Source organism: Gossypium arboreum, chromosome 12, assembly GCF_025698485.1.
Source record: "Gossypium arboreum isolate Shixiya-1 chromosome 12, ASM2569848v2, whole genome shotgun sequence".
Lineage (NCBI taxonomy): Eukaryota > Viridiplantae > Streptophyta > Magnoliopsida > Malvales > Malvaceae > Gossypium > Gossypium arboreum.
Genome location: NC_069081.1, coordinates 9,184,752 through 9,256,840, shown reverse-complemented (window position 1 = coordinate 9,256,840; position 72,089 = coordinate 9,184,752). Strand labels below are relative to the sequence as shown.

At 32.4% G+C, this 72,089-nt stretch overlaps 3 protein-coding genes and 1 long non-coding RNA gene across 7 annotated transcripts; 2 read left to right on the top strand and 2 right to left on the bottom strand.

Annotated features, from left to right (window-relative positions):
- Positions 1-19,430: 19,430 nt before the first annotated feature.
- Positions 19,431-20,656, bottom strand: LOC108478997 (glucan endo-1,3-beta-glucosidase 13). The gene is made up of 4 exons (XM_017781443.2): positions 20,399-20,656; positions 19,910-20,248; positions 19,789-19,819; positions 19,431-19,701 (listed from the first exon to the last, which is right to left on the bottom strand). Exons 1-4 carry the CDS (start codon positions 20,457-20,459, stop codon positions 19,602-19,604), a joined length of 531 nt encoding a protein of 176 aa, XP_017636932.1. The 5' UTR covers positions 20,460-20,656; the 3' UTR covers positions 19,431-19,601.
- An 11,749-nt stretch (positions 20,657-32,405) lies between these two features.
- On the top strand, positions 32,406-35,161 carry LOC108477442 (protein kinase PINOID). The gene is made up of 2 exons (XM_053023466.1): positions 32,406-33,500; positions 34,185-35,161. Exons 1-2 carry the CDS (start codon positions 32,968-32,970, stop codon positions 34,963-34,965), a joined length of 1,314 nt encoding a protein of 437 aa, XP_052879426.1. The 5' UTR covers positions 32,406-32,967; the 3' UTR covers positions 34,966-35,161.
- A 6,453-nt stretch (positions 35,162-41,614) lies between these two features.
- Positions 41,615-45,518, bottom strand: LOC108479568 (eukaryotic translation initiation factor 3 subunit B-like). Its single transcript, XM_017782248.2, has 11 exons — positions 45,169-45,518; positions 44,853-45,090; positions 44,615-44,761; positions 44,000-44,128; positions 43,761-43,889; positions 43,589-43,672; positions 43,380-43,504; positions 43,081-43,279; positions 42,461-42,993; positions 42,215-42,323; positions 41,615-42,104 (listed from the first exon to the last, which is right to left on the bottom strand). Exons 1-11 carry the CDS (start codon positions 45,288-45,290, stop codon positions 41,772-41,774), a joined length of 2,148 nt encoding a protein of 715 aa, XP_017637737.1. The 5' UTR covers positions 45,291-45,518; the 3' UTR covers positions 41,615-41,771.
- Positions 45,519-54,791: 9,273 nt separating this feature from the next.
- LOC108477278 (uncharacterized) lies at positions 54,792-56,623 on the top strand. Of its 4 annotated transcripts, XR_008275704.1 has the most exons (4): positions 54,798-55,188; positions 55,709-55,815; positions 55,896-56,248; positions 56,334-56,623. It is a non-coding gene; the product is annotated as an uncharacterized LOC108477278 (long non-coding RNA). The 4 variants fall into 4 exon arrangements; XR_008275703.1 differs by having other exon boundaries at positions 54,796-55,188; positions 55,709-56,248; XR_001870228.2 differs by having other exon boundaries at positions 54,803-55,815.
- The last annotated feature ends 15,466 nt before the right edge of the window (positions 56,624-72,089 follow it).

Sequence of the window (72,089 nt, the reverse complement as noted above, 5' to 3'; positions counted from 1 at the left end):
GAAGAGATTTTATTTTGGAAGACTCTATTTTATTTTATTCTATTAGGATAATTAATATTAAGATAATTATTAGGATTATTCAAATTTAGAATTTTATTTTAATTATCTTTGTTTATCTTTAATTAAATGTATTTATCTTTTTAGAATTTAAGTTCAATTAGACTATCTCCCTAGCACTACAAATAGGGGGTGAAGTTACTCTATTTAGGGGCATCTTTTTCTATAAACACTCTCCCCCAAAAGTCTTTTGTTCTTTCATATTTCTTTTCAATAAAATTTCTTTTTCCATATTTTTATTTATTTGCTTTCCCTCCATTATCATGAGCCACTAAAAAACCCTTCTAGCCAAAAGTTGTCAATATTTCCCCAAAAAGGGTTCTTGAGGCCTAGAATCCGTACTTAGCCTTCTCGCCAAGTATTCATCGTTTCTCAGACTACTGGCCGACGCTTAGTCCATGGCCCTTAAGAAGTAAGCTTTTCAGCATATGCAAAGGCAGCCGCTTTTTATGTTTTAGAAGGATTGCATAGTTGGTTCGTTAACTTACTGGGTCAGAGGTTGGCAAGCCAAAGAGACAAATGGCGTGGGATTCGCTATTGAGAAGCGTTGATCTATCATAGATTACTAGCTAGAGTCAGGTTCCCTAAAAATCGTAAGTCTAATCTTTGGAGCTGGTGGTCGTAGGCGTCCTCTTCCACTATAACTGGCTTACTCGAGTCGAGAAGGATCATCCAAAAGCCAAGGATTGAGCCCAAGGCGGAATGAGACAACCGGAGGCTGGAACTTTCCCATAAGAATTTCTTTTCTCTTAAAACTCTCTTTATTATTTTTATTATTTTCGTAATCATAATTTCAGTAAACTTTAAATTCTATTTTTATTTTATTTTCGCTTCCAAAATCAATTCTTAAATTCTGTTTTTTATTTTTTTTCCAGGAACATAGGTTTTCTTAGGCACGATTCTGCCCAGGATTTCAAGAGACAAGCATTCATATAATCCGGTCCCTGAGGATTTGACCCTACTTCCCCTTTACTATTTCTTTTTCATTATTTTATAGGGAATAGGATATTTCTGGTGTTCTCAACGACCGCATCAATTTTAACTGCTGTCGGGACCCAAGAACATACTAATCTTGTTTTTCTTTCTTTTCTATGACCAGATCTACTCCAGGCACTCTTGCGTTCGACTCAGAAATCGAAAAGACTGCGAAAGCTAATAGAAAGGAAAAAAAACTAAAGAAAAAGCAGTCAGCGGTGGTTGGAACTCAAAGCAATCCACCGCCAGAAATCAGAATCGACGACGAAGCAGAGTCTAGGGTTAACGAAAACCCTACTCGAACGTTAGAAAGTAAAGAAGAAGAAGTCGATTCACCCGAAGAAGCACTTAACACTAGGGTTGACGAAAACCCTAATTTAGCACTTCAACCTATGGCTCAGACAATTCGACAACTGGCCGAAGCGCCGATAGAACAACCGCCACTATGCATTGCGTATCCTACTATGGATACTGATTTTGAATTAAAGTCAGGCTTGATTCAGCTACTGCTAACTTTTCGTGGGTTACAAAATGAAAACCCCCATAAGCATTTAAAAGAATTCCATATGGTTTGTTTGAGTATGAAACCTCAGGGGGTAACTGAGGATCAAATCAAATTGCGCGCTTTCCCTTTTTCCCTAGCGATTCACTAGGAATGGTTATTTTATTTACCTCCGGATCCATTACAACTTGGGCTGATCTATCTCGTTTATTTCTTAACAGGTTTTTCCCTGCATCACGAGCGACTGAGTTAAGAAGAGAAATCGTGGGCATAAAGCAAAAAGACGCAAAAACTCTATACGACTATTGGAAGCGATTTAAGAAGTTGTGTGCAAGTTGCCCACAACATGGTATAACGGAACAGTATTTGCTCCAGTACTTTTATGAAGGCTTGAAACCTATGGAGATAAATATGGTAGATGCCGCAAGTGGAGGAGCGTTAGTCAACATGACTCCACAACAAGCAAGAGACTTAATCTCCATAATAGCTGCGAATTCCCAGCAATTTTGAGCCAATCCTGAACCCCCTAGAAGGGTTCACCAGCTAAGTAATTCTACCATTGAAGATAGACTTGATAGACTTACTAATATTATGAATTCCCTTGTTACAAAAAAATCGAAACCAGCCCGAGTATGTGGAATATATGCTACACCTGAACATACGACTGATGCGTGCCCTAGTCTGTGTGAAGATTCTATGGCCCATTTAGATGCTGTGGGAAATTTTCCTAGGCCACCACAAAGACGATATGACCCTTACGCCAATACCTACAACCCAGGATGGAGGGACCACCCTAATTTTAGTTATGGGGCTATTCCACAATATAACCAGCCATACCAAAATCGAGTCCCACAACAGCTACAAGATTCAGATAATTCTCTAGAAACTTTGGTCAATAAAATAGTAACTAATGTCCTTGATTTTCAACAGCAAACTCTCAATTTCCAAAGAGAAATGAAGGGTTTTCAGCAGAAAACCGAAGCATCTATAAGGTGTAACATCCCAAAATAGGGCCTAAACGGAATAGTGGTTGCGAAACCAAAAATCTGAGGTAGAAAAATTTATTTTATTATTATTTTAAGGTTCATGGTATGATTGCATGATTGTGTGAAAATTTCGTGATGAAATTCCATGCATAAAGTGCTTAAGTTGAGGTTAGGGACTAAATTGAATAATTTGCAAAACTTGCATTCTAGAAGTTTTTAGTATGAAATTACTTTGGAATATTAATTAGGAGGGTTTAAATAACAATTTGACCAATTTTAAGTTCATGGACAAAAATTAGGACATGGAAGGAATTTTTGAAAGTTTAGTAAGAAGGGGTAATTTGGTCATTTGGATATTAAATGAATTAAATAGGGAAAAATAACACAAAAATGGTCATCTTCTCAATTAGTTTATGCCGATTTTTTCTCTCCTCCATAGCTGGGGTTTCTTCAACTTTCAAGCTTCATAGTAAGTGATTCCAAGCCCCGTTTTTAATGATCTTTATGTTTTTGGAGTCCTGGTAACTTGATTAAGCTTATTCTAGCAATAATTCAGCCTAGGGTTCATATTTGGAAAAATATCCATGGCTGAAATTTGTGTATTTTGGTGTTTTATGATAGAATATGAGGTTTTAAATTATGTTAAATAACTTATGCTACTCGGTTTTAAGTGAAAAGCGAGTAAAAGGGCTTAAATTGGAAAAAATACCAATAGTCATAAGTATATGTTAGAGTGTGATTTTGATATTGCCATAGAAGGAAAAATGATCAGCATGTCATAAAACATAAGAAAATAGGATGAAGTTTAATTTACGAGCCTTGGGGAAAAAGTGCAAATATGTGAAAGTTTAGGGGTAAAATATAATTTTGCAAAAGTTTGGGTCAAGGACTGTTTTAATAAATGTGAATATTAAATAAGTTAAATTTGCTATTATAGATCAAGAAGAATGAAATTGGAGTAGATCGGGAAAAGAAAAAGTAAAGGACTAAATTATAAAGTTTAGTCACATTTTGTATCAAGGTAAGTTACTGAGAAATAAATGCAATATCCTTTTATTTTACATTATTATTGTCAATTTCAGCATTTATATACTTATGTTATGAAAATATGTAAAGTCGAATTTAAGGTGGAGGACAGAGGAAAAGTGTTAGAAAGCCGGTTAAACCCGGGAATGTTAGGATATTAGGGTTGACAGAGATGAGCGAAATGAACCATGTAAGTCGATATTAGAAATATGGCTTTGGAGACAGGATTGAGCCATGTAAGTCCATATTATATATGGCATTGGAGACAGGAATAATTTATGTAAGTCCATGTCAAAGACATGGCATTAGCGAGGATATTGATAGACAGAGCGACCTAGTATCCTTAGTATTCCGAGTGGTTCAACGGGTCGAGGATCTGAGTTAAATTACAGTGAATTAACAGCAAAGGAAAAGTAGATTATACTTATGAAAAAGGAAAGGTCAGGTAAGAAAGAAGGTAAGGGAATAAAGAAGAAGATAGAAATTGAGAAGTAAAGAAATTTATGATGTTAGATGATATTATGCATAATTATCCATTATGTTGAATGTTGTGATTTATTTGCTTGTAAGCTTACTAAGCCTAGTGCTTAATCTCTTTATTTTCTTCTTCTTATAGTACTTATCTAGTCACTCGGGGATCGAAGGAAACGTCGGAGGTCGATCACACTATCAAAGAAATAACTCGGCATAACTAGACGTTTTGTTTTGGGTATGGCATGTAAAGAAACTTAGCTACTTTTGGTATAATATGAACAATGAATGATGTGTAAATACTTGCTAGTGATTAGCTAATAAAATAGCCGATGATATACATATTTATTAATATGTATGATTGATTGATGATTATCACATGGAAATTATGAAAATGTGAAACTAACCTAAAAGCAGATTCAAGTAATGAAATGACGTAACTTTGAAAAATCACTAAAATTGTAGAAACATAGTTTGAAGATGAATAATATATAAAATTAAATCTTATTATGTATATTTTCTTATGGAATAAGCAAAACAGGTAAAGGTATTATATTTTATGAGATATCTGAGTTTTAGTGAAACAGGGTCAGAGCGATTTCTAGATCCCCTGTTTCAACTTTGGAAATTCACCATAAATTTTACAAAACTAATTAGAAGGTTTAATTTATATGGTTAGAATCCTTGTTGAATCTAGTTTTGAGAGAAACAAACGGCTTAGTCATATGAATTTTTTACAGGAAGAAACATGGCTTGTAGTAAGAAGAGGTCAGTGTAGTTGAGTTTTGAAATAGGGGAAACATTAACTAATAAACTGTACTAATTGGCCAAGTCAAAAATTCTAGAAAAAAAATTAGTAGATAGATATATGAGTCTAGTTTTAGGAAAAATTTACGGATTTTAATTTTGAGTTTTTAAACTCGAGAAATGAATTTTTAAGCAACCATGACGCATAAAAATAGTTTATTCCAAAAATTAAAATAAGTGGTTTAGAGTTGTTTAAAAGGTAAGATAAGTTTAGTAACACCTCAAGCTTGACTCCAGTGACGGTTTCGGGCGTGGGGGTGTTACATTATTGGTATCAGAGTAGGTTTAGTCGGTTCTCGGAACAGTTAGTGTGAGAAAAAGTCTAGCTATACATGCCATACTTGTATTTTGATAGTGTGACGACTCCTGACGATTTTTAAATATTTTGTTTTATAGTAATGGATCCCGGACAAGCTGGTGATGATGATGTAGAAAGTAATGCGCCTGCTCCCACAGAAGGGGCAGCGCCATCTGAGAATAGGCCAGTAATAGTTGATCAGGGAGGAGTGACTCGAGAAGCTCTCTTCCGAGCTTTGAATGATTTGTTTGCCGAGTTCGTTCGTACGAATCCGACAGTTAGACCTCCACCCCCTCATGATTCTCAGGCTACCCATGTAGCTCAAGCTTCTCCAGTCACAGGTACAGTGGTAAGAGAAAAGCCACCAGTTGATAGAATCAGGAAACAAGGGGCAAAAGAGTTCCGAGCAACAAAAGATGATGATGCAGAAAGAGCAGAATTTTGGTTAGAAAATACTATCAGAGTCTTTGACGAATTATCTTGTACACCCGAGGAATGTATGAAATGTGTAGTATCACTTCTTAGAGACTCAGCCTACTACTGGTGGAAGACACTTGTATCAGTTGTACCAAAGGAGAGGGTCACTTGGGATTTCTTTCAGGAGGAATTTCGTAAAAAGTACATCAGTCAGAGGTTTATTGACCAGAAGAGAAAGGAATTCCTGGAATTGAAACAAGGTACTATGACAGTAATCGATTATGAGCGCGAATTTGTCAGGCTTAGTAAATATGCTCGAGAATGTGTGTCCACAGAGGCTATCATGTGTAAAAGGTTTGAGGATGGGTTAAATGATGATATCCGATTGTCAGTGGGTGTCCTAGAAATAAAAGAGTTCGTTATTTTAGTTGAGAGAGCACTGTAAAGCGGAGGAGTCATTAAAAAGAAAAGGCAAAGTTGAGATAGAGACACAAGATACAAATAAGAGCAGATGAGCAGATCATTTCAAAGCTACATCCAAGAGGCCCAAAGAGTTTTCTACCGGATCTAGCTTTTCGCAGGCAATCTAGTCGAGAATAGAGGTAGCAGATTTAAGGATCCGAAGGCTCGGACCACCTCGACTACGAGTGTAGGTAATGTCGATGGGGTAGATCGGGGTGTCCACGGTGTGGTAGACTTCATTATGGTCCTTGTCGGGCGGCGAAAATGTTTGCTATAAATGTGGTGCTCCAGATCATTTTGTACGAGAATGTCCAGAAGTGGCTAGCCGAGAAGTAACACAGAGTGCTAGATCCGGAAATGCTCCTTCTAGAGGCAGATCACCGAGGCAACCGGGAGTAGGAGCAAGTAATGAGGTACCTTTAGAGATTCGGTGTGAGACCGGATGTTAGAGCCCTGTAAGGACTTATGCTATTCGTGCACGCCAAGAGGCATCCTCCCCGATGTGATTACGGGTACATTTTCTCTACATGATATTAATGTCATTGCTCTGATTGATCCGGGTTCGACTCATTCTTATGTTTGTATGAAATTGATTCCTAGTATAAGCATGCCTATAGAATCTACAGAATTTGTGATTAAAGTATCGAATCCATTAGGCAAGCATGTATTAGTAGATAAAGTATGTAGAAATTGTTCTTTAATGATTAGAGGCTACTGTTTTCTGGCTGATCTCATGCTATTGCCATTTGATGAGTATGATGTGATTCTTGGTATGGATTGGTTGACTACACATGATGTGATAGTGAATTGTGGAAAGAAATTCATTGAGTTGAAGTGTGAAAATGGTGAAATTCTTGGGTTAATTCGGAAGAGTCGATAGTTTATTTCCATAATTTCGTATATGTCCGCTCGTAAATGTTTGAGAAAAGGGTATGAAGCTTATCTTGCTTTTGTGTTAAACACTAAAGATCCGAATTGAAAATTGAATCAATGCCTGTGGTATGTGAGTTTCCGATGTGTTTAGGAAGAACTACGGGTTTGCCTTCATTAGAGAAGTTGAGTTTGGTATTGAGTTGATTCCAGGTACCACGCCCATTTCTATTGCTCCTTATAGAATGGCTCCGTTGGAATTGAAAGAATTGAAAGCTCAGTTGCAGGAATTAACAGATAAAGGCTTGGTAAGACCCAGTAGTTCACCATGGGGTGCACCAGTGCTATTTGTGAAAAAGAAAGACGGATCGATGAGATTATGCATAGATTATCGGCAACTTAACAAGGTAACAGTAAAGAACAAGTATCAATTGTCTAGAATTGATGATTTGTTTGATCAATTGAAGAGAGCTACTGTGTTTTCCAAGATAGATTTGAGATCCGGATACTATCATTTGCGAGTTAAAGAGTCAGATGTCCTGAAGACTGCTTTTCAGACTAGGTATGGTCATTATGAGTTCCTTATGATGCCATTTGGCTTGACTAATGCTCCTGCTATTTTCATAGACTTAATGAATCGAATTTTCAGATCATATTTAGATAAGTTTGTAGTTGTGTTCATTGATGATATTTTGATTTATTCTCATGATGAGACTGAGCATACAGAGCATTTGAGAACAGTTTTACAAATTCTGAGAGATAATCAGTTGTATGCCAAGTTCAGCAAAAGTGAGTTCTGGTTACGAGAAGTTGGTTTTCTTGGACATATTGTCTCAAGTGAAGGTATTAAGGTTGATACGAGCAAGATTTTAGCCATTGTTGATTGGAAGCCTCCTAGAAATGTATCAGAAGTTAGAAGTTTTCTTGGTCTTGCCGGATATTATAGGCGATTTGTGGAGGATTTTCCATGATAGCTACCCGTTGTGAGACTGCTACGGAAGGATGTTAAGTTTGAATGGATGAGAAGTGCCAACAAAGTTTTGACAAGTTAAAGGCATTGTTGACGGAAGCTCTATCTTAGTACTGGTAGGAACCGAGTAAAGAATTTGTGATTCTGATGATGCATCCTTGAATGGGCTCGGTTGTGTACTCATGCAGGAAGGAAAGGTAATTGCTTATGCCTCTAGACAATTGAAGCCACATGAGAAAAATTATCCGACACATGATTTAGAGCTAGCTGCTATTGTATTTGCATTGAAGATTTGGAGACATTATTTGTATGGTGAAAGGTGCCGGATATTTACCGATCATAAAAGCTTGAAATACTTGATGACTCAAAAAGATTTGAATTTGAGGCAAAGAAGATGGTTGGAATTGCTTAAAGATTATGAGTTAGTGATTGATTATCACCCAGGTAAGGCAAATGTAGTTGCTGACGCTTTAAGTAGGAAACTTTTATTTACATTGCGAGCTTTGAATACCAATTTAGCCATGTCAGATGATGGTTCTATTTTAGCTGAATTGAGAGCTAAACCGGTATTTCTTGAAGATATTTGTGAAGCTCAGAAAAATGATAATGAGTTACAAGCTAAAAGAGCTCAATGTGAGTTAGGCATAGAATCAGATTTCTGGATTGGTTCTGATGGTTGTTTGATGTTTAGAGACGAATATGTGTACCAAAGAATGATGAGCTTATTGGAAGATTTTACAGAAGCACATAGCGATCCTTTATCTATTCATCCAGCGGTACAAAATGTATAATGATTTGAAAAATTGTATTGGTGGGTAGGAATGAAAAGAGATATTTGAGTTTGTTTCTAGATGCTTGATTTGTCAACGTGTAAAGGCCGAACATCGGTACCCTCGGGATTATTGCACTGTGCTAGTTCAAATGGAAATGGGATCGAGTTACTATGGATTTTGTGACAGGATTACCGTTTACACCGAGAAAGAAAGATGCTGGGTTGTGATTGATAAGTTAACGAAGTCGGCTCATTTTATCCCAGTTCGTATGGATTATTCACTTGACAAGTTGGCGGAGTTGTATATTTCAGAGATAGTCAGGCTACATGGGGTACCATTATCCATCATTTCAGACAGAGATCCAAGATTTACTTCATGGTTTTGGAAGAAATTACAAGAGGCTTTGGGCAAAAAGTTGAGTTCTAGTACAGCTTTCCATCCTCAAACCGACGGTCAGTCAGAGAGAGTTATTCAGGTACTTGAAGATATGCTTAGATGTTGTGTATTAGAATTTCAAGGTAGTTGGGAAAAATACTTACCATTGGTAGAGTTTGCCTATAATAATAGTTACCAGTCAAGTTTGAAGATGAAACCTTATGAAGCTTTGTATGGACGTAAATGCCGTACACCTTTATATTGGACAGAGCTTAAAGAAAGCCAGATTTACGGGGTTGATCTAGTTAAAGAAACAGAAGAAAAAGTGAAAGTTATCAGAAATTGTTTAAAAGCAACTTCAGACAGGCAGAAGTCGTACGCAGATTTAAAAAGAAAAGAGATCGAATATCAAGTTGGTGACAAAGTTTTTTTGAAAGTATCCCCGTGGAAGAAAGTTCTCAGATTTGGCAAGAAAGGCAAACTAAGTCCACGTTTTGTTAGACCGTTTGAAGTAATTGAGAGAGTCGGACCATTAGCATATCGGTTAGCTTTACCAATTGAGTTAGAGAAGATTCATAATGTATTTCATGTGTCTATGCTACGTCGTTATCGTTCAGGTCCGTCACATGTGATTTCTTAGACAGAGGTTGAGATTCAGCCAGACATGACTTACGGTGAAGAACCAGTAAAGATTCTAGCTCGAGAGGTAAAGCAATTAAGGAATAAAAGTATTGCACTTGTGAAAGTACTATGGAATAGACACGGGGTAGATGAGGCTACATGGGAACCCGAAGAGGCTATCAAAACAAGACCCAAATCTCTTCAGGTAAGATTTTGGACGAAAATCCCTAAAAGGGGAGAAATGTAACATCCCAAAATAGGGCCTAAACGGAATAGTGGTTGCGAAACCACAAATCCGAGGTAGAAAAATTTATTTTATTATTATTTTAAGGTTCATGGTATGATTGCATGATTGTGTGAAAATTTCGTGATGAAATTCCATGCATAAAGTGCTTAAGTTGAGGTTAGGGACTAAATTGAATAATTTGCAAAACTTGCATTCTAGAAGTTTTTAGTATGAAATTACTTTGGAATATTAATTAGGAGGGTTTAAGAACAATTTGACCAATTTTAAGTTCATGGACAAAAATTAGGACATGGAAGGAATTTTTGAAAGTTTAGCAAGGAGGGGTAATTTGGTCATTTGGATATTAAATGAATTAAATAGGGAAAAATAACACAAAAATGGTCATCTTCTCTATTAGTTTCTGCCAATTTTTGCTCTCCTCCATAGCTGGGGTTTCTTCAACTCTCAAGCTTCATAGTAAGTGATTCCAAGCCCCGTTTTTAATGATCTTTACGTTTTTGGAGTCCCGGTAACTTGATTAAGCTTATTCTAGCAATAATTCAGCCTAAGGTTCATATTTGGAAAAATACCCATGGCTGAAATTTGTGTATTTTGGTGTTTTATGATAGAATATGAGGTTTTAAATTATGTTAAATAACTTATGCTACTCGGTTTTAAGTGAAAACGAGTAAAAGGGCTTAAATTGGAAAAAAATACCAATAGTCATAAGTATATGTTAGAGTGTGATTTTGATATTTCCATAGAAGGGAAAAATGATCAGCATGTCATAAAACATAAGAAACTAGGATGAAGTTTAATTTACGAGCCTTGGGGCAAAAGTGCAAATATGTGAAAGTTTAGGGGTAAAAATATAATTTTGCAAAAGTTTGGGTCAAGGACTGTTTTAATAAATGTGAATATTAAATAAGTTAAATTTTCTATTATAGATCAAGAAGAACGAAATTCGGGAGTAGATCGAGGAAAAGAAAAAGTAAAGGACTAAATTGTAAAGTTTAGTCACATTTTGTATCAAGGTAAGTTCTGATAAATAAATGCAATATTCTTTTATTTTACATTATTATTGTCAATTTCAGCATTTATATACTTATGTTATGAAAATATGTAAAGTCGAATTTAAGGTGGAGTGATGAGAGGAAAAGTGTTAGAAAGCCGGTTGAACCCTAGGAATGTTAGGATATTAGGGTTGACAGATGTAATGAAATGAGCCATGTAAGTCGATATTAGAAATATGGCTTTGGAGACAGGATTGAGCCATGTAAGTCCATATTATATATGGCATTGGAGACAGGAATAATTCATGTAAGTCCATGTCAAAGACATGGCATTGGCAGGATATTGATAGACAGGAACGACCCTAGTATCCTTAGTATTTCGAGTGGTTCAACGGGTCAGGATACGAGTTAAATTACAGTGAATTAACAGCAAAGGAAAAGTAGATTATACTTATGAAAAAGGAAAAGTCAGGTAAGAAAGAAGGTAAGGGAATAAAGAAGAAGATAGAAATTGAGAAGTAAAGAAATTTATGATGTTAGAAGATATTATGCATAATTATCCATTATGTTGAATGTTGTGATTTATTTGCTTGTAAGCTTACTAAGCCTAGTGCTTAATCTCTTTATTTTCTTCTTCTTATAGTACTTATCTAGTCACTCGGGGATCGAAGGAAACGTCGGAGGCTGATCACACTATCAAAGAAATAACTCGGTATAACTAGACGTTTTGTTTTGGGTATGGCATGTATAGAAACTTAGCTACTTTTGGTATAATATGAACAATGAATGATGTGTAAATACTTGGCCGATCACACTATCAAAGAAATAACTCGGTATAACTAGACGTTTTGTTTTGGGTATGGCATGTATAGAAACTTAGCTACTTTTGGTATAATATGAACAATGAATGATGTGTAAATACTTGGCCGATCACACTATCAAAGAAATAACTCGGTAAAACTAGACGTTTTGTTTTGGGTATGGCATGTATAGAAACTTAGCTACTTTTGGTATAATATGAACAATGAATGATGTGTAAATACTTGCTAGTGATTAGCTAATAAAATAGCCGATGATATACATATTTATTAATATGTATGATTGATTGATGATTATCACATGAAAATTATGAAAATGTGAAAGTAACCTAAAACAGATTCAAGTAATGAAATGACGTAACTTTGAAAAATCACTAAAATTGTAGAAACATAGTTTGAAGATGAATAATATATGAAATTAAATCTTATTATGTATATTTTCTTATGGAATAAGCAAAACAGGTAAAGGTATTATATTTTATGAGATATCTGAGTTTTAGTGAAATAGGGTCAGAGCGATTTTTAGATCCCCTGTTTCAACTTTGGAAATTCACCATAAATTTTACAAAACTAATTAGAAGGTGTAATTTATATGGTTAGAATCCTTGCTGAATCTAGTTTTGAGAGAAACAAATGGCTTAGTCATATGAATTTTTTTACAGGAAGAAACATGGCTCGTAGTAAGAAGAGGTCAGTGTAGTTGAGTTTTGAAACAGGGGAAACTTTAACTAATAAACTGTACTAATTGGCCAAGTCAAAAATTCTAGAAAAAAATTAGTATATAGATATATGAGTCTAGTTTCAGGAAAAATTTACAGATCTTAATTTTGAGTTTTGAAACTCGAGAAATGAATTTTTAAGCAACCATGATGCAGAAAAATAGTTTATTCCAAAAATTAAAATAAGTGGTTTAGAGTTGTTTAAAAGGTAAGATAAGTTTAGTAACAACTCAAGCTTGACTCCGGTGACGGTTTCGGGCGTGGGGGTGTTACAGGAGTTGACCACATCAATTGAGAAATTAAACTCTTAAGGGAAACTGCCATCACAAACAGAACCAAACTCGAGGCAGAATGGGAATGCTGTAACGTTACGAAGCGAAAAGGTCCTAGAACCAGTTCCTGGCAAGAATCTTGGTCAAGAAGTCATCTAGGAGACTCCAGGAAACGATGAACAGATCCGAGCGAAACCCCCACTGCCGAAAACACAACATCCATTCCCAGGACGATTAAATCAGTGTCGAAAAAGTAAGGAAGACAAGGAGATCCTCGAAACATTCAGGAATGTTGAGATCAACTTACCACTGTTAGATGCCATTAGACAGATTCCGCAGTATGCCAAGTTCCTCAAAGAACTTTGCACCAACAAACTAAAACTAACAGGTAATGAAAAGATAAGTGTTGGTAAGAATGTTTCCGCAATTCTACAGCGGAAAATGCCGGTTAAATGCAAAGATAGGGGTATGTTCGCTATTCTATGCAAAATTGGCCATTTGGGAATTAAGAAGGCTATGTGTGATTTAGGGGCCTCCATAAATGTAATGCCTTATTCTATTTATGAATCACTTAACGCGGGTTTTTTGACAAAGAAATGTGTTACCATTCAGTTGGCAGACAGGTCCATTGTGCATCCCAAAGGGGTCCTCGAGGACGTATTAGTCAAATTCAATGGGCTTATCTTCCCTACAGATTTTTATGTGATAAAAATGGAGGAGGATAACGCTCCTGGGTCTTCAGACATCTTGTTGAGGCGACCTTTCCTTAGTACTGCTAATACTAAGCTTGATGTACGAAGCAGAACCCTCACGATGGAGTTTGACGGGGAGATTGTGAAGTTTAACGTTTATGGCACTATTAGTCACCCAAGTGAAGTCTTGGACGTAAATCGTGTCGACATAATTGACTCATCAGTAGAAAAAACTTTTGAGTCATCTTATGGAGATAAACCTAAAATGATGTTTGATGATTTTGAATCTATTAATAAATTATTGGCTCCCATGAATACTAAACTTCTACCTCCTGTTGTACAGGCACCAGATCTGAAATTAAATCCACTTCCTGAACATCTCAAATGCATATTTTTGGAGAATGATGAGACCATTGCCGGCTTAAAAGGGATCAGCCCCTTGGAGGAAAATACGGAACCAAAAAAAGAGGCGCAAGGACGATTAAACCCAAATATGGTGGATGTGTTAAAAAATGAGAATTTCCAAGCTCATAAGAACAAAAAAATTCAGCTGGAACAGCCCCAATACTAGTTGAGGCGTCAAGCTAGCGACGTTAAACAAGCGCTTGTTGGGAGGCAACCCAATCTTTCTTTTTATTTTTTTCTTTTATTATTTATTATTTTCTTTTATTTTTCTTTTATTTTAGTTAAATATTAATAAATTTCTCTTCTTCCATCTAGGTGAAATGGAGCGAAAATACGAAGAAAAAAAAAGAGAGAAAGTGTGCACCAAAACAACCTTATCCATGCTGCCAAACAGTTCTATTCCAGCCCAGAATGCCATATCTCTGCAGCCAAACACCCCTTTCCAGCAAATAAAACCCCCAAACCTTACATTTTTTTCCCCCAAATTTTTCCATAACCGCCGACTCCTTTCTCCTCCACCACCCACCGCCGATTTCTCAGCCACCATGGTGAGAACCCGAAGCCGAACCAACATTGCACACGTCACCCACCCCGTCTCCATCTCTTGCCGCTTCGCCATCTTCTTCTCCATCGTGTGCGCCAACCGACGGTAACTACATGGAGAGTTTTTCTAAACTTTTTTTTTTCTCCACCTATTTGTTTTCCTTTTACTTTCACATCAAGGACTATGTGTTTTAAGTGGGGGGGAGGCATTCTTCGTTATTCTTGTTATTATCGCTATTTTTCTTGTCATATTGTTGTTCTTTGTTGTTTTGTGCTCGTTTTTGCCTATTTATTTTAAGAATATCCTGCTGCTTTTCATGCCCAAGATTTTACCAGAATTGCCTCTTGTTTGACTTTCATGCATGATTCTTACCTTCTAAGGAAGTTATGATTTTTCCCATAATTGATTCCATCTCCTTTGTTTTATTTTATTAGGCTAAAATAATTGTGATTAATAGGTTAATTCTATCTTGCTTTTCGTAAAATTGATCAAGTTTAATATAAAATGAACACTTAAAATGATTGCATGCTTAATTAATGTTCATGTAGTCAATATAGGACTTGTTCCCACATTGTAAATTTTGTTATAAGAATAATTATAAAGAAACTCTATTAAGTTTGATGTTTCTCATATTTTGCGCACACTTAATTTGATTGTTTCGAGAAATGCCACTAAAGTTTAGACTTGGAATAAACATTGGGCTTATTCATTAAGAAATTTGGGTTAAAGCATTAAGACATGATATATTATGATACATGGAAGATACTACTCAGATTCTAAGTGAAAATATTGCTATGATTCGTGAATTATGTTTTGACTTTAAGTATTCATGGGCAATACGAACCAAGTGGGAGAATGTTGGGATTGCTCCATGTTTTGGTTCGTGGGGTTATTCCTACTTTTGTTGCCCTCAACTTCATCTTTGTATGTGAGATAGTGGATGTGTAGTTGTTGGTTTTTTTTATGAGGAACCACCACTATAAATACCAATTAGCATAAGGTAGGGGTGTTCAATCGGTTAACCAACCAGAACTACCATTAACCGAATTAATCGACCCTTTTAAACTCTTAACCGTTAACTGAATCGAATTTTTTTCAAAAAAATTCGTTTACAATTCGTTTTACGATTATTGAACTACTTCACTATTTTTATTGTAAATTTTAGAAGTTTAGCCCTTGGTAATCTTAATGAAGTTTAGGACACTAGCATTCCAACCAAACACCAATACATTGAATTACACTTAAAATGCATCCAACCGAATGCCCTTAGATATAGAGTCCTCACTTGCTCAAAAGTCTCAAAACCTACAAGAAAACTTTATGCAACCTTATTCAAATAAAAAATACTAAAAATATGCATAAAAAACTAAAAATGCAAACCAAGAAATGTATAAAAGCGCATAAAAACAAAGCAAAAATAAGCAAAATAAGGTTAAAAAAAATATTAAGTTTTTATTGAATAGCCATCAATCATCCAACAAAAACAAACACTAATTTGCTTGAATGATAAAACATACATATGACATATTCAAGAATTTCTTTTATAACACTAATAAAATAACAATAGGAAGAAAAACACTTAAATAATAAAATAAAATATAGTAAATTTTGTGAGTGATTGAAAGGTTTAAGGTTTAAATGTGTAAAAAAATAAGGTAATAGGGGAAGTAGGTGGTTAAAGGGTTGGGAGGAAGTGAAATGAGTAAGATCAAACTATCAAGTTAGCTAAAATTATTGATAGAAGTATTGGAACTTTTATGACTGATATTTTTGGGTATTGATGTTACGCTAAAATCATTTCAAGGGATTTTTACTATAATAATACCAAAAAAAAAAAACTAAAATAGGATGTCTTGAAAATTATATACGAAAATAGGCTATTCCTATGCACCACCCTCAAATTTCTGCCATTTTCTGACATTTTACAGGTAAAAAAAAACTATAGGTCAAAAAAAAAAATATAGGTTGAGGGTACCCCATAGGCGGCACCGGTTGAGGGTACCCCATAGGCGGCACCAGTGCTGCTGCCATGGAAGAAGAAGAAGAAGAAAAAGGCGGCGGGAAAGGAAAGAAAGAAAGAAAAAAATGAAAGAAGAGAGAGGGAAGGAAAAAGAAAAATAAGGAAAAAAAAATTAAATGAAAGGAAAGTTTAGGGTTTAGGAAAGAGTAATTTAAACGCTTTAATTGTTGTAATTATTTTTCTTTTCCTTTTCTGGTTTTTACAAGAATAATTAAAGTGTTAAAAATATAATTTTTTTGTTATAAAATTTAATTTAATTTTATTATTATTGTTGATTTAATTGAATTTAATTGAAATTTAATTCTTAAATTTATTTTTATAGTGTATTATTTAATTAAAAGAGTTATTAAAGTATATTTGCATTTATTTTATTTTTATTGATTTATAATTTATTTTTAAAATAACAATACATACAATTATACATATAATATTTCTATTGAATAAACTAAGAGAAAATAAAATAAATATTACAAATTTATAAACTTAAATATTTATAGATAATAATATTTCTATATTATTTGTATATGTAAATATTTAAGTTTATAAATTATAATATTTCTATAATAATATTTCTTTATTGTTTGTATATACAAATTAAATTTTATAAAAAAAAGTTACCTTTCAAAAACTTTAATTATTTTTCCTTATTCCTAAACTTTCCTTTCATTTAATTTTTTTCCTTATTTTTCTCTTTCCTTCTGTCTCTCTTCTTTCTTTTTTTTCTTTCTTTCTTTCCTTTCCTGCTGCCCTCTTCTTCTTCTTCTCTTCTTCTTCTTCCTCTTCCATGACAGCAGCACCGGTGCCGCCTATGGGGTACCCTCAACCGATGCCGCCTATGGGGTACCCTCCACCGGTGCCGCCTATGGGGTACCCTCAACCTATATTTTTTTTTTCCGACCTATAGTTTTTTTTTTTACCTGAAAAATGTCAGAAATGGCAGAAATTTGAGGGTGGTGCCGGCTATGCACCACCTTCCACCACTTGGAATAGCCTATTTTCGTATATAATTTTCAAAGCATCCTATTTTAGTTTTTTTTTTAGTATTATTATAGTAAAAATCCTCATCTCAATCATATCCCAAATCATTTGAATCAAATTATCTAAAATCTTTAAGAAAAAAGTTTATACGGAAAATAGGTACTTAAATTTTTTTTCATTTAGATACTTAAAGTTTTTTTTTTATCAATGTAAGTAGTTAAGGTTTTATTCATTATTATTTTAGTCCAACTATTAAGTCCTGTTAAAAAATAATTAAAATTAATTAAACTATAACACATGTCATTTTAATTAAATAAAAATATTTAAATTTAATATTAAGTAAAAATTAAAAATAAAAATATCAACTCTCGTTCTTTCCGTCTCTATCTCCCTTTCCTACTTCATCAACTTTGTTTTCATCTTAAATTTTGAATCCCCTGCAAACCCAACATTTTTAGCAAATAACCTCCATAGCCCAATATTATTTGAACCAGACAAGCCAGACGACTAATTTGATCAAAAATCAATTGAGATACCTATTCGAAAAGTGATTTTGAATCCATTAAATTGAGAACTGATTCAAATTAATTGAAACGATTAAATTGATTTTTTTAAGTTTTAAAATTTTTAATCAAATTAATCGAACTGATTCGATCACCGATCTAATTTTTAAAAAAAAATATTACCAAGTTGATAATTTAGGTCCTGTAGATACTCGCACAACATCCCCTATTCATAAATCCGCGCCCGCTTTCTCAAAAACTCAAATACAAAAACCATGTAAAACCACATGCCATGGCCTCAAAATGGTGAAAGCCCCCACAATATTATTTTTTTGAGCATTAACAACTATGCGAGACGACACACAAAAAAAAGGGTGTTTGTTTTAGTGGGAGAAATTTGAAGTAAGAGTTTGTTTTAACAATTTACATTTTTTTCCTGAAATGATGAAGATAAAGAATATGAATTAGGAATGGGAGAGAGATTATATTTTAATTTAGTTTAGTTTTATTTTTTTTATTTTTATTTTTTATATATTTAAAATTACAACGTGCCGTTATTTGATTATTCGAATTCTTTTTAAATGGGAGTTAATGATTAGATTAAAAGTAGTAATAAAATAAAATTTTGAGTAAATTATAAAATAGTTATTTAATTATAAAAAATTTAATTTAGTCACACAAAATAAAAGAAATTGTAATTTAAGTACTTAAGTTATTTAGTCATTTTGATCACTCATGTTAAAATCACAAACAGTAAATTGATGTGATAGTTAAAATTAATATAATAATAAATTTTACTCTCAATTTTTACATATTAAATCAATTTAATCATAATTTTAAAAAATTAACCTTCTAAATTTACAAATAGTTTTAATGTGATCCTGATTTTAAAAATTTAAAGAAATATATAAAATACATGAATATTTGCAAAAATATACTAATAAATTTAAATTTAATATTGATGTTAATATTAAATAAATATAATTATATTAATATTAAATAAAAGAAAAATCATCTCACTCCGTCTCCGTCCCCGTCTCCCCTCCCCCATCCGAGATAGTGATTTGGGACTCCCCTACCTACAACATACATTGGCATTCTAAATCGTCGATTTGAACTTCTCAAAATGAGTCCGATAGATTTTTGATTTGGTTTGAACAAAATATATAACCTCAAGATGTATAAAAATGGTTGGATCAAAGTTTTCTGGAATTTCACAACTGTTGGTATCTGCGATATTGAAATCATTTTGGAGTCAAAAGGGCTTCCTCAAGCCTGAAGAAAAGCCAAGCAATGGTTTTACTTTTAGCAGTTGATGGTGAATGGACATAATTGAGATTCCTCATCATTTCATTTCACGCCATTGTCAGCTAAACTGCTAAGAACACTGCCCCATGCAATTGCTGTTTCAGGCAAAAGACAAAACGTATCAGCCTCTGCCCCACCCCCACCTCCTCTTTCACTTCTCTTTAGTATTTTATCTAATCCTAGTATCATTTTATTCGCACCATCTTTAAGCTTAATCACAATTTCTCAACCAATACCCTGGCTGGAATATATGTATAGGCTCCAGTAGCTTAAGGGCTTTTCTCTTTGTATTAGACAAAAAAAAAAAAAAGTGACAGTGTAGTTAATATAAATAAAATAAAGTGATATAAAATATTAGATTCCTAAACCAATTACAAAGATAGGAATCAGATAATATTTATAATAGTAATACGTTGCCATACGCTTTAATTCCATCTGACATTACATTCCCAAGCATAAAAATCACAAATTCAGGGTAAAACTAAACCTTGCATTAGCTTCCCTTGTACAAAAGCAGTAAAATCCCTACAATTTCCCACCATAAAAAGCTTGATTTATGCTTGGACAAAGGAGGTGTTGCTGACCTATCAGACCTACAAGAGATTATTAAACAAAAGCAAACATATCAACATTAATCAACCCTGCCAAGTGTCAAACATAAGAGAATACAATGACCATACCCTGGTGCTGCATACAGACACTTTCCATAGCCTGCATATGTAAGATGAGCAAAGTTATTGTAGGTTGATGATGAAATGAATCATTTCTTTATACAAACTACACAATGAAAAAGATTTTTACTGGGGTTATTTTTTGTTAAAGTGGCCGTTCCTCCGAAATTGCAAGCGATATCGGAGTTCCCATTCTGTTGGTAGTAATTATTGAAGGCATAAGAAGCATGAGAAAGGAGTGTGTCAGGCTCATAACATTTTCCTCCCTCCTGGATTGCACCACAATCAGACATTCCCAGTCCACATGCCCAGTCTAATGCATTCTGCAAGTCAATCTGGGAGACACCTGCCAGTGCCACACACCATGTGGTGCCATCAAGGAAAGTTGTGTTTCCTTCTGGGGGTGAAAGGGTTGTCACTGAAATCCCTGCATCTGCCTTGTCTTGCACTGATGTTTCCATTGTTGACACTACCATTGTTAAGTTTTAGAAAGGTATAGAAACAAGAATGAGATCGGAGAGGCCAATGATGAGGAGAAAGAGAAATGAACTCTGTGACCCAATACCAAGCCAAGAAATAAAGAGGAGAGAAGCAAAACAAACCATTGAAAGAAGCATACCTAGAAAACAGCAGGTCATTAATAAGAGGGAGCACTTGAAAACCAAAGCTACCTTTGTCATGGTGTAGGTGCTTTCTTCTTTAGCTAACCTCCTCTTCTAAAACCTCTTTCACTCCACCACACTACACCACTAATGACTGAGTGTGACAAAAAAGGCTCACGTTCTTAACACTCGTAATATGTCTTAAGAGACATCAACTCTTCTTACACCACTTAATTACATTAACAAGAGTGAAGACATGTGTTATAAATGCAGCAGATGGGAAGAAAGAAGGGAAGTTGAGAGGAATCAAGAGTTTCTTGAAAGGAAATTATCCTCTTTTTCTCTTTATTCAAAGAGAAAAAAGAATGATGTATGTATCAAGAAATGCATCGGTGTTAAGCCATCCAAGTACACTAGTTGGGGAACACCATTATACCACTAATTTTATATAATTTCTCTCTTTCTTTTCCTTATTGTATATCTCGGTTTTTTTTTTTTATTCCATTTTCAAATTAATGTGTTTTGGCTACTATTTCAACTTGAATTTTTTATTTAATTTAATATTTAAACTTAACATTTTTCTTAATTTGATATCTAATCTAATTTTATCCAATTTGACACCTAAATTTGTCAAATGTTTTATAATTTATTCTAATATATTAAGAATGTTATTTTTTATAATATAGTAAAAATAATTAAAGTATTATTAACATGTGGCAAATGGCATGGTATTTCTCTTTTGTATTTTAAATGTTTAATTACTTTTAGTTTAATTTATTTATTTCATTTTGTTAATTTAAAATAATGAAATTATTTTAATTTGGGTTTTAGAACTCTTGTTTTTTTATTTAATATTAATTTGTTAAGTATAGTTCAATGCATAATTTTTCTAAACACAAATTTTCTCTAATATTAATGATATTTTTGTAGCATAACATGAATTTTTAACAAAGATTAGTGTTTTAGGGTAATTTGTATAACATTTCACTAGTTTAGGGACAAAATTAAACTTAAAAAAGTTTAAATATCAAAAAAAATTATTAAATTTAAATACCGAATTAAATAAAAATTTAGATATTAAATTAAGAAAAATTGGGAAGGAATATCATTAATATGTTATTGGGTGGAGGAAGTGAAATTCTAAAATTGAAATAGTGAAAAGAGAGTGTCCAGAAAGCACAAAGTTCAAAGCCTATTTTATATCGATGCCCCAACTCCAAATTGAAATCATATTCAAAGTCAAAGCCCAAAATTGATTCCCATTTCAGTGTACAAAGTCAAGCCTCAAAACCCATGAGATTTTAGTTTAGGGTTTTAACGAAGTGGAGAGTGCATTTATAAAGAATCTTAATAATAATTAAAAATATTTATAAAAAATTTTTAAACTTGTGTAATTTATTTAAATCTTCATAAGATATTTTTTATTTAGTTTTTATCAGAAAAATTTATAAACAATATTTCAGCCTTTAAAATCTTGTATAATTGTTGTAAAATGATCTTTCAAAATTTGTATGATAATAGTCATTATGCAAAAATTTATAGTCAAGACCTAGTTGTAAAAATATTTGGTTTTCTTGAGAGCTTTTACCTTTAAAAAAATCTGAGTTTTTTAAGGTTAAATTACTTTGAATTATTTTTATTTAAAAATTTAATGATATATCTATAATATGATTTTATTAAAAATAAATAAATTTAATGGAGAATTAAAACAAAAATAAATATAAAAAGGAGAGGTTGTCACTTGCTGCAAATTTGATGATATATCTATAACAGTATTTGTCCTTTATACGAGGTGGTTAAGTCAATCCTGGCTTTCAACTAAACGCCCTACTTTACTATCTTCAAATCATAAATTGTTTTGAGTATGGACTCCAGCAACACAAACTAAAATCACAAAATGGAACTTGTAATTAACTTTCAATAGGAATGTTAATTTCTATCGATAATAGATAACTATACATTTTTTCAAAAATAGAATTTAGTATATGAAATAAATTGCCACTACTTTATAATGAATAATTATGTCTATTAAATTTTTAAATTGTTTAACCAGTAGTTTCTATTTATAAAAACAACACAAGAGATCTATTTAAATAATGTCTAATTAAACAATATTTTAATAGAAAATAGAATACTATAGTAGACCTATAGTATAAAGAGTGGTGACACCATTAGTAAAACGCTAGGATTTATCACCCTTACATGGTATAAGGCCTAATTGGGTTTTTTTATATTCAGTTTAATTATATGTATTTTCTAAACTTTAATCTAACCTAATATTTATTTCTTATTACCTAAAATATTATTTATTTAATTTTATTTAAATTAAATTTTTAATTAAATTATTTTCTCAACCCAATTCTAATTCCATTAAAGTCATTACAACTTTATCATATTAGAATATAAGAGGATATATATTTAATTGTTTTGTTCAACAAATCCATAATGTCTAATTAATTTAATTCTTATTTCTAACTTCAATTAATTAATCACTTATTTAATTATAATTAATTAAATAATAATTATAAAACATTAAATTAATTCTTAAGTTATTTTTGCACTTAGTGAGAAAATGCATTCACTTTATAACTGCATAACTAAAAATTGGTATTTTAATGAATCTAGATTTGACAAAAGAATTTTAATTGTGTTAACAATTGAATTTGAATTTTAAATTTAAAAATAGATAGACTAAATTCATTGAAATAAAAGTAGGAGAACTAAGTTCCAAATATATAGGACGGATCCATAATTTTACTCCAACTAAGGCGAAACTTCTATATTCGAACAACCTTTTTTGTAACATAAAAAGTGTTAATTCTTCAAAAAAATTCTTATCAAATAAATCAATTTAAATTTTTTTTAAAATGAATGATTTAACTATAAGAAAAATTAAAAGAAAAATCACACTATATAAAATTAAATATTTCTTTCTAATATGCAAAAAGAATAACTAATACCATACTAAAAATTTCATAAATATCATTATAATTTCAAAATTAAATTTAAAAACTTGGCATTCCTATTTTTCAATACTATGCATCCTAAATTGCACTCTTTGCTTTTTACAAGATCAAACTCATCAATGATAGAATTTATTAAAAATCCTCGACCTATCTCTTTTTCGATATATGCCACCAAGTTGAAAGGAAATCATCTTCTACTATGTTGCGAAGCCTTACCATAGGAAGATAATTCCTTCACAAGACATACAAATTAAAATACAAGGAAGTCACTATCCTAATATATACGGTATAAGTCAAATCAATTAATTTTGAAATTTGACTTTAAAGTCCATATTGATCCTCTAAGTTTAGTCTTTCAAAGCCCATCATATATTAATATTTGATTATTGTTATTATTAAAGTTATATAATTAAAAACTTAAAAGTACTTTGTTAATATAAAGTATAACCTTATGACTTAAGGGGCGAAATTGTATGAAATATAATTTAGTCAGTGGTCGAATATTATACAATGTGAATACAAAATCTAAAATACATGATAATTTATATATAAAATTTAAAAATTTAAAAATTTGAAGAAAGACGATCACTCTTCGCATCCCCTTAAATCCATCCCTACAAATATATGAAAAATATAAAAATTTAAAGTATATTTTAATCAAAAAAATATTACCAAATTTATCCCATCAAATTACAAATTTTATAAAAAGGAAAAGAAAACCTTTGGAAATCGAGCATAACTTACCATATTTTTGGATAAATACCCAGATAAAGGTGTGGATGAGTTGTGCCTAACTAAGCTGCGGTCCATTTTTTTTTTTTTAAATACTAAGATGAACTCAACTTGGCCTAGGATATCCGAATAACGCATTTCATTCTCTAAAAAGTGTCATGATATTTAATATTATTGACGCAAATTTTAAATGGATCTAGGTTGAATTTTATACAGTTTATATATTGAGCTCATATAATATTAAGTATTAATAAGAAGAGTATTTATATATATTAAATTTAAAATAAGATACGTGTTAACATACATGAACTCTACTTATAATGTTTCATCCATAAAAATAATCATATCATACAAATATATAACTCCACCCACTTAAAAGATACACAAAAACAATTAATAAAAAATAATAAAATATTAAAATATATAACGTTATATTATTATTTATTTTCTTCTATAATTAAATTTAAATAAATATATTTTTAATTTAAATTTGAGAGGGTCAATTCCACCCATAAACAAAAAGGTAAAAGTGAATTTAGTAAAATTTAAAAGAAAATTAAGGAGGGGAGTGGGAGCCATTGGCAGTCCCTCCACCGTTGTTCCTGCATTACAGAAGTAAATGATGTTTATTTATTGAAGGGTATTTAGAAAATTGGAAAGCCCAATCAAAGATGCGAGAGGTTCCTATCAAGGCGTGGGTGGCGCCCGACCAACAACTTTCCTTTTGCCGGCTCTCTGTTTCTGGTTGGCTTAACCTAATAAGGCTTTATCTTTTAAAGCCCATGTGCTTATTCCATTTTCTGTCTTTCATTTATTCCAATTCCCATTGCTTTTTCTCCTTCATTTATATTCCTTTTTTTTTTTCAATCGTTTATATCATTCTTTTTAAAATATATTTTATATACTTATAATTAAAATATTATATATATAATTAATTCAATTTAAAATAATAATAACTTGTTCAAATTTAATTTAATATGGATCGAACCAATAACTCAAAATTTAAGGAGATCTTATTACCATTCATGAAATAAATAACATCTATTTTTGAATATTGTTATTGAAAATATGAAAAATTTTTAATTTTTAAAATATTTTTGTAATTATTTATGTACTTTTAAAGAGTAAGAACTAAATTGACAGGAAAAAAACTATAAATGTTGAGGGTTAAAAGAATTATTTTATTTTTTATAACAACTACAACATCAATTTTAACAACAACATTGACGGAGTGACAAAGATTTTCAAATAAAAAATATAAGAACTTAATGTCTCAAAATTAAAATATAAAAATAAATTTAAATTCTAAAAAGTATAGGGACATTTGACAAACTTAAACTTATATTATGAGTAGATGTAGGATTTTTTTTGTTTAAAAAATGTAGTCAATCCTTTAAATATCTCATTTGAGGGTTTAATTTTGTTCATGAAAATTGAGTATTAGCCGTTTATTTCTTTAAAGAATACTCGTGACAAAAAAATTAATCACTATTATCGAAAATAACACCCTAATTTAAAAAAAAAAAATGAAACATAAAAGTAGAATTATGTTGTTGTATGACATGCATATAAAGTGACACGTCATTATCTGAGGTTCTTATTGGTTAACCAATCCCCGAGATCAGCCACATAAAAACTTTAACCTTTTTATTATTCCTTTTCATGTTGTTGAATAGAAACTTTTAAGTATTTGCATTTATTTATCAAATAATATATATTGCTGAATGTAAATTAGTATTTGGTAAAGAAGAAAAAAAAGGTAAAAGTAATATTCCACCACAATTCAACTACTCTTACCTTTTAACCAAAATTCAGACTTTAAAAAATAATCGGGTTTCATTATTAAAATCATAAGTAGTTTTTAATTAAAATTTATCAATTTCATATATTACTTAAATCATGACATGTTACATGATTAACGGAAATAAACATATTAAGATGACAAATTTTAACAAAAATTACCAATGAAAATAATGATTTAAATAAAAAATAAGATTGAACTTTTAGGTTTAAAAGCGCATGGATTAAACCTCAAATTCTAGAGAATTAGAGGGAGTAGTATCATATTTTAACCTTGTTTTTAAGCCTCAGAAAGCATGAGGGCATCATCCACTTCATAATATAGAACAGGGGGTCTTTTGATATAGACTACTCATGAGAGTATCCACATATTGAGACATAGAAGGAATGAATGATTTAAACATGGCAATTCATAAAAATGTAGATTGTTCTTGTCTTTGTTGATTGCATTATTTGGTTAACTTTATTAACCTACCATTCATCTCTGCATGTTCGCTATTTTAATAATTAATTAATTTTTAAAATTTAAAAATATTTCTCTATTTTTTAAAAATAAATTTTTATAAATATATGTATGTCACACCAACAAAATTAATAAATATTAATTTTTATACAAGAATCATTAACGGGTTGGGATTATCTAAATTCCAAAACCATTTTAGTTCATATTTCATCTCTATCCACAATTATTTTGATTTAGATTATATTAAAATTTTGTTTTCTAATAATTAATTTTTCTAATAATAATATAAGAACGTGATATATAGTACAAATGGTAAATAAAATATTACAAATTAATACACAAGTGTCATATTCAGTATTATAATCCCAAAACAACAGTAAACATAATATTAGAAGAATTCTAAAATAAATCACTAAAATTGCATCCTCGTTCACTATTATTAGTCTAACCTAACCAACTCGATAATCAAGAAATTATAGTCAATAGTCACAAGAGGCCCATTGCATTAATGATGCATAAAAGATCAAATTTTAGAATTTTAATTTTATCATGTAGAATTCTAATTTTACAAAGATAATCATTGTGCTTTATTATGATAAGACTGTTTGAGAATAATTTCTAATATATTAAATAATCTTTACTTTAATAAATCTCATATTTAGATCAGTAAAAAAATTAAAAACAAAACAAAAATGAAGGAATTAAATTAAAAGAATTATTAAATAATATAATGGTATTTATATATATCCTAAACAATCTCACTGCAAAATCACATGATGATTTGTAATATGTAAATCCAAATAATTGTCCATAAATAAATAAAATAAGGAAGCCCGCAGCTGACCTCTGTATAATATTTTATTATTACCTCCCTGTGTTATATCCTTACAATATATAACCTTAGATTTGTAGTACTAATTTATGATTATCATAATCTAATCCCAATTATAATTATAATAAAATTAGTTCATCTAAATATACACTACCTGTATCTTGTTGTATAATATACTAAAAAGCCCGACCTTGTATATCCCGGACCGTCAAGAGTAAATAAATTTTTGATAACTCTCTATAATGGTAATGATATCAATTAAATTAAGATTCGATCCTCTATTATTATTGTATTTAATATTATTACCTATAAATTAATGTGTTTAAGCATATGGCCATCAACGTGTTAGACAGATCCTTTGCTTGCTGCTTAAAGAACACGTACTGATTAATGCTGAACGATGTAGACGAGGTATGGTTGATGACCCTTCTTGTATATTTTGGGGCAATGGTTCATCATTCATGTGTTGAGAGATTGTGGCAAGGCTCGTGTAGTGTGGAAGTAGATTTTCTCGGAGAGGGTGTTATTGCAGTTTTTTTTTCCGTCCTGTTAATGGCTCATGATGAATCATTTTGCTTTAGATTTTAGAGAAGTTGAGTGGCGATCTTTATTCAGCATTATTTGTTGGAATTTGTGGATATTCTAAGAAGAAGATTTCGATGTATGTCACATATTTTTCAATCTTCGTGGTTTTGGGCAAAATCTATTAAACATAGTTCTATGCCCTTTATTGGTAATTCGAGAATGAAAACCACCACCTTTGGGGTACATTAAGCTAAACACAGACAGGGTGACATCCCCGAATTTAGGGCTGGCTTTGGCTATCGTAGTTGCAAGAGACAATGTTGGTAGATGGCTTGGGGGAGTTCAGAGAAATATTGGCAAATGCAATGGCAAGCAGGCTCAACTTTGGGCAATTTATGATGCCCTCTCTTAGGCATGGAATGTTAAATGAGATAATGTTATCGTTGAAACCAATTGTGCTCAAGCTATTGCAGCAATTTTGGATAAGACTCGTGGACAATCGAATAGGGACTTGGTTATAAGAATTCAAGAGCTTTGTAAGAGAGATTGGCGGGTAGACATACAGAAGGTTTCAAGAGAAAGCCAATGTTGCAACACATACTTTGGCTGGATTAATGAGAAATCTCTCTTATGGTCTTAAAATATTTAAGGAGATTATGACAGAAATCATTGAATATATTTGGATAGATAATCAGCTCGTTTGTAATGGGATCGATTTATCTTATCTATATTTCTTTACAAAAAAAAATTATAAATATAGTAAAGTTTGCCTATGAATCATACCAACCGGATCATGTTTAGATATAGGAATTGTATTTGTCCAAAGTTTGACCTACCTATCAATCTCGAAAGCCTTGAACCAGTGTTTGAAACATATTAAAATTAAAAATTATGTATTCTATGTTATTGTTTTTAAAAAAATATTTACAAGTAAATTTAACTTAAAAGTTATATACTAAATAATTATTTTGTTGGAGTAAAAAAAGGCAAATTAAAATATATCCAAATCAAGCATGATAATGATAGTGTCATGAAAATACAAGACCAGCAAATCAGGCAACACCAAGTATGATAAGTTTAATTAAGGAAGAAAGAGGGCATCAATTAAAATATATAATAGGGTAAACTACTTGATTGGTCACTCAATTTTTAGTAAACTTTTATTTTAGTCACCCAAAATGAAATTCTTACAATTTCGTCACTCAACTTTTAGGGGGCTTTCATTTTAGTCATCCCACCGGTAAATCTCTAACGATGATTAAACGCAACATCATATTCACAATTTCATTTTGGTCACCTAACTTTTGGGTTGCTTTTATTTTGCTCACCCAAAAAATCCCTTTTTAAAATATTAATTAGGGTAACAAGAAAATGAATAAAATAAAAAGTAGTAGAAACTAAAATAATGCATTAAAAATTGTCAAAATTGTTTATCACATTGTTGAAAATTCTATTTTTTTTCAATTTTGAAAATTTAAATTTCAAAACAAAAAATCAATTAAATAAATTGTTGAATTTGTCTTATCCATTGATAATATTAATTGTTTTGTTATTGTAATATTAAAATTAATTAAATTAATCTCCTTCTAAATTTTAAAATTTTAGTTTATGTTTCCATGTTATTCTTAATGAAATTAACTCGGTAACTCATATTTAATAATTGTTTTCGAAATTTAAATTTATTTTGATTATATAATCTCAATCTTTCATAATAAACTAAAAAAAAGAAAAATAATTGTAATTAATTAAATTAATTGATTGTTCTTCGTTTGGGTAAAGAAGTGATGAAAAATCTTTGAGTTTTATTTGGCATGGAAGATAAAATTAATTAATTTAATTAATGTAAAGATTTTTCTTTGCTTTTAGCTTAGTATGAAAGACTTGAGATCATATAAAAAATGGGTTTCATGTACAATTATTAAAGATGATTTATTTGATTTTATTTTAATTTGGAAACATAAAATAAAAATTTAATATTTTAAAGGAGACTAAATTAATTAATTTCAATATTATTGTAAAAATCAGTTGACACTATCAATGGATAAAAAAATTCAATAACCTATTTAATTTGATTATGATGTTTTGAAATTTAAAATTTCAATATTAAAAAAAAGAATTTAGAATTTTCGTAAGGGTGAAAATAAGTACAATTTGACAATTTTTCAATCATTATTTTAGTTTCTATCACTTTTCATTTTAATTGTTAATGTTTTTTTACTCCAATCAATCTTTAAAAGAGGATGTTTTTGAGCGACTAAAGTGAAATGTGAATATAATTTGGCGTATATAGTTATCTGTCATTAGAGATTTAATAATTGAGTGACTAAAATGAAAGTGTTCTAAAAATTGTAAAATAAAAACGCCTTAAAAATTAAATGATAAATTAAAGAATTTAGCATATATAATATTAAAATGAGAGGTTGTGGGTTGTCTTATTCCCTAGAAAAAGGATTCCCTTTTTAAGATTTTATAGCATATTGGTGGAGTAAGAAGGGAAAAAAGATAGGGGACAAACATAGTTGTAATTTGAATATAGATCCCCCACCCCATAAAACTAATACCAATAATAGAATCTCTAATGCAGTCAAGTGGACACAACATAATTTCATGCCAAATCTCAGTTATAACTTTGAGATTTAAGATTATCATTATTAGGTAGTGTTGTTCAATTATTGTGGACAAGTTATGTATTTTATTAATTTGTAGGTTGACAACCTCATTATTAATTTTAGGAAAAACTAAGTAGAGATTTTTTACCCTATAGATAGATTTAGATTTGGATGGGATCTCAGGTGGGTTGATTTCTCGATTTTCAAGAGCCTTTGGGGGACCTTCACTATCAAATCAAACCTTAATTATAGATCATCCTCTATACCCCACACTTCCTCAATACTATATAAATTATTGCATTCTTTCTGTTTATTATTGTCAACATGATGTGATTGCCGCTTTACCAATTTCATCCTACTTTTGCCTCTATAATCTATTCTTTTTATTAATTACAATAATAAAAAGTAAATTTTAAACAATAAACGCGATTCGAACTTAGATTATATTTAGAGTAATGAACGTCTTTAATCACTAAGTTATTATATGAAGTTGTGTCTCTTAATCTATTTTAGTAGCAAATTTTGTAGGTTTTTCAATCTCAAATCCCTCCCCCTATTAAATATAATATTACATTAAGTTAAATTCAAGTTGGTGATCAAATGTAAGGCATTTATTAGGAAAGTGTTTGGACCTCGTCTCTCTTTTAAGTGTTAGGGCCCTAACTGTTGCCAACCTCAGGGCCCAGGAGATTGCTCCCAAACTGGTGGACATGTCATGCATGCTCTCTTTTATTTGGCCATGTGGATTTTAATAACACTAGTGTATAAATATTTGCAGTCTCATGCTTCTTTTACTGTTATATATTGCTTTCCTCTTTTAATTTAAAACCAAAATTAAGTTTTTTTTATTTCCTTAGAGATATTAGCAGAAGCCAGTTGTGGACAGCAAGCTTTGCCTTTACTTTCAGATTAATTATATATTTTTCTTTTTCAAGATAGTATTTTATATACCATGATCCAGAGTAAAAACATTGCATAATGAGGAACATGCATATAAATATATAAAAGATTAAAAAAATAATTAAAAAAAGATTGTAGTTAAAGTTAAAAAAAAAAAAAAAACACATAAGTTGTTGTCAGCAATGCAGTTCTATGATTGGGGTTTTTGTCTGCTAAATTCTTCTGGTTCTAAATAAGTTAGCAAAACAACTTGGGACCAACTATCATAATTCATATGCATATAGATTATTAGATTAGGTTAGGTTAGATTTACAACTGCATTTCCAAGTTTCATCTTCTCATATACTAATACTTTTTAAGTGTTATGATTTACGGGTAATAGTATTACGAAGGTCTTTGTATTAAGAGTTAGATTGTATTTTATTCTTTCTATTCAAAAAATGGACAAATTAATCTCTATACATTAGATCAAAGAGCAAACTGATCTTTCTATTCAAATATTCATCCATTTCTGTTGTTAAAGTTTGGCTTATATATGTCAATATGAAGTACACACAACATATCACATGTCACTATCGGATTATTCTGTCAACTACGACAGTTTTTAACAATATATATGGATGAAACTTTTAACAGAAAGACCAATTTGTTTTTTAATTTGATGTACATAGATTGATTTATCTATTTTTTAGTAAAAAAGTAAAATGTAATTTTATTTTTAATATAAAACATTCATAATATTTTTACCTGTTAATAAACTACCAAGCGCTCATTTTTTTAATTTTTTTGATAATTAAGAGAGGAAATGAAATCTCATACTCTTATACATTGTTAATCCTAAGTAATTTGTAATCGTTTAATTAGTTTACCACGCAAAGAGGGAAATAATCAACGCAGTAGTGTTTTTGAAGTAGAGCTTAAGGCTTATTTTACCTTGAAAAATGGAAATTAGAAAGAAATAATTAATTAATAACACAATATTATAGTGTTAAGTGATATGAAGCAGGCGCACGTGGCGGATAACCCAACGTCATCGCAAGCCAAAAGTCATAATAATAGTATAGGCAAACACCAACACCCATGGGTAAAAGTTAAAAGGTCAAGCCATTAACCGCGATTTACTGCATGCCACCCTAATCACCTCACCAGCAGCAGCGTAATAAACATTAAATATCCCCCACCGCCCCCTCGGGCCTCACTCATCAAACAATAAACCAAACAAAAGGCTGTTTTCATTTTGCTTTTATTTATTATGCGTCTCAGAAATTTGGCTCTGCTTACGTACTTGGTGGTTTTTTGGGGTTTGCTTAGAAACCCTAAATATGAGGTCCCCGTCCTTCATCATAAAAGCCCCTCTGATGTGCTTCAAAATATGCATTCAAAGCATTTCACTGAATCCCATTCAATGCCCCCTCTCTGCTAATCATTCATTTCTTCTCTTTTTTGCTTGCCCATAGTTTTTGACTCCCTTTTTTCCCTTCAAACTTACTGCTCTCTTTCTACTTCACTATTTGACTCTCCTTCATCTCCTTTACGGGTATCTGATTCCAGATTTCCAGTCATCATCAAATCATCTTCTTAAAACCCAAAATGTTCAAAGTTGATTGCTTTTATCCACCGTCTTTAATTTCGGTCATCTGAAGTGATTCCCACTTTTTTCTTTTTTGACTTCTTCATCATCATCATCATCTTCTTCTTCTTAGATCATCAAAGAGTTTTATGTTGATTTTCCCTGTCTTACAAGTAGAGAGAACATAAAATGTTGGAGTGCGAACGGAAGTCAGAAAGTGAGTTAAGTTCATCGAGTGAGTGTTCAATGACAAGTGAAAGCCGTAGCAGCTTCAGCCGTCTCTCCTTTGACCTCCGGTCTTCCCCGGAAAACCTTTCTCTCAAACCCCACCGATCTTCCGACTTGGCTTACTCCGCTATCCGTTCCGCCACCTTCGCCCGTAAAACCGGCCTCACGTCCCGTGATTTCCAGCTCATCCGGCGCATCGGTTCCGGCGACATCGGAACCGTCTACCTCTGCCAGCTTGCCGACGCAGATGAAAAATGCTGTTATGCGATGAAGGTGGTGGATAAAGAAGCGTTGGCCATGAAGAATAAAGTGCAACGTGCTGAAATGGAGAAGAAGATCTTGAAGATGCTGGATCATCCATTTTTGCCTACTTTGTACGCCGAGTTCGAAGCTTCTCATTTCTCTTGCATAGTTATGGAGTACTGTTCCGGCGGTGACTTGCATTCTCTTAGACATAAACAACCTCAAAAACGCTTCTCTTTGAGCTCCGCAAGGTACTTCATTTTTTGTTTTCTTAGCTCACTACCTTCACATTCATTACAATGATTTTACGCTTATCCTTCTTGCATGCTTTAATCTGTCTTTTGTTTTCTTCTGCTGTTTTTCAAACACTTAGCCTGTCTTGTTCGTATCCTTGTCTGCCTCAACTCTGCAAAGTCTCTTTCAATAAGCAAACTTGTCTCTCTTTTTTTCCAATATTTCTTGGTTGCTATAAATATTACAAATAAATAAATATTCTTTTATAAAGCACTAAGATTTACATTTTTTTCCCCAAAATATCATTAGAAAATAAAGTTTCATTATTTGAGTTTTGTTCTATTTTACTCGGTTTTCATTTGATTTTTCATCAGTGTACGAGAATTCGGGGGTGTTAGGAAGCATTTTATTTATTTTTCCTTGTTCTTGCTCGACAGCTGAGATTGTTCACGCAATTACATACATCTGACTTTAGCCTGAATTTCCCTTATTCGATAGTGTCTTTCCATTTATTGTCTCGATAAAATTCCTTGCCATGCAAGCAAACTCTTGAGATGAATGCTTTCCATTAATTCTGTTATTCTGGTTGCTGAGAATTTGCAGACTATAAGACATTTCACTAAACTACACTGTTTCCAGGTTCCATCAATTCTGACATTAAAAATGAACTAAATAAACTGATGATTAGTTGCTTATTCCAGGTTTTATGCAGCTGAGGTTCTGGTAGCTCTAGAGTACCTACACATGCTGGGTATTATTTACAGAGACCTAAAACCGGAAAATGTTTTAGTAAGATCAGACGGTCACATCATGCTATCGGATTTCGACCTTTCACTTTGCTCAGATGCCATCGCAGCCGTTGAATCACCGTCATCGTCTCCGGATCCCACGCCTCCCCAAAACCACCGCTCTTCTCGTCCACCTACAACCCCTCTCTCCTGCCTATTCCACCGCTTCTTCCGGTCAAAGAAGATACAGACGCTCGCACCCAACAATCTGTTCTTCGTGGCGGAGCCCGTCACCGCCCGGTCACGCTCCTTCGTAGGGACCCACGAGTACATATCTCCCGAGGTGGCAGCCGGTGGGTCCCACGGTAACGCCGTGGACTGGTGGTCTCTAGGTATCTTCATTTACGAGATGATATACGGAGGTACACCTTTTGCGGCTCCATCGAACGAGGTTACGCTGCGCAACATCGTGAAAAGGCCACTCACTTTCCCAACCCACTCGCCTGCTTCTCTTCTCGAGCACCACGCTCGAGACCTCATCTCCGGGTTGTTAAACAAGGAGCCCAACACTCGGTTGGGATCCAAACGCGGCGCTGCCGACGTCAAAATCCACCCTTTCTTTAAGGGACTCAATTTCGCCCTCATAAGGTCGCTTACGCCGCCGGAGATTCCGGGTTTGAGGCGGTCACCCACCACGACGTCCTTTCACCATCCTAAGATCGAGGAACAATCCAACGCGTTTGATTACTTCTGAGACGCCACGTGTTCTGTCGGTTATGCCAGATTTTATGACTGGCCAGTGGAGAGACAGATATGTATATTCGAGCAGTCTTTTTTTTTTTTTTTTTAATGGTGTTATTTGAAGTAAGAAATTTTTAGGTTGGGAATTAGCTAGATTGTATATTTGTATAATAGTAAAAACATAATTTTATTATTTTATATTGTTTTTATCATTTTTAAAAATTAAATTTAATTATTTTTAAAAGTTAAAATATAATTTTATTATTAATTTAAAATTTTATAAATTATTAAAGGTATAAAAATTTTCCATTTAAAGGTTGATCCTGCCAGTTCCCTAGCTCAGCTGGTTTAGGTTGACTTTGTATGGAAGATATATGCATAGCTAATTAATGGAAGATATTCAAAACCAAGTGGAAAAGAAATCAATAAATTACTAGTATGATTTATGGATTGATTTTTTTTATCTAAATAGTATAGAAATATTAGAAATTTGCTTATCTATATGTGATAAGTTTTTGTATTTTTTCATAAATTTATGATATATTTTATACAAATGTGTAATTATTTTGGGGCATAGAGCGAAATGTTGGCCAAACGCAAACAAAAAAAGGGTTATGAGTAGTATTTAATAGATAATGTGGAAATGCAATAAATAATTTAAACTTGATGAAAATGATTGATGTCTTCTCACTAAAACAAAATATTACCTTTATTGAGTTTCAAGTAATAACAGGGATGGGTTCAGAATTTCCCATACTTTACCTCATCAATGTCTCTTTATGCTAAAACATATAATTGTGGAAAATCAACTAAACTCAATCATTAGTCTATTAAGTTTATAATTCTTGGTTGAGTAGAAAATTGAAAGTTCAAAAGAAGAGAGTATAAAAATAGAAAGAAAATTATTTTTGAGTATACTTAATAGGAAGAATAGATGAGATAAAAAATTGAAATGATAAGAGGAGAGAAAATTAGAGAAACGCATCATGTGGCCTAATGGTTAAAGTGTTTATTAAGTTTGAGTCACACTAATTACGTTGTTGGTAAATTTTTTACCCTCTTCTTATAATTTATCGAAGAAAACAAAAATTTCATTTCATTTCCTCCATTTTTTGGTTGTGTTAAAAAATGAGAAAAAAAAACTTTTAAAAAATATATAGTTTTGAACTATCAACACCCCTACCTCATTTTCTCTCCTCTTAACTTGTAATTTAAAAAAATTAATTTTTATGTATTAAGTAGAAAATTGATCATTTATTTTTTTCTTTCTACCAGGTCTACCCAAAATTAATTTTCTTTCTACTTTACCACTCTTCAATTTCATCCTTTTTACTTCTCCACTTAACCAATAGTCAAATTATTTTGATATATAAATGAGTTGATAAACACATAAGTTACCATTATTTATGAAAATTCAGTAGAGTTTGTGTATAATAATTGGGGAAAGGAGTGAGCGGTTTGACAACACATGACATGGGGGCTGTCCATGTGATCTTCCACGGTTGCCTTTCTTTAATTTAAAAGTGTTGTCTCCTCCTTTGTCCCCCAACAAAATGCCACCAAACCCAATAACCTTCTCCCACGTGTCGATTTCCTCGTGCCTGCGACGTGGCTTTAATCACTTTGTCCCATTCCTGATCCTCAGGGCCACCTAGCCTTACTTTGCCGACCCTTTGTTTGTTTGCTTGATTTTTAAGGGAGTTGGTGAGGTATAGTAGCTTACTAAGTTTGTGGTTATTGTGGGGTGTTGTTATCCTCATTGGTGATGCAAACATCCATCCAAACTAGGTATAAATAACTAAGTAGCAACTAAGATGATATACGTTTGTTTGACTGTGTTTTAGTTTAAACAATGAAGCTCTTTTTCAACACTGTCGTTGTATAGTAGTTGTTTAAATATAGACATGGGAAATTTGGTTGGAACTTCACTTGTGATGTGATGTTGGTATTATATTTATACCTACTTCACTGTGCAATTTCCATTCACACAAGTGAAGTGAAGTGACCAATGGTAACGCAATACAAAGTGTGGGGTTTGCATGAATCTTCAAATGCTTCATTCGTTTCTCTCTCCTCTCCTTAATGAGTCAGTGTGTCCAGCGTTAGTAGCTATTGGCAAAAACGGCATAGGTAGCCGCTGCCTCATCTCTCTCACCTAATTCATTTATAATGCTAGACTGCAGTCGCAATTGGCAACATAATGGAAAACGACATTTACCTATTCATATATTTATAGGAGTAGACTAAAAGGGAAAGCTCCTTCATACATACTCCAATCATCAATTTAGTAAATGGAGGAAGGAATAATAAAGAAATGGAGGTGTGGGGGATAGAGAGATGAAAGGAAAGTGGTGAAAGAGCAGTGATTAGAATGCAATGCAACGTAACTTGTGCCTAATGACACTATGTATGCTATAGCCTGTGTCCTGGTGGAACATTAGGCTTACGTAGCTTATAGTCTTCGTCCACTGAAATTGCAGTTTCTCCAATCCTACACTTAGCCCTGCCACAGTCTTTATTTCTTTTTAATTTTTATCTACTCATTCTCTCTCTCTCTCTCCTATTATTATCAACCATTTGTGTTTTTTCATCATTAAGTTATAATAGATGGATAGACATGTAATTAGCAATGTTCTATAAAATCTAAATATTTTTTAAATATCGAAAAATTAATTTAAATATTTAATTTATTTTTAATTATCATAAAAATATTATATGATGTTTAAATTAATTTTATTTATATCATTATTTAAAGGATGGATTGAATAAATTTTACCGGTTGAATTAATATAATTTATTTATTGAATTTTAATTTAGTTAAAAATTATTAAAATATATATATTATAAAATAAAAACATTATTATCATGATATTTTTATTATTTTATATTTCATGTAAATTTAAAAAAATTATACTTGATATGATTTAAATCTAAAACATCATAATTTTTAATATCTTACTTTTACTAATTCAATCAAAACCTCCTTTATTTTTTACATCACTTTTTATTAATATATTTGTTAATGATTTTTCCCACATCGAATGTACATCATAATTTAATACTATTCAATTAATTTCTAACTACTACAAAAATAATTAGGGAAAAGCATTCAAAACATCAGGGGTCTGGGTTTGAAAATATCCCACTTACCCTCCAAGTTCGATGGAGAATACACTAAACAAATAAATTTCATTTATTTTGAAACAAATTTTAATTACAAATAATAAAAATCTAATTTTTTTAAAAAACATAATTATAAATTAAATTAAATTCTAATATAATCAGTGAGGTTATATAAAATGATCTACAAATGCTTAAATGAAGACAAGAAAAAAGGTTATAAAGTTAAAAATGCAAAAATCCAAATCTTTCTCATTTTCTCTTATAAATACTTATGGGATATATAATTATTTCTTTCACGTGTTTATTTGCTATTCATTATAAATTTACTTATTCATTCTCTTTTAGTTTCTCATTACTTAACCAAAAACTTTAGAGCAAGTAGTTCTATTTTACTTATTTTAAAGCTAGGGTTTTGTAAAAGTTATTCATTATCTTTGAAAGGTACAAATTAATGGAGTAAGTAAAATCCGTGGAGGTAAGTAATTAAATTTGAATCACTTTGAAATTCTCGTATCTTTAATTTGTGTCTTTATTTTCTAAAATTTTAAAATACCAATTTATCTCCTTTCAATGTAGTTTGACTTTAACATAGGAAAGTACATATGAGTTTAATTCTCATTCTAGGTTCTTGATTAAATAAATCGAGTGGACTTCCCAAAGAGACATATTGTATAGCTCTTATATTGTAGCACCCTAGTCCATTTGGGACAATTGGACTAGTCCAAGTTTGGTCCAATTTTTCAAGCTTATCACTCTTGATTTAAATTAAAACTAAGCTTAAATACTTTATGATCCAAATAAAAATTAATTATTAAATTAATTACTCAACTCAATTATAATTCCATTTAATTATTCAATGAATTTAAACTAATTATTACTAGTAATTTAATTTTCAATTTGAATTCAATTATTTAATTTATTCATTTAAATAATTATTCAAAGAAATTAAATTAATCCCAAGTCACCTCTTACCTTTTTGGTAATTCATGCAATCTAATTTTCATTCACTCAAATGTTCTTATTTAAGCAATTCATCTAATGTTATATTGAGCTAGCTAATGGACCAATTGAACATATATAATTAAGGCTAAAATAAATTGTAATTAAGTTCTGACTATTCATCTACTAATTACAAATTTTTTTTGGGTCATGGAGTCAATCCATTAAAAATACCGTGATTGAACTCCTCATTATATACCATTACTAAGACTACTTAAATCAAGTTTTTGTCTAATGACATTATCATACATGTGTTACCCTTAAAAGATATTCATGATCCATTTATGTTAAATCCATTCACTTAATCTGATCCATTTTATCTCATTATCACTATTGTATCTTCTACAATAAACATTATCATTATCTATATCAATAATGACTAAATCATTTGTCTCAAACAAATAATTCATCACAATGTTCCATTTTCATATACAATACCGATGAGAGGTACCGATTACTCTTTTTTATCAAGCTATGATTCCACTATTGTGAGTGAAACCATAACATGTTTAAGTCATGTACACAACATAATATTTTTTTGCCAACTATCTTAAGAGCAGAGGTTTTTAATATATAAAAGAATATGAGTCATACATGAATGATTATACACTTACTCAAAACTTAGGTAAATTACACCACGTCATAAGTGAATTAAGCCAAAAACGAATTTAGAATAAATTCAACTTAGTACTTATTCAATGTGTTATCTATCCAAACAATCACATTAATGTCTCAAATTTTTGAGTCAATCTAGGTCCAATAGCCAAGATCAGTGAAAAGCACCCATATTAAGATGTTCAGGCGTACAACAGGTATGTGACCATTAATGCACACTCATACTGCATCAATGGCACAAATTTTCAATGTTTTTGGAAAGATTGCTTGGACCATCATCCTTTTCATCTTTTCTCTTTTATTTTTCTTTTGGTGGTTATAATAATTAGTACCATCATGATAATAGTAATTATAGCGTCCATGACCATATCCATGACAACAGCCACAACTGTGACCATATTTCTTTCATTTCTATTATTATGTATGGTTGCATTCACTACTGGGAATGAAGTTGAACCAGCAGGATGACTTTCATGATTTTTCATTAATGCATTTTTATTTTTCTTAGTCACCAAAAGGGATGAGATTAATTCAAAATATTTTTAAATTTTTTTCATGATATTGTCGTTGCAGGAGCACCTTAGATGCGTGAAAAGTTGAGAAAGTTTTCTCCAATAAGTTATCATCGGTTATTTTTTTACACATATTTTTAATTGAGAATTTATCTTAAATATTGTGAAATTATATTCAATTACTATTTTATAAGTCTTGCAATTTTAAGTTCATCCAATTATAACGAGCTTTTGGTAGAATTATCATTTTCTAATGGTCATATCTTTCTTTTAGGCTATTCCACAATTCAAGTTGACTTTTTATAGTCAAATATTTTGTTTTCAATCCTTCATGAAGATAATGAAAAAGGAAAATCACAAATTAGGCATTATCCTATTTAAATCTCTCAATCCCATGCATAATTGTATTCCCGTGACTTTTAATGTCTAAATGAATTTCGATATTTAACACTCATGATAAATAATTCTTGCTTGATATGTTGAGGACCACAAATTCAAGTTTTTCAATGTTTTACATGATAATTGCTAATATAAAATAATGATAACAATTAGGGTATAAAATGAATCAATTATTAAGTATGAAAAGTAAATTAAATAATAGAACATGTATGGATTTACATACTGATGGGATTGATATATTCAATTTCTCAACTAACGAATATAGCATATTTTCGGTTTGTATAGGATTCCTAGACTAGTTACAATCAAATAACTTGCGTTTTCTTTAGTAATGTTATCCATTGAGTGCGTGTTTGAGTGCAAAAGTTGCGGAACGAGAGGAGGAAATGGAAAAATAGGAAGAAAATAAATTTGGAGTGTGTTCGGCTAAGAAGAATAGTGAGAAGAAAGAAAATAGAAGGGGGTGATCATTTTTAATCCTAATTCATAAAAATTAATTCTTTCAAATTAAAATAATGAGAGGAGAAAATTTTGGGAGAGAAGCGTTTGTTAGTCCAAATTATACGTTTTTCAATTGCTTTATTTTCTTTTCTTTCACTTTTTAACTCTACCAAACAATAGAAGAAAATAACATTGATTTTTCTTTTTATTTTTCCGTCTTTTCTATCCAAGTACACCTATGAAAAAGATTCCATCCTTCTAATTTTCCCTCCCTTCAATTTTTTATCTTTTCAATTTTATATTAATTTAATTCACAATTTAACTGTTAATTAAATTTTAATTCGGTAGTCAACCGATTGACCCTTTTATTTAAGAATTGAAAATGTCGTATTAAAAATTAAAGTGAAAAACTATCAGAAACAAAATAGCAGTAATTAACTAAAATTTTATTAAAAACTAAATAATATATAATCATTTAAAATCTGATTCTAGTTCTTATTAAAATTTATTTATTATATTAGTTGAAAATTTTCACTAAAATGCCTAAATCACCGGTATCACAGTCAAAACAAGTCGGAAAAATATGCAGGGACTAATTTTTGCATTGCCTCACACAATCATTTATAAATAAACACAAAGTGTTAACGCGATGATCAAAATTCTAAAATAAAAATAGCCGAAATATCATCTACTCCACTCCTACATACTGAAAAATCTTGTCCCAATCAACTCACTCTTCAAAAAGGACTTCTTCGGAGAAGTCCAAGATTTCCTCAACTTCAACTTCTTTGGCCTCGTACTCCTCTTCCTCATCACTTGCTTCTCCATCCCTCAACTTCTGCCTCTCCAACTTCTCTTCCTCACTTGCCCGCCTCCATTCGCTTATCCACTTCTCCCATTCTTCCTTCAACATCCTTCTCTTCTCCCTATCTTGTTCGCTCAATAGCATCGAAACATCCTGGTCCTCTGCATCATACTTCTTACTGTACTTCTTCAAGTATTTTAATATCTCTTCCTCCTTCTCAGCGCTCAAGAAGGATGGGGGCCTTGGGCGCCACAAGAACTGTCATTTTCCACAAAACAACCACAATCATGATTCCGCAATGCCAGAATAAACCATCTAATTGCAACCAACCATTTATGCTTTTATATTATGTACAATAATTCAATTACCTGGAAGAAATGATCCTTCAGTATCCGGTAGAGTAGCTTACCATGAAAGGACCATATATTGAAACCATTTTCCATTTCATGAACAGATGTTACTGCGGTTGCAACATATCTTTACAATAATAGAGCCAACAATTGTTAGAATAAAATTTTAAGAATAATAAATGTTTTATTTTTTTTAAAAAAAAAAAAAGATAAACAGTAAGGCATCTCAGCTCACTTAAATGTCATCAATTTTTATTGGCTTACCTTCCAGTGGGATCCCATTCAATATCTGTGGCCATAAAATGTTCAGCAGTTGCCATTGTTTCAAGCTCATCGACATTAAAGAATTCCAACTGACCATTGAACCCCTTCAATCCAGCAAGTACAATAAAACGGCCACCAGGTGACCAGAATAACGCATTTGCCTGCTTGCCTTTCAGAGTAGTGAGCTTTGAAACGCGGCCCAAATTGTGCGATGATTTCATCGAGTAAAAGCTAATATCAGGCCTTGGATTATCCCCATGTATAACAGCAAACCTGTGCCCCTTCGGCTCCCAAGCAAAAGCGATTATCTTATCATTTTTATTATCAAGCTCCAAAACCTCAATTGGTATGTCTCTTTCCTTGATGCGAAAGAGCTCAAAACCGGTATAAGTGCTTTTTTTTGTTTTTGTGTATCGGTCAGCTTTTACAGCAAGATATTCACCGTTGCTTTGCCAGTACATTTTGCAGTCGCTGACGCTGAAAAGATTCTTTTGCCTCAATTCCACTTTACTGGGAATTTGAACAAGACTCACCTGAGAAATACATGCAAGTCGCATATTAGTTGACATCAAGTCTAAACTCATAAAATAATGGAGCCTTTCAAAAGAATAAGTAATTACTCTAGCAGGCTGGTTTCCACCTCCAAGTTCAGGAACAAAAAGTGCAAGAATGAGATCAGTTGGTGACCAACTGAAGTCCACAACGTTTTCAACCTTCAAAGATTTTTTGTCAATAAGGCTAAAGGTCTCTGTTTCATAAACAGATATCATATTTTTCCCAAGTTTGGCAAAATACTTGTCCTCTTTTCCGCCTCCCCATCTGGAAGACAATTCTAATTCTTTAGACACAAGCATGCTCACCAAAAATGAGAAGAGAGGAGACGGTTGAAGATAAAATTAAAACAAAAGACAAGAATCACCTGAAAACAGGCCAAGAAACTCCAGCAACACCACCAGCTCCTCCAATTGTAAATTCATCAGCACTTCCCTTAAAATCTCTCATCACTTTTCCGGTTCTCACATCAAAAATGTTTATCACAACCCTCTGAATGCAAAATGTTATATCAGAATCTGTATTGGAATAAGAGAACAGGATTTAAGTAACAAGAGATGAGTCTGAAAACCTCACATTTGCATCACGAGGATTGCTTGGTTCATGGCTGCTGTAGGTTACTAAAAATTTTTCACCAGGAGAAAAATCAATAAGCTTAACCTGTATTATCAATATCATTGCAGGTTAAAACGAGGAAAAGGAGAAAAGAAAACTTGGGAGAAAATGTTAAAAAAGGCCTAATTCTGACCTGAGGATGGGCATAACGCATTAGACGATTAAATGTATTTGCACCTCCCCAAACTGCTGCTCCTTGCCTGTGAACTGTTGCCAAGTATGTCCCCAGGGGAGACCACTGCACAAAACTTTCGGTCCAGTACTGTATGCAAAAACATTTTATAACCAATTATATCCATTAAAAAATGGCTGTTGGAAATGAAAAACAGATAACCAAGCTCCAGTATTTGATACAAGGGGTAAACTACTTACAGTGCGTTTGTAAACGAGCTCGGTTTTAGACTGCCTTGCATCATTCCACAGAACTTCAGTGTCAGTGCCAGCACGAATTACAAATTGATCTCGTGCCTTTTCATCAGTAAGCCACTTTTGAAGATTTTCCTGTAACATCATCAAAGTAATAAACAGGAGCTCAGAGAGAACACAGGCTTTGTGTGTTAGGAGTTTAAAGACTTGAGATTAACTGGCACATAAGATGGTTAAATAGTACTTGCAGACACAACTCTTATAGCAATAAATTCAACATAATGCCACAAAAGAAGAAACTGCAATAGTTAACTTTTGCCTAAAACCTTAAAGCAAGTATGCCAGTATAGAAGAATTTCAAATATTCAGCACTGATCCTGGCTCAAATTAAATCAAACCATCTTTTACAAATTCTAGATGTTTTTATTTAGTAAGACCCCATAGCTACAAACTCCAAGATCAGACAAATTATCAGCAGCTTATTATCAATGTTTCAATCAAGTCGGTATATGTTAGAACAAAGCTAATCAACGTTCCTACTACATATGGGTCTGTATGGCCATTGCAAGGAAACGTAAACCAAATACATTTACTACCAAAACATTGAATTGAAAATATTACCCCAGGCGTGTAGGGTTTAATCTCAGGAGGAGCCCATTCATCCGGAACTCTCATGTACTTATCAAAATCATCGAACATATTAACAGCAAAAATATGTGCTCTATCCAACTTGTACCCATTGGTCTTCTCCTTAGCAAGCTCAGCTTCCTACATCCATAAGAAATCAAAGAAAAGCAAATAAAAAATTGAAAGGTAAGAGAACATAATTACCAAAATCCAAAAGCCATAAAAGTCGAACCTGTGGTGTATTGTACTCTATAAAACAATAACCTAGGGTTTTCTTAGTCTCAGGATCAACAGGCATCCAAAGACCATCCTCCTTAATGACTCCAATCTGACTATAGATTTTCCGAATGACACCCTCGAGTTTCTCAAACTTTTCACGAGGAACAACCGGGAGATTATCCACTACAATAACGTTTCCAAACCCGGAATCGAATTCCAATTGATCGTCATGGTAAACATCCTCATCATCACTATCCAAAAGTGAAAATCAGATTTGTATTTTTTTAAATAAAAAATAAATAAATTAGAAAGAAGATCGAGTATAGTACCTGACGATGCCACAATCTTCACCACGAGGAAGTTGAATGGAATTGAAATCGATATTCAAATCGATGCCCATGCTAGCAGCCTTCGCCTCTATCTCGTTCATTAGCATCACCTCCGCCGCCATAGTGAACTATTTCGGATCGGATGGAGGAGAGAGTGTTTTTTTTTTTATAGCTTGAAGTAACGAAAAAAAATTACAAAATTTTTGGGTGATTTAAGTGCAAACAGGGGTTGGTTTTCCATTCTCTCTAGGGTTTTCAGATGACTATTGAGTGGAGTTGTCAGCCCAATTACTCTTGGACTCATCCCTATTACAGGTGTTCCTGAATAACACGGGATCTAAATATAATATTAACGTATTTTATATTTATATAAGATCAGTCTAGTAAAAGATATGAGCTTACAATTTTATTTAAATTTTACATATTTACAAATAATTAACCCTAATCATGATAAGCCTATCCATATTTTAAAAAAATATATTTATATTATTTAAATTTAATATTTAATAATTTTATATAAAATTATCCTAATATTTTTAATATTTATATTATAGTAGTATTATTTATTACTATAAATTTAATTTTTAGTTATTACTAATTACATAATATATAAAAATAACATAATATAAAATATTACAAACTAAAAATGAGTTAAGTTTAAACCTTAAATAGAGACAGACTCAGACATTAAATGAAGAATAAAATATGGTGATTGAATTGATAAAATATAAATCGTACTATATATATTGCAAAGCCTAATACTAAGACTAGTGTGATTTTAATGATACATAAATTGTCAAGATGACACTTGAATAGCTTCATATTACTTAAAATCAATATATATATATATTGAATAATAACAATTAAAAATAATTAATTTATAGTTTTATAAAATTTAAAAAAATCACTAGATAAAAATAATAAATATGTAGTTTTATATAATTCTAAAAATAACTAGATGTAAATTTGTAGTTTTAGAAATAGGAGGTGTATAAATTGTTTATTATTAATAAATTTATAAATAACAATTAAAATCACTAGATAAAAATCATTAGATATATAAATTTATTAATAACAATTAAAATCACTAGAAATATAAATTTATTAATTTTAAAAATTCAAAAAATGAATGCCTTAAATGACTAATTTACCTATAAAGGCTCATTTTTAAGTATATTTACAGAAATGGGTCAATTTCTGCATTATTTACCGGAAAGGACCGATTTTGGCAAAACGTGTCCACATAGGAGTGTTTTAGGGTGAAATTTTAGCAAAACGAGCCCCTGGGGAGCGATTTTGCCACGTCAACACAAAACGCACTGACGTGGATGCGCTTTGCTGACGTGGCAAAATCGTTCCCTCAGGATTACGTTTTGCTCCTTGTTTTTTCTAGGTTAGGGCCTTTTGCATGTTTAGTCCTTAGGGTTTTTTGGTTTAGGATTTTTAAGATTAGGTTTGTATGGTTTACGGTTTTGTTAAAATAATTTAAGGTTTTAGGTTTTAGGAATTTTTAAAAATAAATTAGGATTTAGTGTTCTTTTTAAAAATTAATTAAATTAGGGTTTGGGGTTTTAAATAAATTAATTAAATTAGGGTTTAAGGGTTTTAAATAAATTAATTAAATTTGGATTTAGTGTTTTTAAGAAAATTAATTAAATTTTGGTTTAATTTTTTTAAAATAATATTGGGTTTAGGTTTAAGGTTTAGGGAAAATTATATTAACAATAAGGATCTTGGTTTTTTTCTACAGTAGTTCCTGAAAAAATAATTTTGAAAAGACAGTTCTAAACAAATAGTGTTAAAAACGCTTCAAGCAGGATGCACTGTCAGCAAAATTATTGAAAAAAGCTCCCACATGGACGCTTTTTTTCTACAGTAGTTCCTGAAAAATAATTTTGAAAAAACAGTTCTGAACAGATAGTGTCAAAAATGCTTCAAGCGAGATGCACTGTCAACAAAATTGAAGAAAAAAGCTCCCACGTGGACGCTCTTTTTCTACAGTAGTTCCTGAAAAAATAATTTTGAGAAGACGTTTCTGAAAAAATAGTGTAAAAAACGCTTTAAGTAGGATGCACTGTCAGCAAAATTGATGAAAAAAGCTCCCACATGGACGCTCTTTTTCTATAGTAGTTCCTAAAAAAATAATTTTGAGAAGACGTTTCTAAACAAATAGTCTCCATAATGCTTTAAGCAGGATGCACTATCAGCAAAATTACTGAAAAAAAGCTCTCACGTGGATGCTCTTTTTCTACAATAGTTCATGTTTGGCTTTAGGCTATAAATGAGTCAAATTTCATTCTCAGGTTACATAAGTTACAGCAAGAAAAACTAGAGAGGCTAAGCAGAATAGAATTTGAATATGAGTGAACGTATTAGTGATGTTATTTACTAGGATGATGAGGTCCGTGACATTGAGAACGACGTTATTTTTTTATTTGAGAACACAACGCGAATAGTATTTAAACAGACTATAGATTTGACAGAATTTCGTAAAAAAATTAGGCACAAAATCTTCGGAACGACGCTAATGAGGGTTTCTTCTATTAAGTATCAATTTTGTGCTTCGATTGATCCTGTGACATATGACTCATTTGATATCAAAGATGGTCGTAGCTTTGAGGCGATGGTGCAAACTTATCTCGCTAGCGAATCACTCTATCTTGAGTTATATGTACAATTTTCATCTCCAAATTAAACATTTGCGACTTCAACATCTACTGCTATTCGAAAGGAAGACACGGCCCCTACCCGACACTCCGTTAATGGGAGGCAGAGCACGGAAGCGCCCGTGTTTGGTCGTAGTATGAATACACAACTCCTACATGACACTCGGTTAGTGGATGAGACATGCACATCAGTGGGTCAATGTTCGATACTAGAAATATGTATTGGGGAATGACATCAACTTCTAGTGGTTGGCAATCCACATATGATTGGGGACGTTAAGAAATGTCCACAAGAAGGAATTGTGTACTTCTTACAACGTCCACCGACGAGTGGACCTCGTACGTTACAAATGATGGTGGGTTGGATAATGAGTCCGATATGGATCCACCTCGAAAGCCTAGCCCTGATGGTGTAGAAGTTGTATTATTTTTTGAACCAGAGACTGTTCCATCCGAACCTAAAGATGTTGAAGGGGGTTCAGATGAAGAAGAAAAAGAAGGTCTGTGATTTAAGGCGTACTCACCTCCAGTCCACATGCATAATGTCGATATATTGGCAGATGATACATTGAAGTTTCCAGATCTACCATACAGAAAGTGTGATCGTATAAAATCATCATTGGATTTGGGTGAATTGGAAGTTGGTAAAGAGTTTTCCAGTAAGAATTGTTTTCTTGGTACATTGAAACAACATATCATCAATCACGGGGTTAACTACAACGTGGTTAAAATCCAAATCTAAAAAGTTCGAGGCTAAGTGTGCAGTGCAAAACGATACATATTTATAGAAAATCATGACTTCTTTTAGGAAAAAGACAGGCTTGTAGAAGATAAAAAAAAAGTACAAAGGTCTACATACCTGTGTTTCTAGTGTAGTATCACTAGGTGTTTAGGGTTATTGAATAATAATGTTATTACTTAATGTTGCATTATTTAACATACTTCGTTGACAGGTATTTCACAAGTTCATCTCAAGATAGAATCATGTATGATAGCTAGCTTAATACTACCGATCTTGAAGGCAGATCTCAATACTTTTGTGTCAGTCTTAATTACCAATATTCGTAGCCATTTGAGGTACACACCCTGTTACCGCAAGGCTTGGATAGTTAAGTAAAAGGCGTTGGAAAAGATGCATAGTGGGTGGAGCGTTTCATATAATGAGGTGTGGTAGTGGTGGCAGGTGCTAGAGAGGTACATCCCAAGTTGTATAATAGACCTTGAAACGGTCCTTGTGTATTACAACGACCGATTGCTCCGTGGATGCCAAGTGTTCAAGCGTCAGTGCTGAAGCTTTAAGCAATGTCAGGATACATTTGTGTACTGCAAGCCATTGGTACCAATTGACAGTACCTTGATGTATGATAGATATACCTATCAGCTACTGCTAGCTGTGGCACATGATAGCAGTGGGAGAATCATTCTAATTGCGTTTGCAATAACACCATGGGAGTCAGGTGATGACTGATATTTCTTTCTTTCTAGGTTAAAAAGGCATGTATGCCCCCAACCTGATATCTGCATTATATCAGATCGGGGTATTGGAATACTAGTCGTAATTGAGCGACAAAGAAACCTATTGGATTGTACGCACCATCGATATTGTCTAAACCATGTTGCGTCCAACTACTATGGGCAATATCGGTTTACCATTGAACGACGACAAGTGACCAACATAGGTATTTAATCTCTATTAATATAATTTCATTTGTAATATTCAATTTATTCTGAATGGAACAGTGGTATGTAATTTTCGCTATCAACTTATATTGGCAGGGTACGAGATCAATAAGGATCATTTTCATGATATGTTGGGGATTTTGTATTCAGTTAACGATAAAGGCGCAGACTATCTCTATAACATACCTTTCGAACAATGGACACTAGCATACGACGATGATTTATGATATGGTTATATGACCACAAACTTGGCTGAATGAATAAATTATGTTCTAAAAGGAACGCGTCATTTGCCGATAACCTCGATTGTGTGAGAGACATATTTTCTTTTGGCGACACTATTTCTAAAACGAGCAGCGAGTTATAAAGGCCAAATGCAGGGAGGTCATGTATGGTTCTGGAAGGTATTGTAAGAAATTAACAAGACGAATGCACGAGCCAACACCATGCACATAGTATGTCATGATCGCGACAACTTATGGTTTCATGTGATGGAGTTTGATAGGTCGAACCAATGTATTACTAGAGGGCAATATCATGTGCACCTGATAAATAAGACTTGCGATTGTGATACGTTTGATGCACTTCGTTATCTATGCGCTCATGCAATTGTAGCTTGTCAGAAGCTCTGTTTGGATCCTATTCGATATGTCGACGAAGTGTATAAAATAGAATACATGTACAATGTATGGAGACATATATTCCCACTGGTCTCAGATGAATGTAAGTGGTTGTTTGTATCGCTTGCTCCGTTTAAGTTGTTATCGGATAGAGAATTGCGTCGCAAACTAAAAAGTCAACCTTACTCGAGTAGAATATGTAATAATATGGATATCTGGGAAAGAACGAACCAACAGAAGTTGTGCGGATGGTGTAGGAACCCAAGTCATACAATTCGATCATGTCTAAACCGAAATAGTTGATAATTGTTGTAATGAAATTATGTTGCATTATTTCTATTACGCCTTATTCAAAATAACTTCTATTTTATTAGAAATATAAAAATAATTTACTATTAAAATATTAAAAACAACTTTTATTTTATTAAATGACCTAAAATAAAAATAGTTTTTACAAATATATTAAAAAAATTAATGTATGTGCCAGTTGAAATCAGTGCCACATAAGGGTGTTCGATGATTACGTGCTGGATTCCTCATTAGTTCAGCTTTTGGCGAGGGTTGTGGTTGCTCCGGTTGTGAATGTCAAAAGGATGACCCACATTGATAGAATAAAGAATGTTGAGGTGTTTGGATCACCCGTGACGAAGGTGTTTGAATTCCATAAGGCGATTGGGATTAGTAAGGAGATAAACTCCTCGTGACGATACATCGGGCTATGTATTCCAACCTGGCATAGGACTGGGAAAAGGAAACATATAAGGGTTAGTATACATATAAAGGCTAGGATACGCACCTGGCATAATCTGAAGGGGCTATGCTATGGGTGTCATCAATTGAGGCGTTGAGCCTGGTGATTATGTGGGAACTGTTGATGAGCCTGTGCTGTCATCTCCTCTCCTTAGATTTAAAGGGCCCCGTTGTTCCCTTTCAATAAGGATTTGTCGATGCCTTTGCTCTTTCGATAACAAATATGGCTTGTTATGTATCCTAAACCATGGCATGTAATCCAGCGTGTACGTTAACTCTGAGACAATGATCGATTTTCCCAAATTTTGATATATTCTGATAAAATACCGGCCAATTCGTATCAATTTATCGTAAGTCAACTTTGTGCTTTTTATCGAGCACCTCAAGTGCCTCAAGAATTAGTTGTCAGAATCTAAATTGCCGGAACACTCTATTCTTCTAGTGCATCTCAACAGTAGCATAACTGACTAATGGGCCCTTAACATGTCAAATGTTCGAATTTTGAAAGAATTCATTCAAAATTACTGCCCGAATTGCCGGATCCTCATATGGTGTCCATTGAAACTATATGAACGTGATAAAAATATTAGTTATATACATAATACTAAATACTATATATGAAACGACTATTTTATGTATATTTATATTATTTAATACTTACTTGCGCTTCCGACTGTTGGTCTAATAGAAGTCGTATATCTTCAAGAGCGGTCGGTATCCCAATATAACTCGCCGGATAGTTCTACCTAATTAAATAAATTTTTGGCATACAATTTTGTTTTAAATTTATGTAATACTTTTAAAATCAAATAAAATTTTTACCTCGTTATGAGTGGGAATGTATATGGGTGGTTCACTCGAGGACGAGAAAATTGAAAGCAAAACCGAACCCATTATTGTAATAGTGATAGACAACCTCCGATTTGGCTTTATTTTATGGCATCGCCCCGCACGTCTCTAGTACAATATTGCTAACACGACAGACCCCCAACTAAATTCGCTAGCTGCTCTAAAATCAATGAGTTTCAACAGCCACATCAGATGTACGAGGTTTCGTGACAAGTCCGGCATCAAATAACCTCTAATTATCTTAAAGATGTATGCCCAAGCATATCGTATTCTTTCTACTTCAGTCGAATCATTCCCCGGCTCCGGGAATGTGTCTCGTAACAAACTCATCTCGATCCGACCTTCATAAATATTATCCGAAATCACACCTAAAAGATTGTAGCATACGGCTCCCCAATCAGCAAATTGAATGGACCCGGTGAGTGCGGACTCATCCATCAACAATCCCAATTGTAACTGCATGTCCACCAAAGTGATGGTACACTCTCCGCATGGAAGATGAAATGTGTGCGTTTTTGGTCTCCATCTCTTTATTAACGCGCTGATGGGTTTTGAGTCTAACTTGTACCCCCGACCTATAGTGGCCACGTGCCAAAAACCTGCTTCCCTCAAGTAATTTTTTATAAATGGTGATGAAGGACCAGACATAGTACAAATATAACATTGTAACACCCGATTCTGATTGTTATAAAAATTTTAAAATACAAATTAATTAAAATTATATAAATGAAAAAATTATTAAATAATATTTAAAAATTAAAATTAACACTTACCATTTTCATTTGTTCGACGGAGTTATGTTTATAATTGAGACGAATTAATTCCATTGTTAACACGATCAAATATTTTTGAAATTATAAAAAATAATGCTAATTTAGAAAGAAAATTAAAGGAAATAATTAATTAAAAGAGCTTTGAGAAATTTAAGGAGAAATTTGAGAACTTTGAGAAATTTAGGGAGCAATTTGAGAGTTTTTTGCTAAATTTTGAAGAAATTTTGTGTGAAATAATAGGAAGCGGTTTTATACTTTTTTTTTACCGTTGGACCCCCCAACGGTAAAAAAAATTAGCCGTTGGGGACAAAAACACAGAGCAAAACGCAACTCTGAATGAGTGTTTTGTCATGTCAGCAAAGCCCGTCCACGTTAGCGCGTTTTGTGCTGACATGTCAAAAGCGCTCCCTCAGGGGCGCAATTTGCTGGAAATTGCACTATAAAACGCTCCTACATGGATGCGTTTTCACAAAATCAATCATTTTCAATAAATAATGTAAAAATTGACTCATTTCTATAAATATACTTGGAAATGGGCCTTTATAAGTAAATTAATCATCTTAAATAATATTATTTGAATTTTTTCATTTCTAACGTTTCAACTTTTTATGGTGATTTTGATGTGTGACGAAAATCGTTTATTTCCTTTTAATAAAAAATTTATTCTTCACCCTTTTAAAGCAGAGATAAGTGATGGGTAAAATTTTCAATGATCAACCATATTAGCCCTAATCACTAGGAAACAACTTTATTCCAAGCTTAGATTTAAAAATAATTTTTTAAAAATTATAAAAATAAAATAAAATTTGAAAATTCTTTTGATATTCTGGTGAAATTTGAGCTACATGATCTTGGAAATCGATAAAAAAAAATGATTTTTCCGACATAAAAATTACCACTAAAATAAAGTGAAACAGATGTAAAATGATTTTTTCTTTAAAAAAAAGCTTCTCTTCCGATTTAATCTCATGACAAAATAGAGAAGAAAGGGAAATTTAAAAAGAAAATGATAGTTTTTCTAAATAAACCGTGAAAATGAACAATGGAATGAAATTTTGGCTTTTGTAGTTGGAGTTAATGGAGAAATTTGCAAGATAAGTCCCTTCGTGTTTTCTTATTATTTTCGTAAGGCCTTCTACCTTATTTAATTACAGCCTAGGCCCTTCCTATTTTATATTTATTTGAAAATTCGAAATTTCAGAATAATTAATTTCAACATTTGACCCTACATGTTTCTTAAGATAACTTTCGGTTTTTGTTTTTAAATTCATAAATTTAGTCCTCCAAGGTTTTAAATGCTTTAGAAATTTGAAATCATAACTTGATTATTTGCCTACTAAGGTTTAGTTTGGATGAACAATTGGGTGCAGTGCGGTGCGGTGCGGTGCGGTGTGTTTAGCTTACTTTTTGTCTCACGCTACAGTATTGCTACAGTATCTAATCTCACCGCCACCGCTATTTTTATACTAACCGCAAATAAATGCACCGCCCATCCAAATTCGCCCTATGTCACTTTATCTCTACATTTATTATAAAGTTTGAAATTTATCTCCTTTTTTTCTATTATTTTTAAAACAATTTTGAAGTTTTTCCAAAATTTTACATGAATGATTACTTACTGTTTCAAACATATAATATTTTTAAATCTAAAACGTCGAAAAATATTTTTAAAAATAAAATTGAAATATCACTTTATCAATAATATTAAAACTAAATTATTTTTAAAATGGTTTAAAAATAAAACGTCTATGTACATTATTTTTAAATTCAAAAGCCAATTTAAAAATTAAACTATTTTATATTTATTGCTAAAAATGTTTTTATATACAATATAAAAAGTAATTTACCAAAAGTCTTATGCATTTTAAAAGTATAAGAAATTGGGAATATTGTTTTACAAGTTTTCAAAATTCGTAATTTTGTTTATAATGTTTTTCTAATAAAACGTTTTAAACAAGTAAATTAAAATAATAGATTACATAAGTTTAAAATAATTTTCTATGACTATGACTATTAAATATTTTAATTTTTAAAATAATAATAATTTTATAAAATAATTTGGCTTGTTGATTAAGACACCTCCATGTGATCGTATGATTGACGGAAAATAAATATATTAAGTTGACAAATTTTAACAAAAAAATTACCAACAACAATAATATTTTTTTTTTGGAAACTATTGCTCCGATTGGGCTTTATTAGAAAAACCATGAAAAACAGATAAAAGTCCAAGAAAAACAAAAAGAAAGAGTTGGCCCAACAAGTTTTTAGCTCGAAGAGAAGAAACAAAAAATACAGCAAAAACTCTAGAAACTTTTTTTAAAAATATCGACACTATTTCGCCCAATCACAAAAGTCTGTATTCGTCTTGTCATTTCATCTGCCATTGCTTTGTAAAGACGTTTCCAGATTTCCAAGGAAAGGATTTTGCTCCATGCCTATTGATCTTTTCCTTTTTCCTTTCCTTTTTCCTTCCTTGCTTCATTCTGTTCTCAATCTGATTTTCGCTCTTCTTTTCCATTTTAAAAGATTTTGTAAAATCATGTATGTTTCCTGATGTAGAGATCGTCTTCTCCTTCTTTAGCATTGCAGTTGGTGATGATTCTATTTCCAGATGTTTCATCTCCATTCCCGATCTATTTCCGCTTCAGTAATACCCTTTCCAACGTATACAGGAGCAATGTATGTATTTTTGTCTATTTTTAACCCTTCTGATGCCCGATTGTGTGCTGCTACATTCGCTATTCTTCTTACATGTTGAAACTGGCAATCATAAAATACCGCTTTCTCATCTTTGATATTGAAAATAAAAGGTTCTATTTCTGATCTATCTCTTTTTTGGCTTTGAACTTTCTTTATTACTGTCAAGGAGTCTCCCTCAATAATAACATGATTTAAACCCAAGTCTCTACGCACTTTAATTGCCTGTAAGCATGCGTTGGCTTCAGCCGCAAAGCTAGAAAAAATGTCGGTATGAACTGTTGTTTTTGATGCTAAAACTTCCATTTGAAATTTTTGACTATAATTCCTGAGCATGATCTATTTTGCCTATTACCAAAAGCAACATCAAAGTTTATTTTGAAAAAACCTTGTTTCGGAGGCCTCCATAGCTCGGAATCCAGATTCGAGGCGAGATCCTTTTTCTCAATGTCTTTTAATTCCTGTATATATTTCAGTATGAATTTTTCTATTTCTGCTCCAGATCTCCTGTGGCCTTCATGCATCCATTTGTTCCTAGCTGACCAGATAGCCCATATAGCATAGATGAAAATCTGACCTACTTCTGTTGTATTGTTATGCAAGATCCAGGTAAACCATTCCATAAACTCTGATTGTAAAATACTGTGGCCATGCAAACTCTAATTTTTCCCATGTTTCCTTTGTGACAGCACAATCCCGGAAGAACATACTCCTTGGTTTCCAGCCCTTGCATGCATCTATGACAAATAGCCTCATTAATTAATCTCTTAGTTCTTAGGTTTACTAGAGTAGGAAGATAGTTGAGGGTGGCTCTCCAAGCTGTAATATTAATTTTTGAAGGGAGGTAACTATTCCAGAGTTTTTTTTGTAGCATTTGTAAATCTCACTTGGCTTGTAATTTTCATTTCTTGGTAAAAGAATTTTGTATCAGCTACACACCGTATATTCTCCATATGCCTCTCCCCTCCAACTCAGAAAGTCTTCATGAGAAAGATGAGCCAGTGGTATTAGCATAATCTTTTGAGCAACCTCTTCAGAGAAGGTATTTGAAATTAGCTTAGATATTCATATTTTGTTCCTATTATCGATAAGATCTTCGACCTTTGTGACATTTTGCCTATTGACAGGTTTTTTTACCAGCAGGTCATCAACGTTTGGAACCCAGACATCTTCTTCAATTCTGATATTACGCCCGTTACCCACCCTCCATCTCAGACCTGAAAGCAGAAGTCTTTTTACGGCCTATATACTTTTCCAAGTATATGATGGTAAAGCTCTCTAAGTCTGAACTTAAAAAATCAGAATTTGGATGGTACTTGACTTTTAATGTTCTTGCTAAAAGGGATGTAGGGTTATCTATTAATCTCCATCCTTACTTCGCGATGAGGGCCAAATTGAATTTAGTTAAATTACAATATCCAAGTCTACCCCAGTCTTTTAATTCACATAATTTATTCCATGGACACCAATGAATTCCACGTCGACCTTGACCCTTCTGCCACCAGAAATTAGCCATTAACTGTTCCATCTTATTACATATTGATAACGATAATAGGAAGCATGCCATTGTGTATGTTGGAATTTCCTGTAAAACGGCTTTAATGAACACCTCTTTTCCTCTTTGTGATAACAAACGAGTACTCCAACTATCAATTTTCAGCTTTATACGATCTTTCAAATGTTGAAAAGCCCTAAGATTTTTCCTGCCCACCATATTTGGCAATCCCAAATAGTTTTCAAAATTATTAGACCTTTTAACTCCCAGCTGATTTGAAATGTTAACCTGAAACATCTCCACTATATTTGAGCTAAAAAATACAGTAGATTTCCCATAATTGATGCATTGACCATAACACCCCTTATATCGTTGTTCCCCTCTTAGTCGCTTCCCCAAACAGAATGCAGTCGTCTGCGAATAAAAGATGAGAGATCTGAGGTCTTCGTCTGCTTATTTTAATCCCTTTTACTCTTCCTTCCTCGGTTGCTAACCTAAGTAAAGTAGAAAGCCCTTCACTACATATGAGAAATAATAAAGGGCTAAGAGGGTCACCTTGACGCAACCCTCTCTCTGGGGTAAAGACCATCCCTAGGGCTCCATTTAAGACCACCGAGTACTAAATAGTGTCAATACAGTGCATAATCCTCGCAACCCATTCAACATCTAATCCCATCTTGATCATCATTTGTTTCAAAAACCCCCGTTCTACCCTAGCGTATGCCTTGCTCATATCAATCTTGAGAGCCATTAGCCTTTTTCCCTCACCCTTTTGTTCCTCAAAGTATGTAGAATTTCATAGGCTAGGAGGACATTGTTAGTTATTAGCCTTCCTAGGACAAACGTACTTTGAGCTGGGTCAATACAAGAATCAAGTACTTTTTGAAGTCTGTTGGCAATGGTATTTGAAGTGATTTTGTAGAACGCCGAACAAAGGCTAATTGGTCTAAAATTTATAGGGTTTTTCGGATGAGCAGTTTTTGGAATTAACACTATGTTCGTATGATTTAAAGGTTTCAAAGACTAACCTTTATTTAAGACTTCCAAACAGTAATCACTAATCTCCTTTCCTACAATATGCCAGAATTAAATCAACTAAAATAATAAGATGATTGAATTTTTAACTTTTAAAGTACAAGAATTAAATCAACTAAAATAGATATTCTTCTGTATTTTAAAATTTTAATCTATATAATATATAAAATCAACTAATAAATATATTCAAAATGGATCTTTCATTTTTATATTTTAATTTTAATTTAACTAATTATAATTTATGAATATTTATTATGTTTTTATATTCAATATTATTTTATTGTTACAAAGTTTCATTTTCAATAGAAACACTCTATTTGTTTACATTTAGATATTTCCAGTGCTTTTTCAAAAAAAAAGATATATCCAGTGATTAGTCGGGGTCCTGACCCTAAAATGGAAACAAAATTTATTTAGGTCCCTTTAAATTTTATAAATAATAAAATTGCACTTTGTCCCTAAAAATTATAAAAGTTTGATTTAATTCTTTAAAATTTATAAAGCTACAAATATTAAAATGGTGAAATTATATTTTTATTATCGTGAAAATTTAAAATTTAATTTTGGCCCATTCTAAAGATATATGTTGGTTTTCTCTTCAAATTTGATTTTAAAAATCATGTATAAGTAACTGAAGCTTATTTTAAATCTACATTATGCACTATATAAATTAATTAATTAATTAATTATAAATTATTTTTACCAATTTTAATATTTTATATTTATTTGTTAAATTTTTATTATAAAAATAGTAATATTTTTATAATACTAGAGAAACAAAAAATATGATATAAAATTTTAATTTTTCAAGTTGTGATAGTTTGTAGTATGATTAATATAAATTAAAAATAGAAAATTTTAATATTTAAAATGAAATTTAATTAACTATTGTTACCAATAAAAATGATAAAAATTTAGAATTAAAAAAATGGGACCATAGATCTATTCTTCTTTCAATGGGACAAGAGTCGAATCTTGCAAGATGTAGACCTTTTCATTTTTTAGCTGGGTGGACGAAGCACTTTAACTTTCCACCCTTTATCAAAGACAAACTAGAGATGCTTGGGTAATATGTCTGATTCCTTATCACAAATTACCTCCCGCATTAACGAATGGAACAGGTCCATTTATGGCTTTTTAGGAACTTGCAAAAAGCAATTGTTCAAGTCACACTTAAACATTCACAAGGAGATGGAGAAGTCAGATTCTAACCGTCTAGCCAAATCAAAATGGATGCTCGAGACAAATTGGAAAATGTTATCAGTTATGAAGAATTGTTTTGGAAACAGAAGTCCAGATGTGATTGGCTTCATTTTGGGAGATCAAAATACAAAATTCTTCTATAGCTGTATGATGCGAAGAAGAAAATTTAATCGGATTAATGTTTTATGCCTTGAGAATGGTGAGTAGAGCTCGGACCAAAATGTTTTTAGATATGAGATAGTAAATTTCTTTCAGCAACTTTATGGTGAATAACCGGATTCCACGATAAGTCTTCCTCTGGGTATTTTACCTATGTTAAGTCATTTGAATGTAGACTTTTGGGGGAAACCAGTTCCGAAAGAGGAGATAAAACGAGCATTATTTGATATGGCTCCTTTAAAAGATCTGGGAAGTGATGGATTCCATGCCTTATTTTTTTTCAGAATCAGTGGGATATTGTTGGGCTTGCTGTGTGCGAATGGGTTAAAGGGTTTTCTGTAGGAAGAGATATTGACCCAGAGTTGAATAACACCTTGATTATACTTATTCCCAAAACAGAGAATCCTGGAAGCTTTGCTTAATTTTGTCCCATTAGCCTCTACTTCGTCCTTTATAAGCTGGTAATGAAGGTTATAGCCAACCATTTTAAACTGGTTCTCCCTAACTTCATCTCGTAGGAACAAGTTAGCTTTATTGCAGGTCGCACTATTTTTCATAACATAATTATAGCGTAGGAAGTTATTCATTCGATGAGGAGAAAGTGTAATGCTAAGGATTGGATGGCAGCAAAAATTGACTTGGAGAATGCGTACAATAGGGTAATATGGGATTTTATTGATGCTTATTTTCAAGTTACTGGTGTACCGAGTTCCCTTTGAAGAGTGATTATGTTTGTTATCTCCACTTCTACTATATAGGTTTTTTGGAACGGAGTTCACTCAAAATTTTAAGCCAACTAAAGAAGTTAGACATGGATGCCCTTTATCACTAAATTTTTTCATACTATGCATGAAATGGTTAGCGTATTCTATTCGTGCAACAATTGACTTTAGTAGATGGCACCCTATTCGCCTTTCACATTCAGCACCCACTTTATCTTACATTTTCTTTTCAAATGATCGGACCATCTTTTGTAAAGCTGATAAGGAGCAAACGCATATGTTGAAAAGTGTCCTGCAATAGTTCTGTCAGTACTTTAGGCACAGGATCAATGCTCGTTGTAACACCCTGGACCCGGTCTAGACGTCTAGACCAAGTTTGGAGAGTTACATCATCCACACTAAAATTCATATTATCAAAATACAGTCGAATGAAACCATTCATTACGTAACATTCATGACAACAATAATTTAAAACATATAGTCTTCAAAAATTCGATAACACCATAGAACCTAAATCCCTAATAGAAATGTTTAAAAGACAATATAAAAATTTGATCGAGCTCTCGCGATGCCGACCCAATCAAGACCGGAGATCACCTGCAACCCAACCAAAATAGAATGAGTTGTGAACTCAGTGTGTAACCGTAGTTAAGTTATTCAATTTTTATTCATTTATAAAGTAGTTATACTCAGAAATTCAGTTCAGTACAGGACTATTTACAATTCAGATTCAGAACAGATCAGTTGTACACAGATAGACATTTATATATACGCAGTTTCATAGGTATATATATATCGCAGATCAGATTCAGATTTAAGTATTCCTAAACCCCAGTTCAGATCATTCATACAATGGGAAACGTTATCAATCATTTACCATATTTTCGGCCTCAAAAATAGGTTTCGGGCCTCATTTATTCTACAACAAGGCTTGGATACACGGCCATGCCCTTGCCCGTGTAGCTCACATGGCCTAGGCACACCCCTATGCCCTCTGCTCGTGTGGTTCTAACCTGTAAACAGAGAGTTGCATGACTTGGACACACCGCGGTATCCTTGCCCATGTGACTCACACGGTCTGGGCACACGCTCATATGCTTACCCGTGTGGTCCTTAGTCACAAGAAATGAGTTACACTGTCTAGACACATGTCCGTGTCTCATACCCGTGTGAACCCTGCACTATTTTGGCCACACACGGCCTGAACACAGTCCCGTGTGCTCCTAATTTGATAACCAATAAGTTACACGGCCGATTACATGGCCTATCGCATGATTGTGTGGCTCATGCGGCCTAGTTATATGCCCGTGTGTTTGGTCGTGTGGCGTCGACAGCCACTATTTTTCAGCCAAAAAATTGCAAAAACTAAGGTTTCCAATACACACTTGAAAAGATTTCAAAGTGATAACAACCTTAAAAATCCTCAAAGCCTAAAATAAGAATCTAGTAACACCATTTAGCCAATTAATCAACAAAACTTCTCGATTACTCACTTAATACCTACGTCAAAAGTTTCGACACGAAACCTTCACATACCGAAACTTTAGCAATAATCACAGAGATTGTCTTATTGCTATTCCTTGTTGTTAATAGCCCTACCTGCTAAGTAAATACACCCATGTTTAGAAAAGATTCTCGATACTCACAACAATCCTTTGTTCTAAGTAATTTACAAAGTGAATGAAAATTCGCGGAGACGCTCGCACTGACAGTTACTTACTGACAGCCTTATGACCAGTGACCAACAATAGAACTTTCGTTAATCTTGAATCCCTTCACCACTTTCGGTTAACAACAAAAATATAAAAACGAAAAGATGAGAACATAAATAAAAAATAACAGGAAAGGAAAAGGAAGAACTGTCATTAAAATTAATTCTTAGCTTCTAAGCAGATTTTGACATATAGCAAAAATATTTTTCCTACGCATACGATGGTATTCGAACTCAAAACTAGACAGAATACGGACGAATGTTTGAACAGTGAACCAGCAGGCTCATTCTTGCCACAATTTCAGACTGAATCGAACTTAAGCAGGCAACGCGTGCTTATGGGTTGATTTCAAAACTAACCCAAAAACTTTTAATGATGCAACTCGAACTCTAGACCTTAAACTCAAAAGTAGAGCACAAAAGTAAAGATACAGATATCTAATCACTACAGAATCTTACAATTAAATTCTTAAAATTTTAGGGCATTACACTCGTAAAAGCAATATTTTTTCTCTAAAGGAACTGAAGATATTTTAAGCTCAAACATCATTGAGCTGTTTGGATTTCAAGAAACTCAGAAGCTGGGAACTTATTTGGTGGTGCTTTTTCTTCATGATCAGGTTGCAGAACTACGAGGCAAATAAGTTATTCGTAGTTAGCAGAATCACACTGGCTCAATCTATACATCTCTTGATTTCTAATTATTTTATGTAGTCAATAATGATTCCCAAAGGAGTGTATAGTATGATAGTTTTTTTGGGGATATTCTGAAGGACATCTAAAGATGTCCCTAGTTAGTTGGGACTCTATCTATCGACCCCGGTCTTGTGGAGGTATTGGGTTCCGCCATTTACATAATCAAAGAACGTCATTCTTTATGAAAATTAGGTTCAATTTGGTGTCTAAAGATAATGCCTTATGGGTAAAAGTTCTCTGAGTGAAGTATGGTTTGAAAAAGCGATTGCTGGATTCCATTATATGAAACCACTGTTCAAATCTGTGGAGGTCTCTTTCCAAGGTTTGGCCTTTATGATGCGTTGCAAGCCATCAAATATAAATTCCTACGACAAAATAACACTAAATAGCATTATAGAGCAGTAGGGTCGAATCCACAGGGATTGGTTATCTATTTTCCTTTTTTCACGATCAGAATTATTGTCGCGACAATAGTTTTGCCCACGACTCCTGGCGAACTTGAATTGAATCAAAAATAAGAAAATTGAATTTAATTTGGTAAGCAGTAATGTAAAGTATTAGCTTCAGACTAAGTGAATTTCGGTTCCGAATCGATCCTTAAAAATGGGTTTTCTCTTCCAAACCATAAGCTGGTTAGAGCGACTAAGAATGTCCCAATTGCCAATTTTTTCTTTGGTAGTTAATTTTGATATGACCTGCAAACCATCCCTTACCAATTATCTAACCGCGATACACGCGTTTGCAATTCAAAACCCAGGCAGCCTTGTGTTCTGAAGAACCCAACTTGGATCAATAGCCTCAACCGCTTGGGTCATTTAAATCCGATCATTATCTCCCTTGACGAAAAATCCCACTAGTATGCCTGTACCAGGATATGTCAATTTGTTTACGGAAATCCGAATACAGCACGATCGACTCAACTTCCCAACTATACGTAAAAACAACTCCAACCCAACATGTACTTTGTGTTGAAATTGAATTAACTTTAATGGATGAATTTGTACTATCTCATATTTTGGAGATATGGTGAATATGATAATGAAAGATTTTTTTAATGCGAATTTATTTTTCATGATTCTTATCCGATAAGAATATCGACCTAAAGCTAAGTAGAAGTTTAGCTAAGCATGAAATTGGTCATGCTTAGTTGGGTTTTTAAGTAGTAGATAGAATAAGTGAAGAGCTGTAGAAGAAACAATAGCAAATTTGCCAAAATAATAATAATAAAGAAAAAAATTTGTGGCAGTAGCCTTAAATTGAAGTTTGCCAGAAATTACAAGAGAGTCGAAATTAATTCTCCATTGCAACTCGTCTTTGAATACCCCACTTTACTTCCATTTTATACTAATTCTTAATAAACTACCCCCTTAAAATCAAGCTTTTCAAATTTAAAATAAAATAGTATAAATTAAAAATGAAAAAGAAAATAAAGATAAAGATGAAGATAAAGATCAATTTAACAAAATTTTGAACAAATTTGAATTTTTCAAATTTTATTATTTCTTTCTACGGCCCACACTTTTTGGAATTGTATTTCTACCCCCGCATTCTTTTTTCTGCTCCAATTCAGTCATTTCTGCTTGTATTTTACTTAAAGTATCCAAATTGCATTCCTAATAGAATTTAAACTTAAAATCACCAATTTCGCAATATTTAATTCAAGAATTAATCGATTTAAACACATAAAACATGCAAAATTAACATGCTATCACTTTATTTCGTGAGAATTTAGCTTAGTCTGCTGGTGATGGTACTAGTATACGATGTTGGATGGATCCTTAGGTTCGAGCTATAGGCACTTTAATTCGACATATTCCGACACACACCAATCTTAATTTGAATTGCCTTCTCAGAGATATGGTTACACCCGATGGAGGTTGGAGCCTTGATTTGTTTCATGTTTGGTTGGCTGACTATATTGTTAAGCAAATAGTAAATATCCTTCCTCATCATCCATCTTTCAGCTTGGATAGGGTTATTTGGAATTGCACATCATCAAAGGCCTTTATAGTTCGTATTGCTTTTAGGCTCTAAAGGAAATTTCTTGGAATCCCGTAGATCACATGTGGAAGTTCATTTGGAAATATCAAGGACCACAGTGAGTGAAAATCTTCCTTTGGTTAGCATCTAAGCAGAAACTGCTAACTAATGCAAAGCATAACAGAGGATATCCTTCACGTGCTTAGGGATTGCCTGGTTGTGAAGGAATTTTGGAAACAGGTTGTCATGTTCAGCCAGCATAATAGGTTTTTCTCTGGATCTATACATGATTGGTTTGCTTTAAATCTAAGGTTGTCATGTGAAGGTACCTGGTAGAAAGGTTATGTGGTTTTGCCTATATGATCTTCTTGTTTGGACAATATGGAAAAACATGAATTTGTTTATATTCCAAGGCATAACTTGGACGACTACTGAGATTGTCAAGGTTTCATTTAATTGGGCAAAGTAGTATGAGTTAAGCCTTTTGGAAGTCCAAGGCACTAGCCATCTTACTGACTTTCATGTAGCCTTGGAAGGAACGTGGGTGAATTTATCCATTGATGGAGTAATGGCAAGAGATAATGGGAATGCTTCGATAAGTGGTGTGTTGTGAGACCAATATGGGAATTGGATCTTGGGGTTTAGACATTATTTGTGAAGATGTACAACTTTTGAGGCTGAATTGTGGGGCATTTTAGATGGCATTCTTATTTTACTTAACAAATGTATCACAAGGGCCGATATTCAGACAAATAACCTGGAAATGGTTAGAATTTTGCAAATATACGATGGAGCATTTACAAATCATTGTGCTTAGAAGGATCTGGTGGATGATGAGGGCTGAAGGACAATGGACGATAAGATATATTCCTAGATAATGTAATCTAGGTTCCAATTGTCTAGCCAAGTTTAGTTTAACATGGAGGTCAAGCCTACAAGTTTTTGATATCACACTGATCAAGGTTTCGGAACTCCTTCAAAAATACAAAACTAGTGGTTTTTTCACTCAATTTAATTTTATGTAACTTTTTTTCTATATATATAAAAAAAGTGTATGATAAACGGTGATTTGATGGTTTTAACACAATTTCTTTAAAAAATCTTTTTCTTATTTTATTTGTTTTTAAAATCCTTTTATGTTTTTCATTTGTCTCATTTGTTTTAATATAAATTTATTTAATTTATTTAAATTGTGACAGATAACTCATTAAGAATCAAAACTTACTGCTTACTTCAATATTTTGCATTTATTAATGAATATATATTGGGTTATTTCATGTTAAGATTTATTTTATAGATTATACATCTTATATGACACATATATTACAATATAATAATTAAATAAAAATATTTTAAAACTAATATCTTCTTTCAGTTGACTTACATGCATGCATTTTATTAAAAACAATTTAAATAAATTAAAAATGTAAATGTTCTAACATAGAATTTGTTTTATTTATTTATTTCATTTAATACTAGTGTTCAATAGTATATACTGTGCACGTGAATATACATGTTTATATTTTTTTTTTGTACAATATTAAAGAATTATATATGTACAATGTTGAAAATATGGACATATTGTACTATCCGTAAAACCCTTTAAACTTACTTTGATCTCGGGTTAGCAAAAAACCTTTTGTAAGTTCGTATAAGACCCAAAAATGATTATGCACCATGTTACACATATGTGTTACTTATTCATAAATGTTTAATGGGTCTTAATCAAATTTAAATTAATAGTAGTTGCTCCGGCAACAACTTTGGCACCTTGTAGCTCAAACCTGACGATCGGGTCGGGTAACAGGGTGTTACATTTAGTGGTATTAGAGCTATAGGTTTAGTCGATTCTTGAACTAAATCAAGCTCAAAATTGAGTCTAGAGATACATGCTAAGGTTGAGTTGAGTCTGAGTCGAGATTTGGATGCTGATTATTAAATTCCTTTGTTTTATATCTGAAGATGTCATAGGAACCGAGAAACGTTGTTAATGATGATATAAAGAGCAATAATCACACCATTGAGAATGGGAATAGGATTGAGGTCGATGCACCTGGGTATGATCCAACCTATGCTTGATAGAATAGCACTGATAGATCTCAACGAGAAGGTCGAGATGACGAGAATTTGTTCTGTACGATAGCGAAAATTCTTTAAAGAATAGCGAGAGCTACTCCGCGAGTTGCACTAGTAGTTGCAGCCCAATGAGCTCGATAAAAGAGCTATGAAGGTATGGCGTAATCGAATTTAAATAGTGGGAGGTTTTGACCCTTCTTCAATCAAAAATTAGTTAACAGTCGACCACATAAGTTTTCTAATAGTTAGAATATACACTAGGTAATGTGTTACATGTGCGGTGTCTCTTTTAAAAGAAAAAGCTTATCAGCGGTGGATAACTGTGGCTCGTCGTGTACCAATAAGTTAGATTACCTAGGCATTTTTTCTATCTGAATTTGAAAATATGTATATCTGTTAACTATATTTGGAAGTTAAAAAGCAAGAAAGTATGATGTTAAAACTATGAGACATGTTAGTAGTCAATTATGAACGAGAGTTTTTGCAATTTAGTAAATATACTCGAGTCGGTGCCCACAAAAGCGGAAAGTTGCATGCGGTTTATTCGAGGATTTCAGGATGAACTCCAAGTTCTATTGATCTTTCATAAAATAAAAGAGTTTATTGACTTGACTGAACGAGCAAAATTGATTGAACAAGCCATGGACTTAGATAAGAAGGTAGAACATCCTCAAGTATTCTAAAAAAGAGTCGAGACCACTAGTTTGCAACATCTATCTAAACGAGGATCTTGGAAATTGGATCAAATGAATATGAAATCAGAGAAAAATTGAGCAAATTAACCGTTAGTGAGTAATGGTGATGCTGAGGATTCAAAAAGGAATGTATAGATCTTGAACTGTGAGCACTGTGATAAGAAGCATAGTAATGAATATTGGAGGAAACCGGGAGCATGCCTCCAATGTGGATTCTTTAAGCATTTAGCTCGTAATTTTTTGGAAAATGTTAAGAAGGTTCCCATTGCTACCCTGAATTCAGCGTAAAATTTTCCAACAAATTGTTCCCACCAAGTTTTAGTTAAAATTTCGAGGATGAAATTTCTTAATGAGGAAAGATTGTAATAACTCGATTTCTAGTGGTGTCGGAAATTGAAATTTCGAGACCTCATTTTTATAAATTGAGTTTGTAATATTAAATATTAAATAGAAATATTTACAAAGTTAATATCTTGTTAAATTGAAGAATGACTAAGTGATTTAGTTGAAATTGCGCTTAATTTAGGCCCAATAACTAAATTGTAAAAGTTTAATCGCTATAGGTTTTTAAGTAGGATAAGGCTTGGGGACTTGAATTACAGTTACATAAAGAGCCAAAATGGTTAATAAACCAATTCTAAAAGGATGTTAGTGTCCGTGATGGATGCTGTCATTAAATTAAGTTAATTAGTGATTAAAGCTTAAATAATTAATGTTAAGTTATTTAATTATAATTAAACCATAGTATAAATAGAGAATGATGTGGGAAAAGAGATGAAATGTTGTCATCTTCTTCCCGAAAATCGTAGCAACCATTGAAGAAAAAAAGAAAATTTCAAAGGTTTTCATCAAACTTTCGGCCATAAAATAGGTAATGCAATCTAATATTTTTCTTATAATTTTTATAGTTTTGAGGTTATAAGAGCTTGATTTAGCTAGCCCATGTACCAATTTGTAAATCTATTAAATTTTTAGAAAGTTTCTATTGTTGACTTGAAGAATTTAGGGTGAAATTGTTAGAAATTTAACTTACTTTATAAAAAGAACTAAATAGTAAAGCTTAATTTATAGTTTCACGCATTAGAAACCAAATTGAATAAAATGAAAAAATTTTATGAAATTGAGGTAGGAATTGGAAATAGAGTCTCCTTAACGAGTACATAAGAAATCAGATTTTAATCCGAAACTTTAGATTGAAAATTATGCATGTCCTAGGTATAGAGACTAAATTGAATGAATTACAAAATATCCATGATTTGGTATTTGATTGTGAATTTAGCTAGAAATTTACATTGATATATGTTTTATGACTGTACATAGCTAACGTCGATTCTGGGCCATCGAGAGAGAAAGGAAAAGCGAAAGTTATTGACAAGTGGAGCGAGATTCTGGTTTGTACCTATATGATTCACATCATTTTAATTATTTTCACATATTTGCAAACTGTATAGTCAAGATGAGTATACAATAATAAAGTGGATTGTAATGTTAAATGTGTTAGAAGATATCAAAATACAGGACTAAAATGAATAAGATGATAGATGACATACATTACCTTGAAGTGTGATATGTATTGTGGAAATTGAATAGAAAATGTGTATGATATGAATGTATGTTTTTTATTAATGAATTGATGATGAGATCGAAATATGTTGCTTGGTTATAATGTGTACCAATTCGGTATTACCTTAATAATGGTCTCGAGTACTGTTGATTTAGTTGGCATGCCTTAGGTTGAAAACTATCGTTGTTGGGCCATCTGGGATGGTAGGAGATGTATATAGTGAAAACTAACTGCCTCCGGATGTACCAATGTCCAGAATATAAATCCTGGACAAAAGATATGAAAGACGGTATTCGTAAATATACGGATCAGGTTGTAATACAGTTAGAATGAAGTAGGTGAGTACTCCAAGGATCATTCCGAAGGAAAGGAGGGCACTAAATTAATTCTAACCTAAGGATGAATAGATCTAATTCTTACTTTAACTGGATTATATTGCAAAGAATAAAAATAAGAGTTTTGATAGACAATACTGAAAAAAATAATAAAAGAAAGTGAAGAAATAAAACACGAGAAATCAAAGAGTAAACTATCTCAAATCTAGTCATGGGTGATTAGCTTGCTTTGGTAGTCATAATTAATTGTCACTTCAGGTTTTCTCGTTCAATCAACTAGTTTATATCCAGTAGTATCTTCTGATCTTCTACTAGAATAATGAGTCGACAATAACTATTTATCTCTCGACATCACAGTTTAGACTGGTTCAAGGTTAAAGTGTTCACGGATAGGCCATTACCAAATTTGAGTTAATTCCCACCTTAATGATTCCTAGGGTTGTCAAGCCTAGATTTTAGGTTCCTCCTTTCCTAAATAGCTGAACTGTTAAGAAACCCCTACAAAATAGTTAATCAATCATACTTCCACTCGTTAATCTCCCACAGAAGGATTAGTTCCTCATAGATCTAATAAATTATATAAACTTGATAAAAACAATAGACATGATGGATAATTCAAGAGAATAAGGTTTAGAAGAAGTCTGATATGTATTTAGATTTAAGTGTCAAATCCTTACAGAGTTTGATAGTGTTTCAAAAATATGATCTCCCCGCAAAAGCAAATGACAAAAAATGAAATAAAATCTAAAACCTAATAAAAGAGAAAAACTAAATACTAAAACTGAAGAGAAAATTATACAATATTAAAATGTGCCTATAACATGTGTTAAATGAGCCTATTTATAGACTTTAGAGCGATCGTCGTCCTTAACCTTAGGTCAGTTGTTGTCCTCATGTTTAGCATTTGATTGTGCAAACCAAAATGCCCCTAGCTTGTAATTGTTTCTCGTACAGAGCTGATGTCGCTACACACCAAGTTTTATTTCTCGACATCGAGGGTAGTATGCTTAACTTCAGGGTATCTTTAGGGGTATGTCGCGACATCCTCAGGTTGTGTCGTGAAATTGAAGGTAGACATAGAATTCTTTTATTCTGCCCTCTATGTTGCAGCGTCTAGTGCTCGTGTTGCAACCTAGCGACCAATATCGAGTTATCGCACCTTCTAATGGTCATCTGTATGCTCCCAAAGTATATTAGCTCACCTTTAGACCTCATTCGACCCCTAAGGTCAATAAAAGACTCAAATTACACACTTTATTGTACTTAACTAGACTTACGAAAATATAATTAAAGCTTAACTAAAATGTTTATGTTCAAGCTCCTAAAGTGTGAAAACTAGTTTAATTTACTACACCAAATTACTGCTGGTGTATCGTTGAAAGCACCAAATATATCCTATCCCTATATAACGAAAAGAAATAATATAAGGGGAATAAGGTCAAATCCTCAAGGACAAGATCGCTGCAGCTTCTTATTCTTCGAAATCTTGGGTACAGTCTTCCCCAAGAAAAATAGCTGACCTGGGAAAAACAATAGAATTAAGAATATAGATGAGTTAAATAGATCAAAATTGCAATTCTAAAAAGAAGTAGAGTTGAGAAAAATGAGTTTTTTTTTTTATTTGAGGGATTCCAGCCTCTGGTTATCTCAATCTTCCTTTAGCTCAATCATAGACTCTTAGGTGATCCTTCTCATGACCGAATAAGTCAATTATAGTGGAAGAGGACACTTATAACCACCAACTCCACTTAGGTTATAGCCTTACGGTCGAGAGGAACTATCTTTAGCCAACCGTCACTTTTGTGGGACCATCTTACACTAGATCATCATTTCTCAATGATGAATGCCACGCCATTTCATCTCTGAAGCAGTAAGTTAGCGAACTGACTGTGCAACCTTCCTAAAATATAAAAAAGTGGTTGCCTTTGCATAAGATGAAAAGATTACTTTTGGAAGGACATGGACGGAAAAGTCAGTCTCATAGTGTAGAAAAATTATGAATACTCATTGAGAAGGTTACAGGTTCAAAGCCTAATGAACTCTTTTTTAGGAAACTTGATGATGGTCACTAAACTAACTATAAATACGACAAAGGAAAGCACACCTATCGAACAATAGTATAGCTACTGTGAGTAGAGAATATCGTAACCACGAGAACTAAAAGCATTAATAATTATTGTTTTTCTATTATTTAGTAGACAATTTGGGGTGATATGTTTTAATTTAAATTTACTAAACTAATTTAACTAAGAGCACAACAAAGAATAAATCAACGAAATAATTGAATATTAACCAATGAGATAGACAATACCCAAGAAAAAATCCATCTAAACTTCACCTTTTATTATGAATTTGAATTAAACGATTTATTCACTTGTGTCTTGATCCATAGAAATCCCTAAATTATGTTAATATCACTTTCGAAAGTAAGAACAACTGACTTTAGGTTGATTAATTGAAATCTCTTTTTAATTAAAACTCCTATTGTCGCATTTCACTCAATCTATGGATTCTCCTATTAGATTTGACTCTAATACGGTAGATTTATGTCGTCCTCTTTCTAGGATTGCATGCAACTCCACTCAATTATGCTAGATCTACCCTTAAATAGAGACTTTTCCTCCATTGAAATAAGTACATTAAACATGAATTAATATCCCAAAAATATTAAAGCAAGAAATAAACATACATAATTGAGAACAATAATCAAGTATTTATCGCGTAAAAATAGAAATTAAATAGAAGGATTCATCATAGGTTTCATCCTTCTTAGGTATCTAAGGAATTAGTTCATAATCCTGAATGAAAGCATCTCAAAGTCAGAATGACCATAAGACATAAAGAAATTCAATAAAACTTTGACAGAAATTAAAAGAAGATCTTCGATCTTGATAGAGATCTGCTTTCAAGTTGATTCCAATGGTGTTCTTTGAGTGTTTTCTTCGATCTTCTCTGATTGTCCCCTTATGTCTTCTTCTGATTGGTATTTATAGGCTTTAGAATGCTTAGAAAGCCTAAAAATTGGGTTTTCTGCTTATTTGGGAAGTAGGGTGTGAAATCGACACGGGCTAGCACATGAGCGTGTGGCAAGTGCGTGTGTCAAGCCCGTGCGGCTCACACGGGCATGTGTCCAATCCGTGTGGAAATGCCTAGGCTGTGTGGCTCCAGAAAACAACTCTATTTGCTAGATTTTGGCTCATTTTTTTGCTGCT

What these genes read in the sequence shown, in the direction of transcription:
- LOC108478997 (XM_017781443.2), bottom strand. Translation starts at nt 20,459, where the DNA reads ATGACAAAGGTAGCTTTGGTTTTCAAGTGCTCCCTCTTATTAATGACC. An exon ending in AATGACCTGCTGTTTTCTAG is followed by an intron (nt 20,249 to 20,398) that starts GTATGCTTCTTT and finishes TAACAATGGTAG; the next exon opens with TGTCAACAATGGAAACATCA. An exon ending in TGTCTGTATGCAGCACCAGG is followed by an intron (nt 19,702 to 19,788) that starts GTATGGTCATTG and finishes AATCTCTTGTAG; the next exon opens with GTCTGATAGGTCAGCAACAC.
- LOC108477442 (XM_053023466.1), top strand. Translation starts at nt 32,968, where the DNA reads ATGTTGGAGTGCGAACGGAAGTCAGAAAGTGAGTTAAGTTCATCGAGT. An exon ending in TTCTCTTTGAGCTCCGCAAG is followed by an intron (nt 33,501 to 34,184) that starts GTACTTCATTTT and finishes TGCTTATTCCAG; the next exon opens with GTTTTATGCAGCTGAGGTTC.
- LOC108479568 (XM_017782248.2), bottom strand. Translation starts at nt 45,290, where the DNA reads ATGGCGGCGGAGGTGATGCTAATGAACGAGATAGAGGCGAAGGCTGCT. An exon ending in TAGAGTACAATACACCACAG is followed by an intron (nt 44,762 to 44,852) that starts GTTCGACTTTTA and finishes TTATGGATGTAG; the next exon opens with GAAGCTGAGCTTGCTAAGGA. An exon ending in AGCTCGTTTACAAACGCACT is followed by an intron (nt 43,890 to 43,999) that starts GTAAGTAGTTTA and finishes TTTTGCATACAG; the next exon opens with TACTGGACCGAAAGTTTTGT.